Source organism: Nelumbo lutea, chromosome 1 (assembly GCF_056320005.1).
Source record: "Nelumbo lutea isolate HS-2025 chromosome 1, American lotus-T2T, whole genome shotgun sequence".
Taxonomy (NCBI): Eukaryota; Viridiplantae; Streptophyta; class Magnoliopsida; order Proteales; family Nelumbonaceae; genus Nelumbo; species Nelumbo lutea.
Window position 1 is genome coordinate 10,150,634 of NC_142684.1, and position 72,089 is coordinate 10,222,722.

General features: G+C 37.6%; 1 protein-coding gene, 1 long non-coding RNA gene and 1 pseudogene across 7 annotated transcripts; all 3 read right to left on the bottom strand.

The window, feature by feature from the left end:
- Positions 1-7,668: 7,668 nt before the first annotated feature.
- LOC148873456 (uncharacterized) lies at positions 7,669-17,703 on the bottom strand. 2 transcript variants are annotated; one of them, XR_016105842.1, is made up of 4 exons: positions 16,771-17,643; positions 9,382-9,425; positions 9,200-9,261; positions 7,669-8,178 (listed from the first exon to the last, which is right to left on the bottom strand). It is a non-coding gene; the product is annotated as an uncharacterized LOC148873456 (long non-coding RNA). The 2 variants fall into 2 exon arrangements; XR_016105841.1 differs by lacking the exon at positions 7,669-8,178 and having other exon boundaries at positions 8,973-9,261; positions 16,771-17,703.
- Positions 17,704-20,810: 3,107 nt separating this feature from the next.
- Positions 20,811-39,613, bottom strand: LOC148873457 (cation/H(+) antiporter 15-like). 5 transcript variants are annotated; one of them, XR_016102015.1, is made up of 5 exons: positions 39,311-39,601; positions 38,197-39,189; positions 36,922-38,096; positions 34,151-34,524; positions 20,811-21,027 (listed from the first exon to the last, which is right to left on the bottom strand). XR_016102015.1 is itself a non-coding variant. In XM_088953769.1 (3 exons), the coding sequence occupies exons 1-3, from the start codon at positions 39,554-39,556 to the stop codon at positions 36,984-36,986; spliced, it is 2,352 nt and encodes a 783-aa protein (XP_088809895.1). In that variant the 5' UTR covers positions 39,557-39,613; the 3' UTR covers positions 36,743-36,983. The 5 variants fall into 5 exon arrangements, 1 of the variants encoding a protein (XP_088809895.1); XR_016102016.1 differs by lacking the exon at positions 20,811-21,027 and adding an exon at positions 30,790-31,468; XR_016102012.1 differs by lacking the exon at positions 34,151-34,524.
- LOC148873458 (probably inactive leucine-rich repeat receptor-like protein kinase At5g48380 pseudogene) lies at positions 27,326-29,481 on the bottom strand (annotated as a pseudogene).
- Positions 39,614-72,089: the final 32,476 nt, after the last annotated feature.

The following is a 72,089-nucleotide window of genomic DNA, read 5'->3' on the forward strand; positions in this document are numbered from 1 at the left end:
AATTTATGGAAATTTAGTTTCTACTAAGTTATGGTTAACAGAAAATATTATTAATGATAATTATTAATAAATTTTTGATAATTATTTATTCATTGTCATAAATTACTGGTTATTTTGGAAATTTCTAGTAATTTATTTTCAAATAATTTATGATAATTATTTATTAATATTAATAAATATCAAATATTATTAGGATGATACTAATTAATTATTATTAACAATAATTACAGTAAATTATTAATATTTTCAGATATTATTAAATTGATAATATTTTTAGAAATTGTAGAATTTTCATAAATAATTAATAACTACTAATTTCTATTAACATTTTCAAAAATAAATAATTATCAGAAATGATTAATTTTAATAACCATTTTGATCATTTTTATTTTGATTGACTAATTAAATAATTTGTATAGGTAATTTTCCATAATTTAAAGAGAGTAATATAATGATGGTTTTGTTAATAATATTTTCCTAAAAATTATTCAAAAATTATGCTTAACTGTTCATGTTAATAACATTAGTATTTGCATGAAAAGCTTTTGAAAAGGTTCATCTGGTAAGAATACATTAGTATCTTCATGCGTTAAACCAGGATGTATTTCTTACCCTTGAATATAGCAAAGCTTTAACAGGGAGAGTTTCAGAATCAGACGCACTAGTCAGTACCATCAACAGGAATGTTCATTCCAATTAAAAATTCGAAAAATACACAAACACGATATGAATGAAATGGAAAAACAGGACACATTGGGTGGAAGTAATAACAAATGATTTAAGTTGTATTTGGTTTGATGAAAAATAAGAAAGAAACAGAAAGTTGATATGTAATTTCTTTCAACTTAGGCTGTCGTGCACTTAATGAAGTTTGTTTGAACAAGAGAATATGTGTGACCATGATCCATTTTTTCCATTCTCGGTACAACTATAAAATTTTAGAGGCACTAGATTTATAGGTGAATTTCAGAGGTTTATTTCTTAATTGCTGAAATATAACCAGAACTCAATTTTTAAGTGCATATGATATTTTGTTGGTGGAAAGAACATCATAAATAAGGCTATATTATACATCAATGGCATAACAACCATATAGTAAGACGAGACCAATATATATAGACACAAAAACATGCATGCAATTGTGCAATTTGACTATAAAACCAATAAGCACATGAAGAGAACAAATTCAATTCAGTAACTCTATCTACTTCATGAGAAAGTTGAAATCAATACAAGGATAATATTGATTGGAGATAATAATAACATTGGAGCATGCATAACAATTGCATAAAAGAAAATCCCAACATGTCCCCTATAAAGCTTAAAGGAAAGATCATTCATAAAGCACAAAAGCTACTCATCAGAGAGAGAAACATAAGATAAATTCCAACCTCTCTCTCTCTCTCTCTCTGTATATAACAATTGCATATCATCATTTTTTAAATATTGAATCCATAATGAAATCGGAAAATAATAAAATCAATTCCCTACTTGCAACTTTGTACAGGACCTACAGGTCTCCTACCTTTCCCTTCCTCTTTCTACTTTTTCCTTCAAACCAAACACAGTCTTTTTCCAAACTTTCTAAACTTGTGCCTTCTTCACCTTTGAACCTAAGTCAGGTATACTCTACAAGAGGTAACTTTCATTAAATTTTACTTATCAAAAAAAAAAAAAGAGAGGTAACTTTCCTTAAGAACCAAATGGAGGGGGTGTGCATGAGAGAATGTACAAAAAACAGAGAGCCCAAACAAGCCAAACAAAAAAAAAAACAAAGAAAATGTGTTATCACTATTATTAGGATGATACTAATTAATTATTATTAACAATAATTACAATCAATTATTAATATTTTCATATATTATTAAATTGGTAATATTTCTAGAAATTGTAGAATTTTCATAAATATTTAATAAGTACTAATTGCTATTAATATTTTCAAAGATAAATAATTACTATTAATATCAATACTATTATAAAAAATTAAGTAATATCAGATATTATTAAAGGATTATTAATATCATTATCAATATTATTAATAAAATTTATTATCATGAATATTTTTTTATAATTTCTATTAGTTGTTAATAATTGTTGTTAATTGATAATTATTAATTACTATTTCAAATAATTATTATAGAAAATAAAAAATATTGTAGTAAATAATTTTGAGTGGATATAAAAATTGTCATAAATCAATTTTCATTTTCTATTAATTATCTTAAATATTAATTTTAATATGAATTATCATTATCGAAAATTATCAGATATATTAATGTAATATTAATTATCATTAACTAATTATCTTGATTCAATTGTTGGTTTTTGAATAATATTGATTATCATAGATGATTAATTTTAATAACCATTTTGATAATTTTAATATTGATTGATTAGTTAAATAATTAGTATAGGTAATTTTCCATAATTTAAAGGAAGTAATATAATGATTGTTTTGTTAATAATATTTTCCTAAAAATTATGGTAAATTTTTCATGTTAATATTTTTTTTATAATTATTAATAGTATTTCTAGAATTATTAATTATTAACAATAATTTGGGTTAGGGGTGTTCACATTAAATGTCAAACCGACCAAATTGGCCCGACCCAACCCGAGTTGGTCAGTTTTTCAAAACCATCATCGGTTGGTTTCAGTTTGTGTGAGAAAATAAACCGACAACTCGGTTCGGTTTCGGCTTTCATGTGTGAAAGTCAAACCGATACTTTGTTTATGTAATCACTAATTAGTCCCTATCTTATATGTTAAATGTCGATATATTTTATTATGGTTACTTATGATAAAAACAAAAAAAAATGCAAAAACAATACAAATATAACTAGGCCTAAATTGACAAGTGTGGTCAAACCATTGTTAATTGGGCCTGAGTTGATAGAATGAATGACAAGTTGGTCGGGCCTGAGTTGTTTGGACTTAGAAAACGGCGTAGATTGATTGACTAGACTAAATATAACTAATGTAAACATGGATATGAATTGGGATCCAGTTTGAATTGTCCAAACCTGACACAATATCTCCTTCCTCACTCATTTTTTAGCTACAATGGTCATTCGCGATCACAATAACAAAACAAACTAGTATTTTAAACAAAAATGCACATTTTTTACAATGTTTTAGCTCCCAAAGGTTATGTTGGCCAATATTTTCATGAAAAGAATCCCAAAATATCAAGTTGTTTTGTTCAGCTATAGTGGTTGTTTTTCTTAGTAACTTGGCTGCCAAATATTGCCCAAATAATTCCCTATTTTCATGGCTTGAATCATGTCTTAAACCTTGCTTAGAGTATCTTCGCTGACATTCTTTTTCTAACAATTTCCCTCTTTTTGCTCTCTCCTTGCGGTTGGTAAACAACAAGAACTGATTGAATGGATCATAGAAATTTAGGTGTAGGTGATGTGGGTAAATATGATTCTAAAGGTGAGGCACGCATAGGGCTTTAGGACATGATTCATGAGTTAATCGTCAAGAGATCAGTGCTGAATTAGTTGTCTATATCAGTACATCGGTGGATGGTGTTAGTGTAGTTGGTGAAGTGGTGACATCAACTTTAGCAGTCCAACGACAACATTAGAGGCAATTGACATCTCTAAGTTCTAACAACCATTTATGTCAAACTTGGGCGATCACATCAGTCTAGGAACATCTCCCCTACTTGTCACTGGTAGATGTTCCCAATACACGGTTCCGATGTATTGTGCAGAGTTTAACATAAAACTTTTAGCTACTACTAGGACCATTCGACATCCAATAAAGCGAACTTGGCAGCTGGCATGAAATAAGAGCACCAATGGGTTACATCCAATGCAGCGAACTTGGCAATTGGCATGAAATAGGAGCGCCAATGGGTCAGATAACGGACGGACCGATGGTTGTCCCATTATTTTACTACTATGGAACACGTGTACCGAAAATCTCCTCCAAAAACTTTACTGTTTATTAGAAATATATTTCCTTCTCTCTCTCCTCACTTTTTTCATTTCCCCTCTTTCTCTCTTTGGGAGAGAAAATTGTAGTTACGGCTACAGAAAATAAAGTGAAGACTAGTTAGGACTCATAATGGACTTTATTTATAAGCAAAGTTTAAGATGAAGCTCTACGACATTTTTAATTAAATAGTATCCATCTAAGTTCAATTAAAGTATTATTTTTGGGGGTTCTGGTTGGTTTATCCAATCACAATATAAGTTCCGCTTTAATGAGAGTGACAATTTCCTATTCTCTAGATAATTTTGTATTTTTTTATTTCTTAATGCTAATTTTATTGGTTTGTTATTATTTTTATACTATTATTAGGTAAAATTATAAAAAAAATTATCCTCTTATAATAATTTTATAAACCACCTTTGTGTTTTGACCCTAACAAAAGCCTCCCCTATAGTTTTGAGAAAAAATGCAAATACCTCATTTCCCTTGGCTTTTCGACAACAAAGGCATTGAAGTTATCAAAATACTATTATCCTTGTTAGTGCATTATCATACATAATTAGAGTTTCAACTTTACCCTCCACTAGTTTATTTTACTAGACAACATTCAAAGAATAATTCTACTTACTCTTCTTGGACAAAGGTAAAAAGGCTGATGTGAAGTAAAATTCATGCATTACATCCAAATTTTTTTATTTGGAATGCTGACAAAAGGAAGGTATTTGCACCTTTTCTTCAAAACAATAGTGAAGGTTTTTGTTGAGGTAAAAAAAGTGGGGAGTTTCATAAGTTTTTTAGAAAACCCAATGAGTTTTTTATTTTTTTTTAATTTTCCTTATTTTTAATTGAATTTAAATTGATTTTAAAATAACAAACTATATTTAAAATTAATTCTTTAAATTAGTAAAATTAAATTTATTTAAGTATATTAAGTTTTTGTTAAATTTAAATTCCTTAGGAAATTTAATTAACTATATAAATTTTTATTTTTCACTAGAACTTAAGTTGGTTCTAAATTGAATTTAATTATAAAACTAATAATTGTTTGATAATTCCATCTTAGTTTTTAATTTATCTTATTCCTTTTATTAATTAAATTCTTTTTATTATATTAATAAAAATATTTGTATCAATAAAATTAATTATTTGTTTTATTTAAGTAACTTACTGTAATATTTTTATTATGGTTAATTAATTTTTATTTTTTTCAAATGGAATATAAATGGATTATAATTTTAAATGGAAGTAGATTATTTAGTGCAATTACATATCATGGAATATCCCAATTTCAATATAATTAATCTTTAATAATAATTGTAGTTCCATGCAAATATATCTAATATATATAAAAATCTAGTTAAATTGAAATGGATATATAAATAAAGTTAACGTATTCTATGCAATTTAATAAAGTAACTGAGATGAGAGAGAAGTAGTGGCATGAGTTATGGAAGGAAAGAGTTAATGGCATAATTAATAAACATATATTATTAAAAGAGTTAATGGGAGAGAGAGAAAAGATAAGTTCCTTTTGAGTAGAAATGGCTGTTTATTGCAACACTCTTGCAGGTTTAGGATATTCTTCATAGTCTTACTTAGGTCCTTGTGTGTCCAAGATACGGGTACCTGATATTTTTCCAAATCCAGCTTCAGTTGTTCAATGATGTGAACCGACGAATCTAGAAAAATGAGGAACCTAACAATTGAAATTTTACTAGATGATGATGGACCAACCAAAATGCAAAACCATTGATTTGATTCTGTACACAATGTAAAGCAGCTTCCAAGCTATTACAAATTCCAGGCAATATGAACATGTGAAATTATAGATGGTTTCACTCCAGGAAATATGAACATTTTGCACTCGTGGATAAGGATTTATAGATGGGTTCACTCCAAATAAACCTACAAATATGAACATGTAAAATTAGGTTACCAATTATGTCCAACACATGTATTAAACTGAACCCTTAAAACATATGGTAGTAATAAAAAACAGAGTGGGGAGATTATTTTGCCTTTGTCGAGAAGTATTGAAAGTAGAGTCACAGAAAAAGGGGGAGAGCAGACAAGGACATGAGGTAGACGGGGTTGAAGGGGCAAAAGGAAACGAGGGATGTGGAAGAGCTGTTGGGAGCATAAGAGGAAAAGGAGATAGAGGTTCAGTAGAGGAGAATGGAGGGGAGAAAGAATTAGGGATTGAAGGAGGGGGGAAGCGAGGGTGAAGGAGGCAAGATTAGAGGTGAGGTTAGAACATTTCCCTTGCAATCCGTTTGGTTCGTGCAATATGGATGAGAAAATAAGAATATTTGTTGAATATTTCTATTTTCTCATGTTCGTTTTGAGAGATATGATGCAATGAGATGGGATTAGTATTCTCAAAATAATGGACGCGGGGTCTCACCAAATAGGTGCAACCCCAGTGAGACACAAAAGTTGCATGACGAGTGAGAAAACTTTGTCGAGGGTGGACTGTTCTCATCTCCCACCTCTGCAATGGTCCAAACTTCAACTACTTTATCTTTCATCTCCAGCGAGGTTTACGGCCTCCAGTAAATACTCACATCCCCTTTTAGGCTTTCATGCTATTTGGTGTTTTGTTCTACGAAAAACACCATTCTCTTCCTCCATCAACTTTGATCTTAGATCTTAGACGACAAGGAGATAGGATATTATCTGTCTTCTCTAGCGATGGTAACCTTGTCTTCATCTTCTCAGACGACAAGGAGACAGAATTCCGTTTTGCACATTATCCATGTTTTATTTTTGCATTTTTTTTATCAAGAACATTTTTCCTTTCATGTGTTTTAGGTGCTTAGCAGACAAGGAACATAGGTTTGTTTCTGAAAATTGGAGTTTTCATCCTCATCTTCTACAAAAGTCTGTTTTCATCCTCATCATCTTCCCATATCTTCTCCATTTGCCAGCCCTTTGTAATTAGGTTGATCTTAATCTGATCCACTTTCTGGTCGGATCATATTATCCAATGTGAAGATCTGAACAAATGTGAACTAAATTCAATCAAATAGGATTGAATCGGATCATGATCCGATCCATTTGCACCCCTAGTTATGCTACTGCACCATGCAGTCCCATGGCTTAAAGTGTCCACATAAAATTATAACAAATAGCTAGGTGTAGGTTCTTGAAAATTGGTGACCCTTGTCAAATCTAACAACAATAGGAGAAAATTGAGTTATAAAAATTGAGTAATTGACAATGATGGCTAAATATCAATTCTTTTAAACATGAAAATTGAATAATTAACAGTGATAAATATCTTAGTTGGTAATGTTTGGATCGGTTCTTTTTAAACTCGAACCTGATACAAAACCAAAATCCTTGTAGGGTCATGGGTCAAATCTTTTGAGAATTATATTCATGTGTCAAGGGCGAATCTAGGATATGTGACTTTTGCCTAAGAGTTAATCTAAACTAAAGTGTGAGCCTATCTGTTTCTTCTTAACTCTTACTTCTTAAGAAGATCCCTAGTCCCCTCTTGTTACTTGTTAGTTTATTGTGCGATCTCATTTCCATGTTTGTAATCAAATTGACCATTGATTGCAAATTCTAGCTCATTTTAGTTTTGAGTTTTAGCACGAGTTAGTTTGTTTACAGTATAGGTCAAGGAAAATAAAAGATGAAACAAAATAAAGAAAGTAGACTAGATTGCACTCAAATGAAACTACAATGAGAACAAATGGAATGCCAAGAAAATGCAAATGGAATGCCAAGAAGTAGACCACTCAATGAATTTATACTAATTTTGTTCTCTGTTTCAATTTTAAAACACAAACACACTGACGAAATGCAAACGAGAAAGAACTGAAGAAGAAGCTATGAAGACATGTCATCCTAACAACAGCTTACCTGAGAAAATATAAGGGAAGAATAATGGTAGACTTCTCATTGTATATACACACAAAAAGCTTATGATATTATGTACAACAAGGTAGCGCAAATCTGCAAATATAATTTTTGAAATGTTGGATGAGACTTCATCACTTGACGGTGCAAGGCTCGTGGCCTTTGAAAAGGCACTTTTCTTTCTATTTCTTTTTAATTATTCTTGATATAATGTTATGCCCCCAAAAAATAGGAAAATCATGAGGAATACAATCAATACAACGACTATCTTAATCATCAGCCACCGATTGGATGAGATACTATTGAGGTTGAGTTCTCATCAATCCATGTTCTCGTTTGCTAGTGTCATCCATGTTCTCATCAATCCTATCAGGTTGAGTTCAAATAGAAGGTTAGATATCATCAATGTATCCTTGACCACAGATTATGAATCACAGATTCCATTCTATATTTTAATACAAGAAAAATAAAATAACCATCAAATCACCGTCATTAACATGTCCAACTGCTAATTCTGTATAGGATTTCTCAAGAATAAGAATGGATATTGAATGGTCAGACATTCAGACTGCCTACATATTTATGTGAAAGAATAAAAAGTAATTTCTGCCCACAGACTAGAGATTGTTCAATCTGTCCATGAATATTTGCTAAGCATATAAACAAATCATTATGGGGTCATGGTTTAGTTGAATTGCTGGCAAAACAGAGGGTGACGAGTTCTATGTTTTGGGGAATGCAACAAGGGGGGTTTGTACTCAACAATGAACCTGAATTTGAAGGTTAGTTGAGGTTACCATCCTTTCAATCGTTGTTAAACCACCTAGGCAACTGCAGATCAAGATACCAGAACAGAATTAATAAGCAATATTTCAGATTTGGGTGGGGGTTGTTAAATAATCCAGAATACAATCTAGGCAGTTCAACAATTTGAGATGTTTGTAACAGTCTAGCAGATGTGCACACATATTGAATGGGACCAACTTCAGAGATTGGATGGGCTAATAATAAGCCAAACCAATGATGGGACACATGGGACACATGGTGTATCAGGGTCCCAAACCATCTACAAGACTTGGAACATCTTAGTTGATAAAGTTAGAAATGCCTAGATTGTATTACTATTGAGCAATAAATACCGTAAGTTCGAGAGTAGAAAGTAGAATATAAAACCTGATTGCAAGCTCTCCTTGATGAGAGAAAACAAAAGGAAGAGAAAGAACAAATAATAACTCAAGACGAAACTCTAGGATTCAGTGAATTTCGACTGATCCTAGGTATCAATTTATAATGGTTAGAAGTAGAGATCAATTACAACTGTGACTGTACAAGATTACCAAAACTGATATTCAGAGGAACCTAGGAGATCCAACACTGATATCATCACCTGGCTTTAGTCTAAACTTGACTTGCTCAAATTGCCCCGGCTGCAGGACTCTTCAACATAATCTGCAACAAAAAAAAAAAAAAACAACAGCAAATTACTTAGCATGGAACTTAGAAATATAAAAGTACAAAATATTGAATGGAAGACTAAAAACTTGCAGAATCCGTTCAAGGACACTAAACCTCTGCTTGTTTAGGTTTCATGGATATAGCAGGAGAAATTAAACCTGCAAATGAATAGCTTACACAATCAAACATTTGTTCATGTGAAAACACCAAAAGATATATATTCTAATAGAAGAAATGTTGGTAAGCAAGTTTCACCCCAGAGATAAGGTGGGGCCCATGAAAAAACATGTCCAACATTGCCAATGTCAACTCTCCAATCAAGGTTGAAAGCATCAAATATGTGTCACACTGTATTGTAAGATATATATCGGCTTTCAGGATTAAATAATAATACAAGGTGTGCATCAATGGTGATAACTTGCACTGAAACACTGAAACAGAGACAAATAGAGAGCAATAACTTGCAGTCATTACATCAGGAGACAAATTCCGCATAACCACTTTGATTCCCTTCACACAATTTTAGAGCACCAAGGAGTTAAATTCAACCTGCCTTTTTTTCATTTGTGTGCAACTAAAACAATCTAGGCCGTAGTAGGAAGGGAAAAGCTTCCTGATTTGTAAGACCAACTAGGACCAGAATAAGCCACAAGACACTCTTAAAACACATGTCCTACACCCCAGATGGACCCGAATTTCCAAAAGAACCATAAAAAGGTTTCTGCTTTGTCTAGATCAAGAATGGCCCTTACAACTAGCTGAAACACCAAAGTTTTATACCATCAGAAACAAGTAATCTCGACTTTTAGTTGCATACAAGAAAATCTTGACTTCTTCGAGAGCCATCTTCTTCAAAATCTTTTGTCCATATTTGTATCACAGATAATGACCCTAAAAACATTAAAATAGCAAAAAACTATAAAATGATATTTCACATATCATGCATGTTTTTATATATACATACATGTATATATAATATAATATACATACATTTTTATTTATAATTTTATTCCAATTAAATTGTAATTTTTTTAATTTCATTTTATTATTACATATTGAAAACATAAAATTTCATATAAAATAAAATTTTAAGAGTTTTTTAAAACTTTGACTATTTTTTAATTTATTATAAATTTATTATTATTTTTTCAATTTTTATTAAAAAAGATGCCTCTCATGGCTTGGCTAGCCCGGGCCCGCCAAGCCCCACGACATGGGCCATGCCATGTCTGACCTCTAAAGGGCCACACGCTAACCCTACACAACCTGATTTACACCTCTATGCAAGAAATCAACTAGATCACTAGTGAATCTTCCTTCTACACCTTGATCCCCCACAAGACCGTACAATAACAAATCAACTACAAAACTAGCTACCCTTTGTACAAATTCAAATTCAATTGACCCAAAAAGGTTCATGTCAATGAAAATCACCAAATATGTTTGGTGTAGTCATTGGTTTCCTATTTCTCGAAAATAGAATCATCTTCAATAGCAACCAATTTCTTAGAATCAATTCTCTAGATGACTAAAGCTGCATTGTCATCAAATACATATAGAGATAAGTTACATGTTCATGTCAAAGGGTCCCTTTGAAGGTTAAGGCCTCTACAACCATGTCCAAGGGGCCCTTTGATGCTTATTATATACGTAGAGACAATTAGTAATTGTCTCCATACACAACTCAGCACCAACATAGTGGGACCAATGAAAAGCTTTCAATGAGCAGGGCTGTGATTTCTTCTACAGGTTTCTAAGGTTGTTGCCCAACCTAAGACAACTAGGAATTAAAGAAGATAGTAGCTCTCTTATCCGAGGTTGCCCAACCTTAGGTGTTAGACAAAATGATTTGGAAGTGGAAAATTGAAACTTCTCTTCTCTACCTTTTCACAAAACAATTTTAAAGACAAGGAAAACAATTGAAGCCACACATAGTTACTTATAATGAATACCACTTGAATTCTCTCTCTCCAACACCTTAAACACCAAAGATCTACAACAACAAGGTCAAGAAAATTAAGCCCAACATATTAAGAACCTTTATTGAATCCAAACAACAAATACCCAAAATTGACTTGATAAGCTACTAGCTACAAGGTCCTAATGTGAAATAAAATAATTGAAAGATTTTATAACGATTCTCTTACGAACTTAATAGGAAATTCAATGAACATATAAAAAACTTAGCTGTTAATGCATATCAGTAAGAGCATGTCAATTTACATTAAATAAACTTTTTGGATTGGAGTAATGGCCCAACTTACATCAACACAACTTTAGTACATATCAATAACCTCATTCACAACTAAAACATCTTCAATATATTCAATGAATTCGTATCAGAGCATGAAATAATTAACTATAAAATGCAAATTTCATTTGAGATGTTTTCTTGGTTAACTAGTCAATGTTTGTCTAACCACTTTTTTATTAATAAAATTTGAAATCATAAAAGACCTTTAGGTATGTAACGCAATAACCTAATGGCCAACTATAGAACAAAATTAATTGGAATTAATTGGAAGACTCTGATTTAAGGCTATGTTTGGTTTATGGGAAGTCTTTAGTGGGATGGGAAAAGATGGAATGGTGGGTGGATTTTTCCATGTTCCATATTTTGGTTGCAAAAGGGAAACTAATGGGAAAATCAACCTTAGTTTAATAATCAATTAATACTAAATTATTAAATAAATAATTAATTATTACTAGATTCATAACCCATAAATTATTAATTATTTAATAAAGCATTAATAAGTATCATAAAATAAAATATTAATGAAAAAGAAAATAAAATATTAATGAAAAAATAATCAATTAATGAAAAAATAATCAATAAAATATTATTAATTAAATAACTATTTTATAATTAATAATTTCATTAAAATATATTATACGAAATAATTTATCAAGGAAAACTAATTTAACAATTTATAAATAAATAATATTATTCAAATATTCAAGTTATAACTTATAAACTAAAAAAATTTAAACGTTATTTAATTAAAATAATAAACTAACTACTTATAGATTTTAAATAATTAATATCCAATTAATAATTTAATACAAAATAGAAAAAAATGTAATAATTACAAGTTAAAATTAACAAAAACTAGTTACTAATGAATTAACTAAGCAATTAATGAATAACTCAATAAGGATTTTATTATTATAAATCTAATTAAAAATAATTAAATAATTAAAACATAATTAATACTAAAAATAATATTATTAATTCCTAATAAATATTAATAAAATAAATTTTAAAATATTAATTCTTATTAACTAATAAAATTATTTCATTAAAACATTAGTAATTAATGGAATATGAAATGATGGTTAATAAAAATATAACTAATAAATTAATTAAAAATTGCTATTAGGGTTGATTTTCCCACTATTTTCCCTTTCGCAACCAAGCAATGGAATATGAAATTTTCCACCCGTTTTGCCTTTTCCCATACCCATCATTTCCAATCCCACCAAAATCTCCCCACAAATGAACCGTAACCTTAAATCAGAGACTTCAAGTAAAGTTTCATCTATAGTAAATGGGCCATTAGGGTATTACAATACATACCTATATGTCTTTTATGATTTCAAATTTTAATAATAGAAAAGTGGTTAACCTTGACCAATTAATCAAATGAACAATAAATTTGCAATTTGATAGTTAAGTTTATTGCATTCTTTGATATTAAATCGTTGAATATATTCAAGATGTTTTAGTTGTAGATACTCTTATTGATATGTATTAAAGTTGATATGTATTAAAGTTGTATTAATGTAGGTTGGGTCACTATTCCAATCCAAAAAGCTTATTTCATGTTCTTTGACATGTTCTTATTGAGATATATTAACAATTAAGTTTATTTAATGTTCATTGAACTTCATATTAAATTTTTAAGAGAACCATTACAAAATCTTCCAATTATTGCATTCCACATTAATTGAGAAACATAAAAGTGACATGCTTATAAAAGTCCTAATAATCAAAGGTTGTTGAACTACTTAAAAAATTAGGACTTTGTAGCTAATAGCTCATCAAGTCAATTTTAGATATTTGTTGCTTGGATTCAACAAATGTTCTAGTATCATATATGTTTGGCTCAACTTTCTTGATCTTGTTGTTGAAGATCTTGGGTGTTTATGGTGTTGGAGAGAGATAGAGTTCAGGTGGCGTTCATTATAACTAACTCATTGTGGTGGCTTCAATTGTATTCATTTGTCTTTAAGACTGTTCTCTAAAAAAGTAGAGAGGAGAAGCATCAATTTTCCACTTTCAAATCCTTTTGTCTAGTGCACCCAAGGTTGGGCAGCAGGCTTTGAGATTAGATAAGAGAGTTGCTATCTCCTTTAACTCCTAGTTTTGTAAGTTCAACCTTGGATAAGAGGGCTACTATCTCCTTCAACTCTAGTTCGAGGTTGGGCACAGCCTTAGAAACCTATAGACTATCTTTGAGAACAAATCACACCCATGGCCTGTTGAATATGTCGAAACATGATGAAAACTTTTCATTGGTCCATGTGTTGGTGCTTCTAGACATGTCATATCAGATTGAGTTCTATATGGAGACAATTACTAATTGTCATTGTATGCCCTTAAATGATTTCTCCATACTTCAACCCATGTCTTTATCCCTTGCTCTTCTAGCCCCTAAACTCGTAGAAAATCACTTCTTACTGATTTTGTAATGGTCTTCTTTGAACATAACAAACCTTATTCTACTTTCCCTCATTTTACTACCTATTGAAACTACTCCTAGATTCATGGAGAAAAACTCATTTCTAGCCTTATATTTTCTAGTTTTCCCACTTATCAATCTCAATGTCTACATTCCCACCACTCATTTTTAAACATGTTGTCTTGGCTTCCCACCACCACTCATTGTGTTGGCTTCCCACTTACAATGATTTATCAATGAATTAATTACGAATTTTTCCGTATTTGTCATTGAGTAATCGATCAACTTCACTCACAAACAGTAGGAAAATTCACAACAAACAACGTAGGACTACAAGTTTATGGTAATCAGGAGACTGGCACACAAGGCCTCTCTGATATTCACAGCCAAATAAGAGAATATAAATATCTTGGAACACAACTCTGTATGGATCCTATAGAACTGAAAATTCAGATAAACTAAGTTTTGTGTGAAGTGCCAATAATTTGGGATGAGCTTCTGAAATTTTGGCCAAACAAATTCACCCAATGTATCATGATCCATTGGAAAAATAAAATGTCATTAAACTAACATTTTTTAATTAACTGGTAAAAATTCTAGTTATAAAAAGCTATTTTGTACAGTAAATACTTGCAACTTCCAAGAGAATTCAGCTTCTAAAATTTACCACTCTAATGTCATCAAAGTGAAATTTACATCATAGACTGCTTGGATTCACAACAAACAACGTAGGACTACAAGTTTATGGTAATCAGGAGACTGGCACACAAGGCCTCTCTGATATTCACAGCCAAATAAGAGAATATAAATATCTTAGAACACAACTCTGTATGGATCCTATAGAACTGAAAATTCAGATAAACTAAGTTTTGTGTGAAGCGCCAATAATTTGGGATGAGCTTCTGAAATTTGGGCCAAACAAATTCACCCAATGTATCATGATCCACTGGAAAAATAAAATGTCATTAAACTAACATTTTTTAATTAACTGGTAAAAATTCTAGTTATAAAAAGCTATTTTGTACAGTAAATACTTGCAACTTGCAAGAGAATTCAGCTTCTAAAATTTACTACTCTAATGTCATCAAAGTGAAATTTACATCATAGACTGCTTGGATTGATATCCATTAGAAAGGGTGAAAAACCATTCACCTTGATGAGAGCTAACCAATTGTAGAAAGCTGTTAAATAGTTCACTATTTTATTTTCTTACATAGGTGTCTAAGAGTGTTTTGGCACCAAATAAAGATACACAACATTTTTTTTACTTAGTTTTGTTCTAAAATACTGGAAATGAATAAAAGAAAATCGGTGACTTTTGAAGGCATGATAGCTTCTAAGTGGTAGGAAAAACTAGTACTACCTAGTGTCTATGTCATCCACCTTCATGGAATTTAGTAATGGAAATAAAAGAGGTTAATCTACATGTAGAACTCCATAACAGTGGGTAACTTCTGAGTTTATGATTGTGCTACTTTTGCATTGCGAATCGGAATATTTTCAGTATAATTTTATACTTTTTTATGATTAACAAAGTATAGTTATGGACTTTACCCTTAATAAATTAGACAACTTGCAAAACTTATTAGTTCCCCTCATTTATGATTCATTAACCTCATTGAACAATAAAATGACTATTATGTATATGCATTGCATCAAGACTACATTTGCTAGGATCACATGCCAAATAAGCACAAGAACACAAATATCATCCCACAAATGTAGGAAAAACAAATATGCACAATTGCACCATTGTTGCATGGATTTTCCTAAATAGATGGCATACCCATGACAATCAGAGTCCAATAATCCTTTCTCAATGACACTTCAACGTAACATTCCATTTTTTATTTGACTTAAGTGTACAGATAATGTTCAAGATTACTATAATTTTTTTATATCAAATGTTGCTTAGTAACAAAGTCAACATTTTTTGCAGGCATACAATGTCAAAATTCAGAAAAAAATAAAAGAATAACTATTTTCTTCTGCTCGCTTAGTAAGGAAGTGAACTACTTTGATGATATATCATATATGAACTATTTTCGTGAGTCTATGTTTTCTCATCTTGCCAAGCCAGACTCTTGGACAAGCGTTGGATTCTGACTCCCGTATCCTTATAATGCAACATTAGTTTGCCCTAAATAAACACACTCATTCTCTTGTCGTTTAGAGTTTTGGTATTTTGATACACTTAAATCACACTATCCATATTGGATCCGATTAGGAAATAGTGAAATGGGTTAAAGATACGTATTCATTAGAAGTGGGTTCGTTCAGCACTTACAACTGACGTATGCAAACAAGAAAACAGCCTTCTTCAGAGATATAATGATCACAAGCATCAATTTTTTCCATCCATATCAGAAATATCAATATTGAGTTCCAATCAGTATTGGATATCAAAATCATTTCTAGGAACAACATTTATAGAAGAATAAACAAGTAAACGTCCGTTTCTTCTGGTTCATTAACGAGTTGTTACAATGCAAACGTCTTTTACATAGACAAGTTCACGGTCACCCTTAACAGCATGCAATACCACCACATAGATCGGAATAATTACTTGCATTAAAATATACATATCCAAATCAGATATTAGTATTGCATATTGTAAACAGACAAGAATTTGCAGATAAGGCTGAAGAAAAATCTTGACATAAGGTTTTTGAGATCAAAGAGTGACTGTTTCAACAGAAAATGAATCAATAATGTACCCCCATAACAAATCCGTCACAACAGTAAAACTGAATTAAACATCGCCCAAAAAGCATATCTCTGGAAGGAAACAGAAAGGTAAAAAGTTGATCGAACTACACACCTCAACGGGAGCTGAACTATCCTTACTTTGTTGTGGTTGTGTTGAACCCCAAGCACTAGGCGGAGCTGTTATTGCATAGTAATCGTCATCATCATCAACATCGGCCAAAGATTTAACCGTCAGAGGCGCCGGCGTCGAGTAAACCTGGGGTCAGGTTCCTTGGCCTGGTTTTTGGAAGATCCCTTGCTCTTCGACGACCCATGCTCCTTGTCAGATTTCTTCTTTCTCCTAAGGCTTTCGAGAGCAGCGAAAACGTTCGTATTGCTTATCCCCAAGGGCCCATCGTCCATCCTGCTTCCACCTCCAACCATTTCTAGCCCGATATCAAACAAGCCACAGTTGTGTTATTGTGTATTGGAGCAAACGCCTCCGAAGACTAGAAGCATCAGTTCTATTTGCCAGATTGAAACTAAGATAACAAATCTCTAGCCTTGCAAGGATTCAAGACTAGGGTTACAGAGAAACGTCTAAACCAATTAGATTTTCCTACAGAAAATAAATAGGGCTCAACAGACTCGGGCAAAAAACACCTAAGAAGGACTCGGTAACCTTGTAGCCTCACCACACTCGATGTCGCCAAAAAAAATACCAGAGTTCTGATGAAGAAATTAGGGTTTCGAAACAAATGAATCAAAAGAAACCCAGAGAAAATTAGAGTTCCCCCCGGAGCTATCAAAGCCGGAAAAGAGAGCTAGAGATTCAGAGGCCGTGATTAACAGATTACTATCTACAGAATAGGGTTCTGAAAGGCTGGGGGGGCATTCGAGCGAAAATGGAGACATGGGTAGGATATGGAGTTAGGGTTTCCAGAGCGATGGTGTAGATGAGTTTTTTCCGTCTCTCAAAGGACTTCAAGACCTCTCTAGATGACGCAGGTGACGAACACGAGTTCCGTCCTTTTATACCAACAACAGACATGACGAAACCCTCTCCTTCCCTTTCCCTCTCGCCGAGATAATTTTAAGGTGTTTCCAACGTGTGACGATATCATACCGCTTACGAACTTGATCAATTAATCCAACGGCAAATAATTGCCTTCAGCGTGGATTTCTGGGACGCACAAAAAGGTATCCTTTGTCTTCTTAACTTCATCTGGCCCGTTCATACCAGTTTTAATGTAAGGTGGGCCAGTGGAATGGTCGTTTGGTCCACAACCAAGTCCACGTGTTTGAGTGCCGCTGTAAAGTCTGCTGATGGCGTTACAGATACGTGGAATTTGAGGACACGTGGCTTGGAAGCAAAGAACTTGGAGACGCGTCCTCTGAAAGAGATCAAGCAGGGATGCTGCCTACCGTCGGATGTGGACCAAACAACTCAGTAAAGTTTTTTCACGAGTTTGATACGTGCCACGTGTCCTTTCAACAGGTATTTCTATCAAGCATCATTGCAGCCGAGCTGCCTCGCGAGCACGCTTCAGACAAAGGTGGGCCCAAAAACTATGCATTGGTACTTGGTAGGCCTCGTCGGCTATCCTTTTCTTTTAATATTCAAATAAAAAAAATTTCCTCTTCGCTTTTTCTTCTTTTTCCCTTTTCTGTAGCAGACCCGACTGAACAGTCAGGACTCGGGATAAGCAGGACGAGTAGTGATCTGTTACCAACGAGTCTTTACTATTCCTGTCCCAACATGCCACTGAAGCCCCACATTAGGAATATTTCTTTGTCATTCATTGAGGATGTTCCCGATGTACGGTTGGGACTTTTTAGTACCGTGTATTGATAGCTGATCCGAAGTCCGAACCCATACTGGACGGAGATGGAGATGGGCTTTGATCAGACATTAAACAGAATCGTTGACCCGGGCGAATCTCCCGTAAAAGGCAAAAAACATAAAACGAAACCGTTTCGAGTTTCGACAACCAGATTTAGACACGGTTCAACCAGTCGACTGATCATTCAAACCAGAAAGATCCCAAAACCGTTTGGCCTATTTTAGCCGACCACCTAAAAAATCATCTTGTGGGTTAGTTTGAAAAGAGTATAAATACAATTTGCAAAGCCTTGTATTTTGTATATATTTATATTTATATTTTTTAAAATTAAGGTTCAATTTGAGAATAATACAAGTATAAATATGTTCAGTGCAAAACCTTGTATATCATATTTATAAACACGATAAATATTAGTATTTACACTCTTTCCACACTATGTCATAAACAATACATGTATGCATGCTACGGCTACCAACGGATTGAATCCCACTAGAATCAGAATCATCTTGACATGAAATATTAAAGACCAATGACTGAATTGGATCTGATAGGGTCTGTAGTTTTTAAACCTGAAACCGAACCGATTGATTCTTAGGACAGTCAGATCTTCCAATGGATCCTATATAATATATATATATATATATATTATTATACATTAATCAATAATAATCGGGATAGTATATCAAGACCTGAACTAATCCAATTGGTTCGGGGTCCGTTGAATTGGCCCCGACCCATTGACAGTCCTACTGCATGCAACTGTATTAATGTGTGCACTCTTTTGTTTTTTTATTTCTTTTTAATGTTAGCAGTTTGAAATTAATCTATATCTATATCTAGGTGGCTTGTTTTCTCAAGACAGAATATTGTAGCTTCTAGGTGGTTTCGACTGATGCTAACTGCCAAGTGCCAAGTAACTGATGCTAAACTGCTAAGTGACTTGTTTCTTTGGAGCTATTAATTCTGTTTTCTGAAGAAGGTTGATCTCGTGTCTTAGTTTGGGACTGATGCTAACTGCCAAGTGACAAAAATTATATTGGTAATAGAAAACTTAAATGGAGGAATGGAGGATGTCAATCATATTCAATGAATATGGAGGAATTTGATAAAAAACATTGCTATGTCTCAAAAAACATATGTTTCATCCAAAAAATAAATAAAAGTACAGAAAAATACAGAAATTAATAAAAAATAATAAATGTATATTTCATCCAAAAATAGCAGAAATTGCAAAAATTACAGAAATTAATAAAAATAAAAAGAATGTATATTTGAGCCAAAAATATATTTCAGACAAAAAAAGCAGAAATTGAAGAAAATACATGAATTGATAAAAAATCACAAAATATGTTTCAGACAAAAAATAGAACCTTGGAAAAAACAGAGAAATTTATTAAAAATAAAAATATTGCATTAAAAAAAAACAGAAATTCAAAATAAACAGAGGAATTGATAAAAAAATTAAGAAATGCTAACATACTAACATATTATTTATTTACTACCAAAACAAAATAGTGAAAATCTTTCTTTCTTACCAAGAAGTCAGTAGCTAAGTACAAATTAAAGAATTGCAAAATATGAAAATTAATATTAAATTTGAAATATTTTTTCTAATAGATAAAGAGAGAATTCAAGAAGTAGAACCCTCCCCAGTCCCCTCTTATTACTTGTTAGTTTGTTGTGCGCTCCCATTTCCATGTTTGTAAACAAATTGACTACTGAGTGCAAATTCTGGTTTATTTTAGTTTTGAGTTTCAGCATGGGTTAATTTGTTTGCAGTATGGATCAAGGAAAATAAAAGATGAAGCAAAGTAAAGAAAGATAGAGTTAGACCAGATTGCACTCAAATGAAACTACAATGAGAACAAATGGAGTGCCAAGAAAGTGCAATATCAGCGTCCACCAATATTTTAACAATTTGCTGGAGTTCATCAGTCTCACACTCAAATCGATAATTGATACGTCTTAAACTCGCCAAACCAAATGCATAATCTTTATAATTAGTAGTTAGTACTTTTGTTTATTCATAGACGTCAACTGAGAATAAGCACGACCACTCAATGAATTTATACTAATTTTGTTCTCTATTTCAACTTTCAAACACACAAACACACTGATGAAATGCAAATGGGAAAGAACTGAAGAAGAAGCTATGAAGACATGTCATCCTAACAACAACTTACCCGAGAAAATATAAGGGAAGAATAATGGTAGATTTCTCATTGTATATACACACAAAAAGCTTATGATGTTATGTACAGCAAGGCAATGCAAAACTGCAAATATAATTTTGAAATGTTGGATGAGACTTGATCACTTGACGGTGTAAGGCACGTGGCCTTTGAAAAGGTACTTTCTTTCTATTTCTTTTTAATTATTCTTGATATAATGTTATGCCCCCAAAAAATAGGAAAATCATGAGGAATACAATCAATACAACGATTATCTTAATCATCAGCCACCGGTTGGATGAGATACTGTTGAGGTTGAGTTCTCATCAATCCATGTTCTCATTTGCCAGTGTGTCGTCCATGTTCTCATCAGTCCTGTCAGGTTGAGTTCAAACAGAAGGAAGGTTAGATATCATTAACATATCCTTGACCACAGATTATGAATCACAGATTCCATTCTATATTTTAATGCAAGAAAAATAAAACAACCATCAAATCACTGTCATTAACATATCTAACTGCTAATTTTGTATAGGATTTCTTAAGAATTAGAATGGATATTGAATGGTCTGACATTCAGACTGCCTACATATTTATGTGAAAGAATAGACAGTAATTTCTGCCCACAGACTAGAGATTGCTCAATCTGGCCATGAATATATTTGCTAAGCATATAAACAAATCATTATGGGGCCATGGTTTAGTTGAATTGCTGGCAAAACAGGGGGTGACGAGTTCTATGTTTTGGGGAATGCAACAAGGGGGATTTGTACTTAACAATGAACCTGAATTTGAAGGTTAGTTGAGGCTGGCCATCCTTTCAATCTTTGTTTACTTTACTCAATGTAATAAAATTATTCTTCGTTGCTGAGTTTCTATACTTTAAGTTTACACTTATGAAAATCATGGACAATTATCATGGAAATACAGTTGCTAGTTGCTATGGAACCTAGTGAGCTACCCTAGGATAATTTTTACTTAAAAAAAAAAAAACCACCTAGGCAACTGCAGATCAAGATACCATAACAGAATTAATAAGCAATATTTCAGATTTGGGTGGGGGTTGTTAAATGATCCATAATACAATCTAGGCAGTTCAACAATTTGAGATGTTTGTAGCAGTCTAGCAGATGTGCACACATATTGAATGGGACCAACTTCAGAGATTGGATGGGCTAATAATAAGCCAAACCAATGATTGCCAACCTGTAACTATATACATATTATTTTTGAAACAGAATATGTAACTATATACATATTATTGGGCTCATTTGTGTGGTGGAAAAGAGCTCTACTGCAACTTAAAGGAAACCTGGAAATGCAGAGGTTGATTATAATATATGCAGTCTCCTATGAAACCTATGGGACGCATGGTGTATCAGGGTCCCAAACCATCTACAAGTCTTAGAACATCTCAGCTGATAAAGTTAGAAATGAATAAATACACTGAAGGGAACCAATAGTTTGGTTTACTTTTGAGCAATAAATACCGTAAGTTCGAGAGTAGAAACATAGAATATAAAACCTGATTGCAAGCTCTCCTTGCTGAGAGTAAAAACAAAAGGAAGAGGAGAAAGAACAAATAATAACTGAAGAAGAAACTCTAGGATTCAGTGAATTTCGACTGATCCTAGGTATCAATTTATAATGGTTAGAAGTAGAGATCAATTACAACTGTGACAGTATAAGATTATGAACAATAAGTAGGACTCTAGAGAGAGAGATTATCCTAATCTTATCCTGAAAGGTCAGAAAACACTCACATGATATGTATTTTGTTAAATAAACTCAGATTTTTCTATTATAATATTTTTGATATATTATTTTATTTCTCAAAGATTTTTTCTTTTGCTTTAGTGGTTCATGCAATCTTTAGTTGTTTCATTCCTCTTGTTCTTTAATAATTAAAACCTTTGCTGACATTTTACTTTATTGTTTGTGTTTCTATAGGCACATGCTGCTTCAGCAGTCCTGAACTTCAGTGAAAATTGTACAACAGATATCTTAACCCTTAATTGGAATTGTGAGAAAATTGCTTATGCTTGTACAGGTAAACTTTCCATATTCTCTAGTTTCTATAGGTTAGGGAATAGCTATTTATTTCTATGCCTCTTTTTCAGAATGGTAAGCAAATGGTGCAAGAGGGGGCACTGGCAACTTTGGTATAAGTTGTTGACTCATCACATTTACTTGAAACCTTCTGTAATGTTTGATTACATATTGATTTGACATGGCTTGCATTTCTGTAGGACCACTTCCAAAAATATTATGATGTTGTTATGCCTTATTTGAAAACTATATTGATGAATGCCACTGATCAATCTAACTCAGTTGGTCTGCTGTTGAATATTGATTGAAAAGATAAGAGATCACTAAATTGATTCGATATTAATATGCCTATGTGGCAGATATCATGGCTGAACATGACTATCCATTAGATAAAAAAAGATGAACATGGACAAGGCAAGATATTTGATTATTTATGATTGCTAGTCTCATATGTGGTTTGTTATGTCTTGCAAGGTTATGGATGTCCTTATGACACTTCAAGGATCTCAGGTGGAGACAGATGATCTGACAACAAGTTATATGATGCAGGTGTGGTTTTGTTGTATCAACTATCTACATGATAACCTGTGCTTACTATACAAATGTTTTCTAACTGATGGCACTATTGAACAATAAATGGTTAACTATATTCCAGGCACGGGCTAGACTCTACAAGTGCCTGGGGCAAAATGGTTGTACTAAACTTACCTGATTGTAAATGAATCTAGTCAAGGTTTGGAGTTGGTAACACAAGTCAATCTAACAAGCTCTACCAATTAAAACATTTTGTATAATGAGATGATTCACCATAAAGCTATTAATTAATAAAAGAATACTAACATATATCATAATTTGTTGTAAACATGAAAAAACCAATTATGTAGTTAGAGCTTCCTTAAATAGTTTCTAAGTTAATTTTATAGAAAGAAAACCAAAAAAAAGAAAAAAAAAACACCTTTATTTAGTTCAACAACCATCTGACACATTGTATCACCAACTATATTGCAGGCATGGAGTTTAGAATATCTTGAACATATGAGGTTACTTGTATTGGACTTGATTGAGTTCTATGAAAAAGCTTCAAATCTCTTGAAATTTAGTGGGTTTTGATCATCATAAAAAACAGTTTTATCTTGGGTCCAGAGTCTAGACCCATGTAAGAAATTGATTAGGGAAGGAATTAGCTTGTATTGAAATGACTTATGTAAATGAAAGATTGAAGTTTATGTAAGAAATTAATTAGCTAATTAATTATTGATATTAATCCTTATATATTCTTTTTTGTTGAATTTGGCGGATTGAAGTTTATGACCCAAAACGAAGGTCTTGAGTATAATGCACGTGTATACAAGCAAATGTTCTGACGACAATGAAGAAAATTTGTTAATTCTTTTTTATTTTTTGTATTGAAATGACTTGTGTAAATGTGAATATTGAACAAATACTACTATGGATATTTTTTGTAAATGTGTAAAGGTTTTCTTTGTAAAGATCACTTTTACCATACAAATATAGGTGAAAGTAATCTTTCTTTAAAGTTGCAATGGCATTCATTAAATTTTAAAATGAAAAAATGAAACTTTAGAGACGGTTTACTTAAACCGTTGTTAAAAGTACCATTATCAACGCACCCGTTGCTATATCAACTTGCAGCAACATTTCATATTAAAACCGTAGCATTCAACAACACCGTGTCGACGGTAGCACTACTATAGACAAGTGATGAGAAGGCTAGCAGCTGTAAGAGAAACAAGACTTGGGCCTCAACTGGTTCAGAGTCTTCGAGCTTAGAAGTTTGATCTGAGAATACCAAAGAGGCAAAGTCTAACCGAACTAAAAGACCATCAAAGAGAGAGAGAGAAGACCTCCGCATACGTCAACATGATTTAAATTGAACTTATTAGGAGAGAGAGGAAAAACTTTAGCTGTTTGTGAAAAGGGAAAATCTATGATACGGAAAGAGTTTTGATCAATCAAAACCAATTTTGATAAATAACAGCTGATTGGCTACTACGTTTTTTATTCTAACTGATAACTGATTGGTCAAAAGTTTTTCAGATATTTCATATCATATAACTTAACCCTAGTGAAAAACATCTCATAATGCAATTCGATGCATGCTTCAACTTTCAAATAATAATGGAATTTATTTCAGTATTTCAATTTTGCATGACATTTGAGCCCATCTTCTCTGGCGTATGAAATGGTTTTCAATTCTAATTGTGATCACTACGTGTATTCCATGCATAATTAATTAGATTGAAGTTTTCCAAGAGCCATTTATTTTTGTCCCACCATGTCTACGACAAGTCCAAAAACACGGTTTCCATTCAATTTGCCTCTAGAAAAATTCTAGGGCGTACTGCGGATTCTCAAATCTTTGATAACAATACTTTTGTCTTTGGCTTTTGATTTTTACATGGGCCCAAAACTAGTTTATTATTTTCTTCGAAAAAGAAAATAATTATTTAATTATAAAGTCAAAAGTCTACACCATCTACTGAAATAAAATTGAAGCATGCAGAACAATAGAGTACCGAATGGATTGAGTTCATGATTGACCCCTCCCTGGTTCAGTGGTTCATGATAACTTAGCTAGAATAAGAGATGTTTTCGATGTACAACTTAGAATTCCGAGGGCTGAGCTGAACAGGTTTTGGTTATTGGGAACAAACAGTTTAGGTTTTAGGTTCACTGATGCGGGATAAAAAAGTAATTATCGACCAAAAAGACAAACAAGTTTACATGAACTAAACAATTTAACTAAGCTAGTTCAGCTGCATGCTTTGAGGCACTATGGATAAATTATCCAAACTTCCATTTAGCTAAACATTTCCAAGTTTCAAGTTTCAACAGTCTACGATTTGTTGCTGAACCTCCCTTCAAGTTTGGTAATTTCAATCACCTCTCCTGAATTTCCTAACTAGTGTCAAGTTGTTGACCCCCTTTGTTGGAATCTTTTAAGAAAAGATATCAAAATGTTCAAAATACCTATGCTGGTTTTTTATAACCAAAATATTTATTTTTCAATTTTTCTCTTTATATGAATCACTAGTCCAAATCCTTCCAATCTCTTTTCCGAAATTGATTTATTTTTCAAATTTTCCCATCATATTAATTGCTCAAATGTAATTAAAGATGTAACTTTAACTTCTCTATTTATTTTTGTTGTTTATATAGTTTGTATTATTTTTATAAACCCGCATCAACAGTAATTGCATGGGTATTTTGGATATTTTTGTTTCTTTTTAGAAGATTATAAGAGATCTAGCTAAAGGGTCTACTTTCAACCTTATCAAAAATTTTAGGAGAAGTGATTACAATTACTAAACTTTAGAGGAGGTTTCAACAATTTACCCTACAAAATATTCTATTAAGAGATACAGTAATGATCTTAAAAATTATTTTAAAGCATTTCTTAGACAAAAAACATCTATCTATATTTACTAACAGTTAATTTGTTTTTTCCCGATTTATATCTATCATTCTTCATTATTTTGGGTTTGGTCTTGTGTTTATTCTCAACCACTCAAGTACTTGTCGGATAAGATGCTTTTTCCAATTGAACCGTCATTTATGCCAAACTTCTTAGTCAACGAAGACTTCGCAGTATACACAATATTGACATGAACTCTTCATTCGTATATTATCCAATGAAGACGATAATAATCAAGTCTCGCTTAATATCTGTCATTCAACTCCTACATGCCCATCTATTTATTTGGTCCATCTATTCTCAACTCCTACGGTACGTCGTCTAGGTATCAACTACTGCGCACCAGCATTCAGAATTACGGTGGTCATCATTTCCGAAAATAATCAATTCTCGCCTAATATCCCCATTCAATATGCCAAATTCTCGAGACAAGCAAGCTCTCAAGATGAATGGGATGTCTGAAACTCTCACCAAAGACGGGGAAACAATAGATTCCACCCAGCTGGAAATTCGCCGATAAAACTAAGCATGCGAAGGCTTTAGAAACCAAGAAAATAGACAAAAGCGAAAGACGGTTGTTGTAATTGGAAAAATGAAGACGAAAAAACCGAGAAAATAGATTAAAAAAGCGATAGTAGTGAAAGTCGGTTGCTGCAAAAATCATGTACCATTTCAGACGAGTAAAAACACATTCAATTTCGAACGCTTCTCGTTCTTTGAAGAAAACACTGAAATCCTTCGCCGGGCCGGGATATATTACTAAAGCTACTGAGATTCAGCATCTGGTTGACAGTGATAGTTTCTTGGCCAGTTCGCACGGTTATTACAGTCGACGCCTGCTGGAGAGAGAACCCTAAATGAACCCTTTTTTTTTCTCTAATTCACCAGTTAATATGAGAATTATATTTATGGTGATGTGGACAATTTCTGTTAGTGAATATTGGTGAGTTTTGGGAAATAAAAACTCACTTACAGGGTGAATTTTAGATATTTTAAAAAATTATGGTGAGTTTAAGAAAAATATTGAAAACTGAGTTTTAGACAATCTCCCTATGATAATCCAGTTAATTATGGCCTAATAAAAAGAAAGAAAATGTTCAGATAATCCGCTCTCTCATATAATTCTAAATCCAATAAATTTAATTCTTTAATGAGCTTAAACTAGAATTAATTACAGATGCATTGAAGTTACATCAAGAGATCATCGTTGTCTATGAACTCGTATCCCTCTCCAACTGCCCTTAGAGTTTTGTACACCTCAAACATTTTGGGTCTTTCTTTAAGTGGAGACAGGACACAATTACATGCTACTCCAAGAAACTGTAAGATTTCTCCATCAAAGCCCCTTCCAATCAAGGATTTGTCTATGGCACTATAGAGCCTTGATGTTTTATCTGAGAGATGGGCAATCCATTCGACTAAACTCCCATTAAAGCTTCCTTGAGCATTAGTCACTTGATCAGGTTTCTCTCCTGTTAGCAGCTCAAGAAGCACTATTCCGAAGCTATAAACATCTCTCTTTAGAGCTGGCACCGGTGTTTGTGTATAGTCCAGACCAACATAATCCAAGTCACCAGCTTCGCTTATCATGGAGGTATTTGTCTGGAATTCATCCCAGTTGAGAAGCATTGCAAACCCAAAGTTGGATATTTTTGGCTCAAAATTCTCATCCAACAGGACGCTTTTGGAGGTTAAGTTGCGATGAATAATGCGGGTATCAGAGTTATAGTGCAGCCATGCCAGACCTCTTGCTAGGCCAATCCCAATTCTAAGCCTCTTAGGCCACTCTAAGGCTTTTCTCTTGTCTTGATCCATAGGATGTAGCCAGTCAAAGAGGGCTCTGTTGGTCATGTATTCATAGACCAACAGCCTCTGCTCTTCAGCCATGCAAAAGCTCAACAGTGGTACCAAGTTACGATGTCTCATGACTTTCCCTAGAGTGGTAAGCTCGGCTCTGAATTGCCTCTCTAAATGCTCAGAATCCTCGAATCTCTTAATTGCAAGGAAACAACCAGTGTCCGGTATTGCCTTGTACACTGTCCCTGACCTTCCTGAACCAATGATATGGTCCTTGTCAAAATTTTCGGTGAGCTTTATTAAATCCTCCAACTTCATTTCAGTTACTAAATCATCCAACATGGAGACCTGGTGATCAGAATAACTTTTACATTAATAAAGAATGTAAGGAAATTAAAATTAATGTAGTCGATTATCATTGATATTGACACAGCACCAAACATGCAAATCAACTGGCTTTTAGGAAATAAAGATTTTTCTAGGGATAAAATTACCAAAAGGGTATGTTCCAATTTCATATACAAACAACAGTGAAGCATTTAGAAAAAATTAATTAATGTAGCAGAAAATTATTCTTCAGCTGGCTTTTAATGCTTTAATTGTCAGAGCAGGTTTGTCATTGGTCCTGGTCAATTTGATGGTTCTGGTTCTTGAATCTAGTAGAGTATACTCAGGTTTTATGGTTTTATTTTCTTCAAATTGTCAAGGGACCATTTGACAAACGAGTGAACTGGCCGGATTATTTGACTTATAGAATTAGTTTTTAGTGTATAAAATAATTATATAATAAGTAAAAATTCAAGGGTATGATAATCAATCGAACTCAGGCGTTCAATCATTATTAAAGGCTCAGAACCTATTTGATAACTTTATTCACTGAAAAGCAAAGCAATAAATCATTCAGTTCAGTCACTGCAGCTGTTATCAAACGCCCCCTTCCTCCACCATGTGTATGTGACAAAAAGATAAATATTTCTTAATATGAAACATTTCATATGCATGTTTCTGAATTCTGATGAACTATTTGTAATGACTTCACATAAGATGTCTATAATTACCATTTATTGGAGATACAAAGGATATTTTGAGAAGAAAAGTACAAAAGAGTTAGCAAGTCCAAATGCCAGGTTAAAGGTAATTGGGTGTCGTATTGTTTTGATGTTCTGTTCTGGGTCGATACCTGATCTGTTTGTTTAATTTGATAATTTCCTCTAAGAGAGAGAGAGAGAGAGAGAGAGAGAGCTTGCCTTGTTCTGCTTGTTTCGACGCTTTGTATTTTGTTGTTTGGTTCTTTGATGAGAATCTCGCTTCCTCTTGTTAGAAACCCAAGGGAGAGGAAATAAAACAGTACCTCCCACAAATCCGCCGAGGAAGGGAACTATTCCCACCACCCAGCCAACCACCAATCCCCTCTTAAAGGAAACATCGGAGAACTTCCAAACCTCAAAACCTGCTAATATAACCATAGACAAGAGAGCAAACAGTAAGATAGACACCTTCATGGGAGGCTCTATCCATCTCTTACCTTCAATTTCTTCCTTCTTCATCGATTGAGGTCACCGATCGATTCCTGAACGTGAAGCTTGCTGTTTTGCCGCCTGCCGAGCTTGAGGATGCTCAGATATATTTGCCCAGATATCGAGGCTGGTCAGTGTTGTAGAGATGACCGAATATATGAAGATGTTGCAATAACACGGCCAATGGTCATTGCAATTCTCAAGACCCTCTGGGAACATGGACCCCGGATCGAGCCATATGTCTGAGAGGCATATATCAGTTGTTTAAGACCCTGTTCTATTCTCCATCTGAATGCTAGAAGTCAACCTCAATTCATTTACAGAATCCTTTGGAAATTTAATCGTTCTGGCCACTGGTTTTTGGGTTGATGATTCGATTATCTGGTTCAAATGGATGGTTTGTTTTGATAATAAAAACTAAGAAAATAAAAAAAATAAAAGAACGGCTAAAAATTGTTGAATAAGTCGATGGATTGACGATTTGACTGTCTGAATCAACGAATTATTGATCGATTCAATAGTTTTTGGCCAAGGACCGAGTTTGAAATAAAACAGAACCAATTTCCTGAACAATTTATGAGCTGAATAGTTCTGACCGTCCAATCAACGGCGGTTCGAAAACCATAGTTAGAATCCCTTGAAGAGCTTAAGCAGCGCCCATAGATTGAAATATGCCCATGCCACACCACTCCAGTCAAAAAATTAAATCAATGGTTGATTTAGTAAGAGAGTCCCTATAGTTTCACCCAATTATTAAAACTTACCCAATAATTTATGCATTTTTAGTACACCCCCTCTACTTGGGTCTCAACTGGTTCAGAGTCTTCGAGCTTGCATGTTTGATCTGAGAATACCAAAGAAGCAAATACTAACCGAACTAAAAGACCATCAAAGAGAGAAGACCTCGACGTACGTCAACGTGATTTAAATTGAAATTATTAGGACAGAGAGGAAAAACTGTATCTGTTTGTGAAAAGGGAAAATATATGATGCAGAAAGGATATGATACAGAAAAAGTTTTGATCATTGATCAAAAGTTTTTCAGATATTTCATATCATATAACTTAACCCTAGTGAAAAACATCTCATAATGCAATTCGATGCATGTTTCAACTTTCAAATAATAATGGAATTTATTTCAGTATTTCAATTTTGCATGACATTTGAGCCCATCTTCTCTGGCGTATGAAATGGTTTTCAATTCTAATTGTGATCACTACGTGTATTCCATGCATAATTAATTAGATTGAAGTTTTTCAAGAGCCATTTATTTTTGTCCCACCATGTCTACGACAAGTCCAAAAACACGGTTTCCATTCAATTTGCGTCTAGAAAAATTCTAGGGCGTACTGCGGATTCTCAAATCTTAGATAACAATATTTTTCTCTTTGGCTTTTGATTTTTACATGGGCCCAAAACTAGTTTATTATTTTCTTCGAAAAAGAAAATAATTATTTAATTATAAAGTCAAAAGTCTACACCATCTACTGAAATAAAGTTGAAGCATGCAGAACTGTCCATTCAAACTAGATGATTAATCTGTTCACTGAGAATCAGTCCCCAAAATAGCTCTGTATCCTGTCCGATTTTTAAAACCTTGCCCGAGTGAGTGTGACTCCATCCTCTTCCTCATGTCCCAAAGAAATAAAATATTAACCTTGGGAGATCCGTGACTACCAGCTTTTGCACAAGCAAAAGCCACAACCCTTACATTTGGTGTCTAAGCACTGAAGCACATAGTGACACAGGGTCGAGCTCGGAGCTCCCGACCGTAGCCAACGCCTACCCATCCAAGGAATAAAAGATGCAAGTGATTGCAGCCAAGCCATAGGTTAGCCTTAATCAACTCTCCAGTGGGAGATCACCTGATGATGGGATTGTCGGTCGAGCTCATCAAGGGATAGACAACCATGTATACCAACTAAAAGCTCTACAGCCAAAAGCTTATTGGACCTCCTTAACAGTCACCATTTCCGCCGGATAAATTGCTGATCGAATTTTTGAGGTAATCTGGAGGCTTTAAGATACACCAAGGGATGATGGACATTATAATTATAGGTATCAAGTAAAACAAGAGATAATAGAAAGAGGTGAAGAGAATAATTAAGGCTTGTGCCACATGCATTAGTTTAATCACAAAAATATATAATACAAGGAGTCCAACTTAAGTCACAATGCAACAAACACTATAGTCCTAGTTTGTCTAAGAATGACGAACAATGAGGTTAGCCAAACAATTTCAGTGGTAAGGTCCACCAAGGTGTTTTTCTTTTGAACACGTCAATAGAATAGGTTAGAATCAAGGAAAACAGAAAAACCACAAGTCACCCTCCCAATAGAATAGGTAGTCCTCCCCCTCCCAATTATCAGCATCACAATAACCATTAACCAAAAATGCAGAGAAAAGAGTACTGATGAAAGTGTAAAATACGATCAGTGGAATTCACAACGATCTGCGCCTCAAAAACCCCTACAGCCAATCCTAGCTGTGTATTGGGAGCATCTCCCAATGAAAAAGTAGGGGAAATGCTTCCAATGCACGCTGAGATGTGCTGTGGGGCGTTTTTGGGATGTGCCGGGTGGGGCCCAGATGTAAACTCTGTTCAGTGGTCCCCATTGAGATATTGTAAATTTCTTTTTACCAAGGTCCCAATTTACATCAATAGGGGCTTGAAGGAACTAACAACCCTTATTAGCTATATTTGGGTGTGTAATAATAACATACAACAAGGAACCAACAATACTATGATAAGAAGTAAATTAGCCAAAATATACCAACATGCTTGGATAGATATGAGAGTTGGTGGGCGTCAATGGGGGAGCTAGTAATTTTCTTTTAGAGGGGCATTAAAGGGTGATCCTTAACATCTCTATTCAAGCTTTGGAGGGGCCAAGGACCCCACCAATATACTTGACTCTACCCCTAGCTAGTTGGCATAGGTGTGAGCTTCAATGCCAAGAAAATAGTGAAAATCACCTACATATTGTGCACATTGATTCTTGATCTCCAATAAAATATGAAAAACCATAATTCTAATGCTTATGCAAAAGCTAAATACAAATTTATCTAATGAAAGAATAAAAGGAATAAAAATTACAAATTTATCAAATTTACTAGCAATCTAGAGATTCAAGAATGATAACGATTTTTTTTTATAAATATTCAAGAATGATAACAATTGCAAATCTTGAATCAAGAACAAAAGAGATCAATCCAACAATCATCCAATGGCTAAATCATCATAATCACATTAAAATTAAAAAAATAAAACCTTAATTTATTTCAGATCATGCGCCCCATGAGTGTGAAACACTTAAACTATCAAATCTTTTAGAACAATTGAAATTGCCCAAATCGATATGCAAGAAAATGAAAAATCTGGGCATCCAAATAATTTAATTCATCACGGTTCAACATCCCAAATGAAACCATGATCAAGAATGAAGAGAGATCAGATCTTTGGATCAAGAATGAAAAGGAAAAACAGTTTTTGTCCTTAGATCATTTGGGATTATATTTGATGAAGAGAGATCAGATCTTTGGATCAAGAATGAGTATAATACCTGATTATGTCTATAATTGCATAAACCAAAGTGTTGCTCACACCCAAGTTTTGATCTACCCAAAACATTGAAACTAGCTGAAAATGGAGCAACTATGATTTTGTAGTCTTAGAAAATTCTATAGAATTTTAAGAGCAAGGTCTAACCTTTGTCATCAATTTGGGTGATAATTTTCACCCAAAATAAGTGTAGATTAACGGTAGATATGTTGGCTAATGGATCAATTGATGGATAGGATCCAAAACCCTAGAAAGATTGATCTTACAAGGCTAAGTTGAATTCAACAGTGTAGGAGAGAACTAATATAGTTCAATCTCCCCATATTGTACCCTATTTATAGGCTATGGAGGGATGCAAGAGTCCTCTCCTCTTGTCTGTCTATGATTCCTAACATAGGATTATGTCGGAGAGAATCTTGCTCTCCTAATCCTACCCAAAAATTAGAAACTTTCTACTAGACTTTTTAGTCAAATCCGAATCATACTAAACTATTTACTTGATACTTTAACTAGGATTTTTATGTAAGACTTTTAATTAACCATTTGCACCTTATAAATTCTGGAAATTACACCTAATTAGGAAATTTCGTATGGAATGAAACCCACAACTTAATGAGAGAACCAACACTTGAACCTTAGTGATGTTGTCCGTATTGAGGTGGACGAGCAGTAGATACTAAATAGTGTCTCATTGAACTGGACGAGTTGAGTTGGAAGTGATATGGAGAGGTGAAGTTGAGGTTGTGCCTATGTGAATAGGGCGAGGTGGTACACCAAACACGACATGTGAGAAAACAAACTCAAAGGCCCTGAGGAGGTTTCCTAGGAAGAGGCACTCTATCACTCAAGTTAGTAAAGGATGGATGAGGTTGACTAGGCCAAGGGACTAAGGACAAGCTGGTCTTAACAGAGTTGTGCTAAAGAAGGAGAGAGTGGAAGAGTGGATTGAAAGAATGGTAGGATCCATCTAATGGATGCTAAGAAAGGTGCGGAATGTGGGCGAATTTCAAAAAAAATTTCCTACCTTCTTCCAACTGGGAATCATATTCCCTAAATTTAGAATACATTATTCAAGGATCTTACTTGAACCATAAACAAATCAAATCTGAACCAAAAGGAAACATGAAGGATTATACCTGATCCGGAGAAATAATATCTCCCAAAGTTGGTGTTCACGCCCAAAGAAGTGACCAAGATCCGCTCCTGCTGAAGATGACACAGCTGTGGATGGAACGGAACCAGCAAGATGCGTCCTACACACTGGATTCTTCACAAGAACCCTCTGGAAACCTTGAACACTGAATCCTAGTGTCTTTCTTGCAAGACTGTTGTCAAGAACTGCTTTCTTGACTTTCTGTTGCTGCAAAGATCCAATCTTCCAACAGGTAGTGGTGGCGGCTGAAGGAGGAGAAGTCCAGGGACGAAGATGGCAGAATTTTCTCTTCTCTTTGGAGTCTGTGAGAGATCAAATCTCAGATTGCAGGATGTGTGTCTTGCTTACTCCAACCCCCTAGTTCGAAATTTGATATTTCTGTTAGGGTTTTCTCCTCTTTCTTTTTGATTAAGAAACCTCCCAATATTTTGGGAGTTATCCCAATCCAAATCAGTATTTGGATAGAGGTTAATCTTAATCCTATCTACATATCAAGTTAGTTAACTCCTGATCTTATCAGGAGGTTACCAGATTCAAATCTAATTTGAATTTGGTATCTTAGAGTGGATAAGGTCAAAGACCCAATCTTTTTACTAACACTAATCTCAGATTCGCCCTATGAACTGGTGATCATATCAGCCCAGTTCGAAATGGGCTTTTGGCCCATTAAGTGTTCAGTGTTTAACTAGTTTCCAACCTGCTGCCCAGTTGGGCTTCTTTGTATGGTATGGGACCTAAGCATTGATCTACACACCAGCCACATGGGTTCGGCCCAACCTTTATTACAAGGCCTAGCCGAATTCACTAAAAGACTCAGTGACCCCCTTGAGCCCATCACATGGACCCTATGGGCCCAATACTTACATTAAGTGGTCCCTGGGCCAAGCTATCTTATAAAAACCCAGGGACTGTGGGCAGATGCAAGATTAGCCCATCAGGTATTATCCTAAATGGTCTTACACTTAACCTCTCAGCCCTTAATGATCAAGCATTGCCCGACAATAGAAGACCTCTCTCTCGGTTGCAAGGAACAGTACCGCACTCTCTACTCACATGGATCCCGGGAATTAAAACCTTTTGCAAATCTTTTGAAACCGTACATACACATACACACACACACACACACACACACACACACACACACACACACATATATATATATATATATATATATATATATATATATATATATATATATCTTATTTTGCAAAACAAAATTCCAACGATTGAAATCAACTGTCGGCAGTTTGGTTTCCATCAGAGAGAGTACATTACCGATCATTACCATTGTCCGACAAAGGGGCTGATCCTGTCACTATGACCACTCACTCAGATGAATTCTCAGACTGCCCCAACATGTACAGGTTTTGACCCCCACTAAGGATCTCACTGATTAACACATCAAAGACAGTCCGATCCGACACCTAGTGATGTGTCATAATCGAGTCTAGGGGTCAGGTGTAACTTTCTAGTTTTGCCCATCTGTCTCCAAGGTCTAGGGCAATACTGGAAATCTGGTCCAGTTCAAGGGTTCAAGCAATCCCATATTGCATGTGCCTTGGGTCTTACCCTGATGGCCGAAACAAGCCATCCCAACACTTGGTGGCACACCAGTATCAGCCTTGGCAGGATAAATCTCCCTAGACTTGTCCAATGGTTGTGAACATTTAAAACTAACACAAGTTTCTATAAGTGTCCAGTTTTAGGGTTTTACATAGAATTATACCAAACAACATGAATCAAACATGCACTTTAATTTATTTCCACTAAATAACAAAAGTACATCAAATCCGATTGAAGCTAAGGGCATACAAGACTGTCTAACATGGATACCTCAAGGGGAGTGCATTTAAATACTTAGGACACATGGCACAGGCCAAGGTGCCTACTGTTCAAGGTTATAGGGTAGTTCCAATTCCTTCACCATGGCTGGTTATAGAGTCCCTGCCCTTTGACCGATATCCCTCATCATTTAGGGTTCTTTGGTGGTTCCACGATTGCCAATCCGCTCCTGAAGTGGCTAGATTGACACCGCAAGCTATGCCATGTCATATACGAGGTGGCAACCGAACCAGGCAGTGTACGACCCCATTATTTACCATCCTAAAAGCCCAATTGTATTGGTTGATCCCATTATGTGATAATTATGTCTATACATTACAATCTTTCACATATAATTAATCTCTCTGCTAATAATACTTAACACCACATCAGAAGAATGACTTTTTCCCTCTTTATCTTTATGACATGATGTCCAACTTCCAACACCAATGGATCCTTCATTGAAGATTTAAATAACCCTAATATTGGTAGATTCAAGAATCCAAAGAGGAAGTTGTACAAAGTATAGATCTCTACATCTTAACATAGTATCATATCCTATCACATCGATCACCCGTTGACATACTATCCTTGAATATCCCAACATACATTGGTATTTAATCGTAAAAGGATCCCACTAATTAGCATATCAAAGATAGACAAGTTTAATACTCAATCTAACATCAGTATCAAATATAGGATTTAAAATCAGCACAAAATTGTTCCACCTGTCAAAAAGTCCACAGGAACATGTTGAATTTGGTCCAATTCAATGTTTCTTATAAGCACTAATCCTCACACTTTAATTCACAACCTGAGTAGCTAAGACCCATTACTCCATTACCTTGGGAAGATAGACTCCCCAAGTCTATTCATTGTTGTAAACACAATATGTATAATACATCAATTGGAGTTGAGGGCATGTATACATACCGTCTAACAACTTTTGTGCACAAAAGATGAACTTCCAATTTGCCAATTAAAATGATTTCCATCTATCGTAACGTACATCGTTGCATTACCAAGATAGATGACACAGTAGCTGCATAATCCGACGACTCAAGCATATGGCCAATCACCCCAAGTTCAGGATTCTCAAACCAATCCTCCATAGTCATGTCGTTCATCAAATTTGTGCTATGTCGTCGCCCCACCACCACAAGGTTGTAATTATTATATTGTAGAGATCGAATTCCGTAAAACACCTGCTCCATTTCCTCTACCACTTTTTCATAGTACATAGCATGTTCATTTCTAATATTGTTGAGTTTGAATTCATTCACAACTAAGTCATCCATTCGCCTTTCAGTCTCATTGTTCTTGTCTCGGTTCTTTTCCCATAGCAAAAACCTTACCACAGTGACACTCACGCCAGGGTGTGCTGACATTCGAGTGCAGTAGGCCAGTGCCTCACGATCATCTGCTCCGCCTAAAAATATTAGAAGAATATTATAAGAGAAGAAGTCACACATTGTGAAACCATGGTTGCCACGGTGTACAAGGATCCCCACTGAGCAAGGTGCATTAATTAGAACATTTCGATTAAGTTTGCTCAAGGAGCTATTAAACACCCATCCATTGGTGAAAGAGTGTTTCTTTTGGAAAGGAATGATAATGAGAGCAACCCTTTTCTCAAGGGCTAGTCTACAAATGTCCTCATGCATGCTCTTGTAAGGGGCAATCACAGTGCAAGGTTGGAAGAAGAAACGCCCATTTGAGTTGTTTGAGTAGTTTTTGAAGGCAATTACGACATGATCAAAATGGTTGCCACTTGATGTCTGCTTGTATATATCTGTATGGTGTACCATAGGAACAACTCGGCCGACCAACTCGACCAGGTGGAGCACATAAGCACTTATAGGGTTGTCATTGGTTGGGTGGGAAGCCTCAAGGAGGCTGATGATGGCATGAACATCATCATCACTATGAATGCATGGAAGGACCCTAAATTCTGAATCCATTCTGGCATTTTGTATTGTTCCCCTTGTCTTTGCTGTTGCAAAATAGTTGGAAGACTGCTTACAAAAAATTGTTGACAAGGGTGCTGCAATGGCTGTAATGAAAATGGTTGACAGTGTTATAATAGCCATGCTTTGGTCGTCTATCAACTGCACATAGGGATTAGTTGTTTAAAAACTTGATTAGAGAAATAAATATATAATGAGTGAGTAAATAAAAGAAGTTATTGTCATTTATCATTACACGTACCGTACTTGTTCTCCAAGTTATGAAGGTAAGTATCTCAACTATGCCTCTGATATTCATCATAAGACCAAGGGACAATGCATGTCTAAGGTTGAGGCCACAGAAAAAGGATGGTATCATAGTTGATACCAACTTGGCTATGTATCCAATGATAATAATGGATTGAAGCACTAGGAATTTTCTCATGTCATTGATTTGGTAAACATCAATACTCAACCCAAGTCGAATGTAGAAGAAAGGAAGAAGAAAGTCCTCAAGCATGGTATCAATGGTTTCAGCAAGGGCTATGCCAAGGGGTGAACCTTCAGGTATAGCCAAACCTAGCAGAAGCGGCAAATCAACAGCAGATGCACCTATAATTTCCCCAACTGTTGCAAAGATTAATACTCCAAGCAATATAAGCACAATGACAATCTGATTGATTGGTCTCCCCATTGATGCTGCCTTATTAATCCACAATATGCCGGGCCGTAACATATAGAAAACAAAAATCACCACAGCAATCAAGGACATCAATGCAAGCAATGAGTTCCTTGTGGTGGTTTGATTTACAACAATGAACACTGCTATGAAGAAATATCCGATCATGTCATTAACCACTGAAGACGATAACGCAAGCCTCCCCATCTCAGAATTGACTAGATTGTACTCACTTATGGTGTAAGCAAGAACAGGGAAGGCTGTGATGGACAAAGATGCAGCCACAAAGATAAAGAAAAATCCTTGCCCAGGGTGGGAAACCAGCCTACCTAGGTAGAAACCAATGGAACCAGTGATTATAAAAGGAATTAGAAAACATGTGATACCAATTTTCAGTGCATTCTTGGAAGGCCATCGTAGCAGATTTCTGTTCATTTTCACAGGAATCAAGAACACAAAGTAGATTGTTGCTAGCGTAGACAATACATTCACAAAGCGCATTTCTCCCTTTGGAAAAATCGTGTCCATGAAAGATTGGCTATGCCCTAAGGCAGAGGGACCCAAGATTATACCACCCTTTACAATCATGCAAATAGAAAGGAAATTAAAAGAGAGAATACAAAGTTAAAATAATTATGAATTAATTGTAATTTTCATGGGAGAAGAACAAATAAATAAATAAAAGTTGTTCACTTACAATGATATTACAAACGAACTTGGGTTGCCTGAGAGGCCTGAGGATAAATTGAATGGAACGAGACAAGAGCATGAACAAGACAAGTTGAGACATAAAGATGGGTATGGAGAATTTTAGAGGATCATATCCAAACCATATGCTTTTGGAGTTGAATGCTCTGAAATTGTAGAAGCATACAAATTCATGTTTGTTAACCGAAGCATTAGTGTCGTGATGGATGAACGCAGGATGTGCACGAGTCGTCATTCTCTCTCCCACAGGCAGGCTAAGCTTCAACCTTGAAGAAGAAGAAGAAAGAATTGCGTGGATGAGAAAACACATTCAGGATCTTTCTTTATATCAAGTTCTAGATGTCGTTGTTTTTTGCTGGTATAGGAAAGATAATATGTAACCGAATTTTAATTTTTGTTGGATAATAAGTTATGAGCACCAAATTTAGTGTTCCAGCCTATATGGTTGTTGGGTTAATTAAGTTCTCGCTGAGATATTTTTGGAACTAACATGCTAATATCAACTCTCTATATGTTTGGTGTTAAGATTAAGATTGTTAGTTAGGAATTTAATTAGGATTAGATCCATGGTTTTCAAAACTGGACCGGACAGGATGTTCAGATCGGAAAAACCAGAAACCAGTCAGGTGATCGGTTCCGTTTTACCCCAGAACCGTTATTTCGCCAAAAACCATTAATTTTCTCAGTAAACCGTTGACCCGAGTGGTTGAACCATTCAACAGTTTGGCCGTTTTTTAATTTTTTTAATTTTTTTTGTTAAAATGAGCCGTCGATTTGACCCAAGAACCAGATCCCTGACTAGTTCATTGTCTGGTTTGGTTTTAAAAACCTTGATTAGATCACAGGTGAAACTACCCTTATTTTTGTTGAATGTTTCATTTATATTTCTTGTAATAACTTTATATATGATGAGGGCGGATTTGGCCCTCCAATGATATTGTGACACATGGCACCTCAGAACAACTAGGTGACACCCAGAACCACTTTGGCAACAACTTGCCTTAGCCAAGTTGATGGTGTCCCATTGATGGCTTAGGTGTGGCTTGGCATAGGTGTGGCTTGGCAACCTGGCGGCCTGGCCTAGGCATGACATGGCCTTGTTGCGAGCAGGCAGCCTAGCACAGGAACGACCTGGCAGCTTGGCACAGGTGCGACCTGGCAGTCTGGCACAGGCGCGACCTGGCGGCCTGGCACGGGCACCGACTTGACGGCCTGGCCCAGGCGTGACCTGGAGACTTGGCACATGCGTCGACCTGGCGACTTGCAAGACATGCTCACCGATGAATTCGGCATGCATATCCAAACACTCCCATGATCCTTGGAAGTTGGCCCACGTGCTGAACGATCTGGAGGGTGGTCAATGTACACGGCGGTTACCTCCAGGAATCTCAAACTACTTAGACGACTTCGCATAAATCTCAAATATGGTGCGTGAAGCCCACGCCAAACAATGCCTATATAAAGGCACCAACCCCAGAGGTAAGGAGGCAAGCAAGTAAGAAAATTCTAACTCTCATACTGTGTGATTTTTAGCTCGCAGTATACTATGAGAGTGTTGACTTAAGCATCAGAGCGACCTCACCGGGTTAGCCACCCTGGGTCCTCTGACATTTGGCTCCTTGTAGGTCTCTAAAGAGCAAGTAAGAAAATTCTAACTCTCATACTGTGTGATTTTTAGCTCGTAGTATACTATGAGAGTGTTGACTTAAGCATTAGAGCGACCTCACCGGGTTAGCCACCCTGGGTCCTCTAACATTTGGTTCATTGCAGGTCTCTAAAGAGCAACGAAGCTCATCAATCCAGCTCACCACCTGGTCAGCTCGGCACCTCACAGGCATCCCTGCACCTGGTCAGCCCGATGCCTCACAGGCAGCTCGCCACTTGGTCAGCTCGACACCTCACAGGTAGCCCTGCACCTAGTCAGCCCGGCTCTTCACAGGCAGCTCAACACTTCACAGGCAGCCCTGCACTTGGTTAGCCTGACGCCTCACAGGCAACTAGCCACCTGTCAGCCTGACACCTCACAGACAACCCTACACCTGGTCAGCCTAGCACCTCACAGGTAGCTTGCCACCTGGTCAGCCCAGCACCTCACAGGTAGCTCGCCATCTGGTCAGCCCGACACCTCACAGGTAGTTTGGCCTGATCAGCTCAGCATCCAGGTCCTCATCCAGCCAAAGTTCTCCACTTTGGCCTCTGAATCATCGGCCACTTGAAGCATATCAAATGACGAGGTACTTAACACAAAAAATTGGCCATCACCAAAAATCGATCCATCAATATATATATATATATATATATTTAAATAATTTATATATTTATATACTTTATATAAATAAAAAAATTGTTTCATATATTTATTAATTACCTAAAATAATAAATTGGTTGAATCCGAATTAAATCAAATATTTGAGTATTTAATCAAATTCAAATTTAAACATTGATTTTATCCATTGAATATCGAATAGAATTTAGCTATTGAAATTCTTATCAGATTCACATTCGGATATTGCTTTATTCGATTCAAATTCGATGAATTTATACCCCTACGCATCACATTAGACATTTTGTAGTATGGTCATTGTTAGTGTTGTGGTGGGTTTTAAAACACAAGATTTTGGCGTGATTCAAAATTTTGTGATATATTTAGTTCCAAAACCCACCGTAGTTCAACTCAAAACACACCGCTAGAATCATGTGTATTCTTCTAGTTTCTCATATAATAGTTGTTATATGAGAAACGATCTATATCTTGGTCGCCACGTATTCCAAAGTTCTTCAAATAGGGGGTAGCGTTTGCGTTACAAAGAGAGAAGGGGGGTTTGGTAGTAAAGTTATTATTAGTTCTCAATGACATACAAGAGACGTGTTCAATTATTATTGGGAACTATTGTTAATTGGGATTTTTTACTAATCCATGGACAAAATCAGATATGTCTTGAAACAAATTGCAAAAATCAAATAGCGGGATAAAAGGTGAAGTTTTTTTAACCAAATTTACCCTCCTTAAAACCCCAAAGACTCATCTTTCGATCTCGTAATTCACAACTCTTTGGTATTGTTTTCAAAACCGGACTGGACCAGATGGTCGGATCGGAAAAACAGGGAACAGGTCAGGTGATCAATTTCATTTCCCCCAAAATCGGATTTTCTCAAAAACGTTGATTTTGGTCAGAAAATTAATTTACCAAAATTAAATTCATTTCAGAGGATTATCATTAAATTATTTACATTATATAATTAAATTACTCTATCATTTAGAATAACTATAATTATTAAATTATTCTTCAGATTATATAACTACAGTAATTATTAGTTATTTTTCAGATAGTTTTTCAGAAATATATTTTCAGGTATTTATTTAGTCGTTTTCAGAAAATTGTTTAGTTGTGATATTTTATTGGAATACTTAATTTTCATAAATTTATTTTCAGAAAATATTTAATTCTGATTATGTTTCTGGAATATTTAATTTCCAGAAATTTAATTTCCTAAATATTTAATTAACTCTAATAATTAATTTCTTGAAAATTAAATTTCAAAAACTGTACTTAAATGGCGGTGCTATAATAAATACTCTATTAATTAACTGTTATTTTTAGCAATTTTTCTACTACTTATTAGTAAATTAACATAAATTTTTTACTAATAATTTACCATTAATTAACTATGAATTATATTGAATTTAATATTCATTAACAACTATTGATTAAATTTAATAATTTATCATTGTTAACAGTAATAGAAAACACAATAGCATATTAGGGTTCATAAAATTTCACCTTTCAGCACCCTAGTTATGAAAAAAAATTGCGACCAAATTAAGGGCCGACCAAATTATGAAAAAAAATTGCGAAAAATCTCAAGTTTGTTGGATATACCTGGAAAATCGTTGCTGTTCCAAAATTTCTATAAACCCTCACAACGCCATTCAAGAACTTCTACAATTATTAGGAAACGTCTTTTAAATTAAATATCTTTAACAAACCAAAATTTGAAATCAAATCTCTATCATTTTGGAACACAAACGCCCTCTGAAAAGCAACGTTACTCATCATCTTCTCCACCTGGAAGGATCAACTTCATGGAATCCAAATTTTTTTTTTCTCTCTTAAAAGCAATGTTCTATATTTATTTATAGAGAAGAAGAAAAGAATGTGTTGAAGCCCCTATTCTATAATTGAGAAAAAGAATGGGGCAGAACCCTTGTTTTCTGTTAAATGTAGAGAATACATACCTGTAACATAGCTTCACTAGTCCCTAAAACTGGTGCTTGTGACACAATGTTGTTGATCTTTGAAACTAGAGTGCAAAAACGAACTCAACTTCAATCAGTACAAAGCCCGTTTAAAATGAAGTAAGGGCAAATCCATCATATAGATGTCTGAACCATGCTAAATGGTTGGGCGAAATTTCAAAAATTTCTTTTACCCTTCTGGGAGTTGTATTCATAGTTTTTAAAAAATTGCATTTTTCAAGAATCGTCCTTACACCGAACTAGACAAAATCTAAAACGAAAAGAAAGGGAGAAATATACTTGATACAGAATCCACAAGTATAGCTCCCAAAGTGGTAGTTCACACCCAAAGATGGTACCAAAACCAGCTTCCACTGAAAATGGCGCAGCTTAGGTTAAAGCCGGTTCAACAACACAATTTTTCAACAAGAACTGTAATCCAATAGCTTGGATTGAGCAAGGGAGGTGAGCACGAATTGGATCTTATGTTTTCTTGGAAAAATCATATATTAGAACTGATCTTTATCAGTTCAAGAACTAGAGGTTGAATTAGGGTTTCTAGGATGGCAAGAACAGAGAGAAAGAGCTGATAGCAGAGTGATCTAGAGCAAATTGAACTCTCTATTCTTAAACCTTAAGGATCACCACTCCTAATCGAATTAGGAGGCTCCTAATCCAAATCTTTATTTGAGTTTGGACACTTTAAGTGGATAAAACTTATCCTCTTATCCCAATGGCTGATCTAGAATCAAATCCAAACCCATATTCGCCCAGGTCACATGACTATTAAAGCTATCATGTGACCACTTGATTAATCCAATTAATCTTGGGCTTTAGGCCCATTAAGCAAGTGGTCCACATCCCTAGGTAGTTGTTGGCCCATTTGGCTTTCTTTGTATGGCATGGGACCCCAACAATGACCTCACATAAAATCGTATGGGTTCAGCCCAACTTTTGTGAAAAATTTGGCCGAATTCATTATCAAGTATAGTGAACCCCTAAGTCCATCAGTATGGGCTCTTAGTAGGCCCAACATTTACACTAAATGATCATTGAGTCCAGCCATCCTATGAAGGCCCAAGGACAATGGACTTAAGTGAGATATAGCCCATCAGGTAAAATAGCCCTAAATGGTCTCTTACACTTAACCTCTCAGCCCTTAATGATCAACCAATGCTCGACAGGGAATGGCCTTTCCCCTAGCTACAAGATGCAGTGTTGCACTCTCTGCTCGGATGGATCCTGGGAATTAAAATATTTTCCAAACATTTTTCTTTAAAATATATATTATCATATAAATATATTTTGCAAAACAAATTTCAAACAAGTATGAAGTTGACTACCGATAGTTTTGGTTTCCATCAGAAAGAGTGTAGACTCGATCATTCACTTTGTCCAACAAAGGGGCTGATCTTGTCACTATGATCACCCACTCGAGTGAATTCTCAAATTGCCCCAACATACCTAGGTTTTGACCCTGTGGCACATCAAAGACATCCCAATCTGATACCCAGTGCAGTATCATAATCGATTCTAGGGGTTAGGTGTAACTTTTCAGTTTTGCCCACCACTCTCCAAGATCTAAGGCATAAAAATGTTCTGAAAAAACACACACTGCATGTGCTTTGAGTCTAACCTTAGTAATTGAGATAGGCTGCTCCAACCTTCTTAGCAGCACTTTAGTGTTACCATTGGCAGGATAAACTTCCCCAAGTCTATCCAATGACTAAGAACATTCTAAACTAACACGAGTTTCATAAGTGTCCATTTTAAAAGTAATTACACAAAAACACACCAAATATAACATGAATCAATTATGTACTTTTATTCATTAACAATAAATGGATATGTACATCAATCTGATTGTTACAAAGGGCATACACTATCTAACAGCTCCCACTTTGCACTTAGGTCCAACCAGGTACAAGCCAGAGTCTCATATTGTCCACATGTTTCTCAAACACTTTCTGTGTTAGTGGCTTAGTCAATGGGTTCCGCCACATCCTCCGTTGATGCTACATTCTAAATATGGACGTCCCCTCTACCAACTATCTCCCGTAGTACATGATACTTCCTCTCAATGTGCTTTAACTTTGAGTGGTCTCTTGGCTCCTTAGCCTGAGTTATGACTCCAATGTTGTCACACAATAGTGGAATGGGTGATGTGACGGATGAAACAACACATAATTCGTGAATGAATTTCTTCATCCACACTGTTTCTTTGGCAGCTTCACTTACAGCAATGTACTTGGCTTCGGTCCTAGAATCTACTGTGGACCATTGTTTGCTACTTTTCTAGCTAACTACACAGGACCCCGTTATGAAGATGTAACCAGATGTAGACTTTGTATCATTTGGGACTGACTAGAATTCGGCATTAGTATACTCGATGTCTTGTAGTGAACTACTACCGAATACTAGACAAAACTCTTTTGTCCTCAGATCAAAGCCCATCGATCAGATCGATGAGGTGAATATCTCTCCAACGAATCCAGGGTCTACCTTAAGGATAATGGGATTATATCACAGTTGTCTCCTCCTACTACACCACAATTAAATGGTGTGTCGGAGAGGAGAAACCAGATTCTATTAGATATGGTCTGATTATTCCTCGTAGATTCAGAACTACCTATATCCTTTTGGGGACATGCATTGGAGACTCTTATATATGTGTTGAATCAGGTTCCAACTAAATGTATTCCTAAGACTCCCTATGAGCTATGGATTGATACGAAACCAAGTATGAGACACTTGAAGATTTGGGGTTGTTTGGCACATGTTAAAAGAACAAGTGCTGACAAATTGGAATCCAAGACCAACCGTTGCCTATTTGTAGGCTACCCCAAGGGCTTTGTAGGATACCTCTTCTATGACCCAAGAGAGCAAAAAGTGTTTTATAGTTAATATGTCTACTTGTTGGAAGAATATTGCATCTTGAATGATTATCGTTAGGAAATTGTTCTTGATGAGGAGAGCTCAGGGGTAGTGGGAGATGTTCCACAGGTTCCAGATAATACCCAACTTAGAAGATCTACCCGGGTATCTAGGCCTTCAATTCGTTGTGGTTATGATTAAGAAAGTTACTTGATGGAAGCCACGATTAGTGAGGAAGATCTCGTTACTTATACGAAAGTTATGTTGGACATAGATTCTTTAAAGTGGGCAGATGCCATGAAAGTCGAGATGGACTCAATGAAAACCAATAGAGTATGGACTCTTGTAGACCCCCTTGGGGTGAAAGCAATTGGTTGCAAATGGATCTACAAGAGGAAGAAGGGCGCTGATGGAAAGGTTGAGAACTATAAAGTTCGTCTTGTAGCGAAAGGGTACATTGAAAAATAGGGAGTCGATTATGAGGAAACATTTTCGCTAGTGGCCATGCTTAAATCCATACGAATCCCTCTAGATGTAGCAGCACACCATGATTATGAGATTTGACATATGAATGTCAAAACTGCATTCCTGAATGAAGATCTTACTAAATATGTTTATATGCAATAACCACAAGGCTTTAGTGTTGTTGGTCAGGAACACATGGTGTGTAAACTTAACAAATCCATTTATGGACCTAAGAAAACTTTAAGAAGTTGGAACATCCGATTTGACTCTATAGTCAAACAGTTTGACTTTGAGCAGAATTCGAATGAGCCCTATGTTTATAGGAAATCAGTTGGAGATAATGTTACATTCCTTGTTTTGTATGTAGATGACATCCTATTCATTGGGAATGATGAAGGAATGTTGACTACGATGAAGGTATGGCTTTCGCAACAATTCTCTATGGAAGATCTTGGAGAAACCTCCTACATATTAGGACTTTGACTCTGTAGAGATAGATCAAATAGGATAATAGAACTATCCCAATCTATTTACATTGACAAGATTGTCCCTTTTAGACATGGAGTCAATCTCTTTAAGGGTATGTCTCCAAGACTCTTGAGGAGATTGAGAGAATGAGAGAGGTTGCATATGCCTTAGCCGTAGGGAGCATCATGTATGCCATGTTGTGCACTCGGCTAGACATTGCTCAAGCTATGAGTGTAGTAAGTAGATACCAGTCAAACCCAGAATAGAAGCATTGGACTGATGTAGGGATAACTCCCAAAAATGTTGGGAGGTTTCTTAATCAAGAAGAAAGAGGAGAAAACCCTAGCAGAAATATCAGATTCGAACTAGGGGGTTTGGGTAAGCAAGAAACACATCCTACAATCTGAGATTTGATCTCTCACAGACTCCAGAGAGAAGAGACAATTCTGCCCTCTTCGTCCCTGGACTTCTCCTCCTTCAGCCTCCGCCACTACCTGTTGGAAGATTGGATCTTTGCAGCAACAGGAAGTCAAGAAAGCAGTTCTTGACAATAGTCTTGCAAGAAAGAAACTAGGATTCGGTGTTCAAGGTTTCCAGAGGGTTCTTGTGAAGAATCCAGTGTGTAGGACGCACCCTGCTGGTTCCGTTCAATCCACAGCTATGTCATCTTTAGCAGGAGCGGATCTTGGTCACTTCTTTTGGCGTGAACACCAACTTTGGGAGATATTATTTCTCCAGATCAGGTATAATTTTTCCTGTTTCCTTTTGGTTCAGATCTAGTTTGTTTATGGTTTAAGTAGGATCCTTGAATAATGTATTCTAAATTTAGGGAATATGATTCCCAATTGGAAGAAGGTAGGAAATTTTTTTTTGAAATTCGCCCCCATTCCACACCTTTCTTGGTGTCCATTAGATGGATCCTACCATTCTTTCAGTGGTATTAGAGCCATAGGTTCGAATCTTGAACCAAAAGAAAATCAGATCTGACCCTGCGTAGATGAACAGAAAATGTTCTGCCAAGATCTGCGCAGATTGCTTTCCTTTTTTTTTCAAGAAATGGTCTATTGATAAGGGTACTTGATCTGAAATTAATTTTGTTAAATCCAAAAATTTATTTAGAATTGTCTTTATTTATTTTTTATTTAATGGACCGTTCGAACCTGGAGATCGCAATGCAGTTTTGGCGCAGATAGTCTGCGCACCCTTTTTTCTTCCTTTTATTATTATTCAGTCTGTAAATTTTTTTTTTTTTTTTCTAGACTGAATGCATAGGATTTGATCAATAATGTAATTAATTAATAGAAATAGGATTTCTGTTTTTTATTTATTTTCTTGATTAAAGAAGAAGGAAGAAGATGGCGGGGCTGGAGATTTGTAGATGGAGAAATCGCATACTGCGATTTACAGTTTATGAAACTGTAACTTTTGTGATTAACCTATGTTATGCAGGTGGTACGAACAGTCCATATTTTTTATTTGTGATTGTCTAAAATAAAAAATTATTAATTTCAGATCTCTCTTGAATTAATTCTTGAATTGAAAATCAGTTTTGGACCTTTTCGGACTAGATTGGACCAAAATTGTTTGGACTGAATCTGAGATTCGAAGGGGGCTATTTTTCAGTCCATATTTCTCACACTGATTATTCCAAATCTGATGTTCAATTACAGGGATTAATTCGGCCCACCTGTAAAGCCCAGTTTTAAAGGGTTAAAACTGCAAAAGCCCATTGTTGTGAGAAAAGCTGTATGGGCCGAACTGCTAACTGCAATTCAGCCCATACACCTAGTAAACATTAATTGTTAATGCTTTAAGTTTTAAATGAGCCATTCGATGGGCTTTATAGCAGTTAATTGATTGGATCAATTCTTCCTTTACATGTGATGTTTGGATGTATGATGTGCTGCGACCATGGGCCATAAGCACTTGGCCCATGTTAACTCGTTAGTGGCTCTTGAACACACCATGGCTGAATGTACATCATTGCCATGGTGTCCCTTAAGGTCATTGGATGACCCCTCTCCACTTGGTGGGCCCCACAACCCTGAAAAGGGATGCGTACAGAACCCCTAGCCGATTGAGGCCCACCAGAAATCTGGATTTATGAAAGTCAGTGGGAGCCACTTTGGTTTGACCTAAATTAGAACTAGGGCGTAATTTTGTTCCCTCCAAACAAATATGAATGCGTGTGATAGAGAGATCCATTTGATGGACTCTCTAAAGGCCTTCCGTCATTAGCACAATGATGGATCCATCAGTAATGAGGAAATGCACCATAAAATTGGGCTATCCATTTGCTGTTGAATCCGTTAGAGTGTTTCATTAGATGATAGGGGCGTCATAGACCGATGCGGGAGGGGCTTCACCAGAAAATGGGAACTCTCTCACGGTACCTTGGCGTAACCTGAATATGATGGGTGTGCACTCACTGGACAGAAATGTTTACCTGAAAACGGCTCTGAACCTTGTCTGACAGAGGCCAAAGGGAAACTCATCTGATGAGTGGATATGATCCGTCACAGAAAGGTGGTGGGGTTATGCAGCTGAAACAGTTGGCTTCACGCACCCTATGTGATTTCCCACATTTCCAGAGACATTCCGTCGTCTCCATCACTAAGAAGGGAGGGAAAATCTCAGAGATAAATAAATGGGAATGGAACATAGATTAAAAGCCATATCTATGTAGGTAACATGAATCAAACTAAGGTTGTGGACTAACGTTTTTGCCGTTTTATCAGAAAATGGCAAACAGTCAATTTGCAAAGCTTCTAGATGATAACAAGCTTAAGGGCCCAAACTATGCCGATTGGTACAGAAATCTTATGCTGGTCCTAACTTCTGAAAAATTAGATAAGGTGGTGAAAAATCCTGCCCCGGAACGTCCGGGTGATAGGGCTTCTGAGGCCCGTAGGAGGGACTACCAAGATTGGGAGGATAAGAACTCCCTAGCCCGCTGCTTTGTCATTGCCTCATTAGACAACTCAATACAGAGGCAGTTCGATCAGATCGAACTAGCCAAGGACATATTGGACAGTCTAAGAACAATGTATGAATAGCAGAACCGTTCTACTCGACAGAAGGTCTTGAAATTGTTCATGACCGCGCAGATGTCTAAGGGGCAGAAAGTTCATGACCATTGTCTTCGGATGATGGGATACATTAATGAACTTGAAGCTCTTGGATCTGGGTTAGATCTTGGCATGCAAGTGGATGCCATCCTGAATTCTTTGCCCTCTTCCTTCAATGCATTCACTATGAACTACAACATGAATAAGCTGAATGTCAGCGTCCAAGAACTCAACAATATGTTGTAGAGGGCCGAGGATCTTTTAAAGAAGAATGAGCCTGTGGTTCTTCTTGTTGAAGCAAACAGATCGGGCAAGAAAAAGAGAAAGGAAAAGAAGCCCCAGAAGAAAGCTGCCAAACCCAAGAAGCAGAAGAAGAACAAGGCATCGGATGTCTGTCACTTCTACAAACAGACCGACCACTGAAACTGTCCTGCCTACCTGGAATCTAAGAAAGGTAACATCGAAACTTGTGTCATAGAAACTAATATGTTAGTTACTTCTGTATCCTGGTGTGTTGACTCCGGGGCTTCAATTCATGCATGTAACTCATTGCAGGGGTTCAAAGTTAGCAGAAGATTGAGTGATGGCGAGGTGACACTATTCTTGGGAACGATTCCAAGTGTTGCAGCTGCGGCGATAGGAATCGTAGAATTAGTTTTTAGAGAATGAGTTATTGTACTTAAAGATTGTCTTTATGTACAGAACTTGAGAAGAAATTTAATTTCTGTTTCTAAACTGTGTGCTGATGGATATACTGCTTATTTTAGTAATATGATTACTGTTAAACGGAATAACAAATTCATCGCATTTAGGGAACTGGAGAATGGTCTCTATGTTCTACATCATTCTCTAGAAACTAACCTAACCGAAACTACGTCGGTTGAAAATCCCAAGAAAATGAATCGTGATACAGTTAATCCCACGTGCCTCTGGCATTACCGACTTGGCCATATCGGTATTGACCGAATCACAAGACTGGTAAAGGATGGTCCTTTGGATTTTCTAACCGTAGAAAATCTTCCCACTTGTGAGCCTTGCCTTCAAGGTAAGATGACTAAGCGGCCATTTGACGGTAAGCCTGAAAGATCTGGAGACACACTTGACCTAATACATACTGATGTATGTGGTCCCCTAAGTGTTAGCACACAGAATCAACACGTGTACTTCATCACCTTTACAGATGATTTTTCACGATATGGTTACGTGTCCCTAATGAGACACAAATCTGAATCCTTTGAAAAGTTCAGAGAGTTCAGACAGAAAGTCGAGAAATAGTTAGGGAGAGAAGTTAAGGCCCTTCGATCGGATCGAGGTAGCGAGTATCTCTCTGACGAATTCAGGGACTACTTAAAGGACAATGGGATAGTGTCACAACTAGCTCCTCCTGCTACACCACAACTCAACGGTGTTTCAGAGAGGAGGAATAGGACCTTGTTGGACATGGTCCAGTCACTTCTCGTACGCTCAGAAATACCCACATCCTTTTGGGGATATGCATTAGAGACTGCTATCTACGTGCTGAATCAGGTTCCAACCAAATCAGTTCCGAAAACTCCATATGAACTATGGACCGGAAGGAAGCCAAGTGTAAGACACTTGAAGATTTGGGGTTGTCCTACACACGTTAGAAGAACAAGTGCGGACAAGTTGGAATCCAAAACCAGTCGTTGCCTATTTATAGGCTACCCAAAGGATTCAGTAGGTTATCTATTCTATGACCCAAGTGAGCAGAAAGTCTTCTACAGTCGAAACGCCCAATTCTTAGAATCTGAATACATCATGGACACTCACCGTCAGGAAATAGTTCTTGATGAGGAGAGTTCACGAGCAGTGGGAGATGTCCCACAAGTTCTACGTAGTGACCAACCTAGAAGGTCCACCTGGGTATCCAGACCACCAGTCCGATATGGTTATGACCAGGATACCTACCTGGTGGAAGCTTTGACTAGTGAAGAGGATCTCGTGACTTACGCGGAAGCTATGTTAGACAGATTCCCAGAAGTGGGTGGAGACCATGAGAGCTGAGATGGACTCCATGGAGACCTATGGAGTCTGGACTCTAGTGGATCCGCCCTCCGGGATAAAAGCAATTGGTTGCAAATGGATCTACAAGAGGAAGAAGGGCCCCGATGACAAGATTGAAACCTACAAAGCTCGCTTGGTGGCGAAAGGGTATACTCAGAAAGAAGGCATCGATTATGAGGAAACCTTTTCGCCCGTGGCCATGCTTAAATCCATTAGGATCCTATTATCTGTAGCAGCATACCATAACTACGAGGTTTGGCAAATGGATGTTAAAACTATGTTCCTGAATGGAGATCTTAGTGAAGATATCTACAGCAGCAGCCGCAAGGCTTTATTGCTGCTGGTCAGGAACACATGGTATGTAAACTCAACAGATCCATATATGGACTTAAGCAGGCTTCTAGGAGTTGGAACATCCGTTTTGATTCTGTCGTCAAAACGTTTGACTTTGAGCAGAATCCGGATGAGCCCTATGTTTACAAGAAATCTAGTGGGGATAAGATTACTTTTTTAGTATTGTACGTGGACGATATCCTATTCATTGGGAATGTTGTAGGAATGTTGACTTCGGTCAAGGTATGGATGTCACAACAGTTCTCCATGAAAGATCTTGGAGAAGCTTCATACATACTGGGTCTTCGACTCTATAGAGATAGATCGAAGCAGATAATTGGATTATCCCAAGCTGCTTACATTGACAAAATTGTTAAAAGGTATAGCATGGAAAACTCTATGAAAGGAAATGTTCCTTTCAGACATGGAGTAACTCTCTCCAAGAAGATGTCTCCCAAGACTTCTGAGGAGATTGAGGGCATGAGAGACGTTCCCTATGCCTCAGCCGTAGGGAGCATCATGTATGCTATGCTGTGCACTCGCCCGGACATAGCTCAGACGGTGAGTGTGGTAAGCAGATTCCAGGCTAACCTAGGGCAGGAGCATTGGACTGCTGTGAAGAAGATACTTAAATACGTTCGAAGGACAAAAGAGTTTTGTCTAGTATTAGATGGTAGTTCACTACAAGTTCTGGGGTATACAGATGCCGATTTTCAGTCGGATCTAGATGATAGAAAGTCTACGTCTGGATAAGTTTTCACGATAGGATCGTGTATTGTTTCCTGAATGTCAACATATAGAGGTCCTGAGTAGCAAATTAATAGTCCACAACCCAAGCCAAGCACATTATCGTAAGTGAGGTTGCCTTATGAATGAAGGTGTTCATTCCTGAATTTTGAATTCAGTACATCACCCATTCCACTGTTGTATGACAACACTGGACCTATGGGAGGATGATATTAAGAGGTAGCATCAGCGGACAATGTGGTAGACCCATTGACTAGCCACTAACACAGAAGGTGTTTGAGAAACACGTGGAAAGTATGGGACTCCGGCTTGTACCAGATTGGACCTAAGTGCAAGTGGGAGCTGTTAGACAATCTTGTATGCCCTTAGCTTCAATCGGATTTGATGTACTTTTGTTATTTAGTGGAAATAAATTAAAGTGCATGTTTGATTCATGTTGTTTGGTATAATTCTATGTAAGACCCTAAAACTGGACACTTATAGAAACTTGTGTTAGTTTTAAATGTTCACAGCCATTGGATAAGTCTGGAGAGATTTATCCTGCCAAGGCTGATACTGGTGTGCCACCGAGTGTTGGGATGGTTTGTTTCGGCCATCAAGGTAAGACCCAAGGCACATGCAGTATGGGATTACTTGAACCCTTGAACCGGACCAGATTTCCAGTATTGCCCTAGACCTTGGAGACAGATGGGCAAAACTGGAAAGTTACACCTGACCCCTAGACTCGATTATGACACGTCACTAAGTGTTGGATCGGGCTGTCTTTGATGTGTCAATCAGTGAGATCCTTAGTGGGGGTCAAAACCTAGACATGTTGGGGCAGTCTGAGAATTCGTCTGAGTGAGTGGTCATAGTGACAGGATCAGCCCCTTTTTCGGACAATGGTAATGATCGGTAATGCACTCTCTCTGATGGAAACCAAACTACCGACAATTGATTTCAATCGTTGGAATTTTATTTTGCAAAATAAGATATATATATATATATTTATATGTACGGTTTCAAAAGATTTGCAAAAGGTTTTAATTCCCGGGATCCATGTGAGTAGAGAGTGCGGCACTGTTCCTTGCAGCCGAGAGAGAGGTCTTCTCTTGTCGGGCAGTGCTTGATCATTAAGGGCTGAGAGGTTAAGTGTAAGACCATTTAGGGTAATACCTGATGGGCTAATCTTGCACCTGCCCACAGTCCCTGGGTTTTTATAAGATGGCTTGGCCTAGGGACCACTTAATGTAAGTGTTGGGCCCATAGGGTCCATGTGATGGGCTCAAGGGGGTCACTGAGTCTTTCAGTGAATTCGGCTGGGCCTTGTAATAAAGGCTGGGCCGAACCCAAGTGGCTGGTGTGTAGATCAATGCTTGGGTCCCACGCCATACAAAGAAGCCCAACTGGGCAGCAGGATGGAAACTAGTTAAACACTAAACACTTAATGGGCCAAAAGCCCATTTCGAACTGGGCTGATATGATCACCAGTTCATAGGGCGAATCTGAGATTAGTGTTAGTAAAAGGATTGGGTCTTAGACCTTATCCACTCTATGAGACCAAATTCAAATTAGATTTGAATCTGGTAACCTTCTGATAAGATTAGGAGTTAACTAACATAATCTGTAGATACGATTAAGATTAACCTCTATCCAAATACTGATTTGGATTGGGATAACTCCCAAAAATGTTGGGAGGTTTCTTAATCAAGAAGAAAGAGGAGAAAACCCTAGCAGAAATATCAGATTTTGAACTAGGGGGTTTGGGTAAGCAAGAAACACATCCTACAATCTGAGATTTGATCTCTCACAGACTCCAGAGAGAAGAGACAATTCTGCCATCTTCGTCCCTGGACTTCTCCTCCTTCAGCCGTCGCCACTCCCTGTTGGAAGATTGGATCTTTGCAGCAACAGAAAGTCAAGAAAGCAGTTCTTGACAATAGTCTTGCAAGAAAGAAACTAGGATTCGGTGTTCAAGGTTTCCAGAGGGTTCTTGTGAAGAATCCAGTGTGTAGGACGCATCCTGCTGGTTCCGTTCCATCCACAGCTGTGTCATCTTCAGCAGGAGCGGATCTTGGTCAGTTCTTTGGGCGTGAACACCTACTTTGGGAGATATTATTTCTCCTGATCAGGTATAATCCTTCCTATTTCCTTTTGGTTCAGATCTGATTTGTTTATGGTTCAAGTAGGATCCTTGAATAATGTATTCTAAATTTAAGGAATATGATTCCCAGTTGGAAGAAGGTAGGAATTTTTTTTTTGAAATTTGCCCCCATTCCGCACCTTTCTTGGCATCCATTAGATGGATCCTACCATTCTTTCAGTTGGCACATGGCCCTGCGTAGTCAGACTCAACCACGACTTCTTGGTGATCGCGACCCCCTCCCCATACAATGCAATAATAGGTCGGCCGATCACCCATGTCCTATGGGCAGTGGTCTCCACTTGTCATTTGGCAATAAAGTTCCCTACAGACTTCGGTGTGGGGGTAGCACAGGGCGACCAGCTTGAGTCCCACAAGTGCTATGTCACTGCCCTAAACGAAAAGACCAAGGTGGCCGACGACCTCAAACTGGAGTGACCTACGTAGCAAGGCGAAGAATGAGCTACACCCATGGAGGAAATAGTTGTTGTTCTGACCTTGGCAACAGACCCAACTCAGACGCTTCAGATCAGTGCCTCTGTCCAGGAACCTCTACGATCCGAACTAGTAAGTTTCTGACTTCAAAATTTATTAATTTTTGCATGGTTCGCGACAGAGATGCCTAGTATAGGCTCTGACCTTATAGCTCACAAGCTCAATACTGATTCTGTAGTTAGGCCCGTTAGACAAAAGAAACACAACCTAGCCCCAGAGGGGGGGGAAAGCGGTCAATGAGGAGGTCGCGAAGCTCCTCACAGCTGACTTCATAAGAGAAGTCCATTACCCGAGCTGGGTAGCCAACCCCGTTCTGGTAAAGAAGGCTAACAGCAAGTGGCGCATGTCCGTCGACTACAACGACCTAAACCGAGCCTGCCCAAAAGACTGCTTTTCGCTCCCCAGAATTGACCGCTTGGTGGACACATGAGTTGTTGAGTCTCTTAGATGCCTATTCGAGCTATAACCAAATTAAGATGGACCCGACAGACGAAGAAAAGATTGCCTTCATCACAGAGTTTGGTCTATACTATTACAAGGTTATGCCCTTCGGGTTGAAAAACGCAGGGGCAACCTTTCAAAGGCTTGTAAATAAATTGTTTGAGCCACTGATTGGCAGAAAAGTAGAATGTTATGTAGACGACATGGTCGTCAAAACCCAATTTTTGCATGAATTAATTCAAGACTTGCATTATGTTTTTGAAATTTTGCGTAAGTTTAATATGAAGTTGAATTCAAACAAGTGTGTCTTTGGTGTTACCTCGGGTAAATTCCTATGGTACATTGTTAACCGGTGCGGCATTGAGGCCAACCCAGATAAGATTAAGGCCATATTAGATATGAGACCACCCCGGAAGTTAAAGGAGGTTCAGAGGTTGAATGGTCTCAAAGACGCCTTGAGTTGCTTCATGTCCAAGTCGGCGGACCGCTGTCTGCCATTCTTTAAGGCAATTAAGAGCAAAGGGTTCGAATGGACCCAAGACTCTCAGCTCACATTTGACAAGCTCAAGAAATACCTCGCTAGTGTGCTAATCATAATCCGACCCGAGGAGGGCGATGTTTTAGAATTTAGAACTATACCTCTCGGCGAGCGACGAAGTGGTCAGTTCGGTACTAATAAAGGAAGTAGATCAGGTCCAATGACCCATCTATTATGTTAGTAAAGTATTGCAGAGAGTAGAGACGAGATACCCGGAGATAGAAAAGCTAGCATACGCACTGGTAATTGCAGCTCAGAAGCTCCACTCGTACTTCCAAGCTCATACTATTATCGTCCTCGCCGACAAACCTTTGAGGCAAGTCTTACTTAAGCCCGAGGTCTTTGGTCGGTTGACGAAGTGGGCCATCGAGTTCAGCGAGTATGAGCTCCAGTATAAGCCGCGAACTGCTATCAAGGTCCAAGCCTTAGCAGATTTCATCGTCGAGTGCACATTCAGCTCCGAAGTCCCCAGGCCGGTTGAGCACGAGATCCCCAGTCCGGGTGAGCCCGAAGCTCTTAGGCCGGTTGAGTCCAAGCCCTGTGAGGTAGCAGCCAGTGTGGCATCTCTCCTAGTTAGGCCAAGCATGAACTGGGATGAGGAGCCCTGGATCCTTCACGTAGATGGCTCCTCGAACCAACAGGGCAGCGGAGCCAGAATAGTTCTACACAGCCCAAGTGGCATGAAATTGGAGTACGCACTATGCTTCGAGTTTGCGGCATCTAACAATGAAGCGGAATACGAGGCATTGATAGCTTGACTAGCTTTAGCCAAAGAAGTAAAAGCCAATTACATCGTTATCTGCAGCGACTCCCAACTCGTGGTCAACCAGGTAACTGGTGAGTACGAAGCTCACGAGCCAACCATGGTCGCCTACTTAGCTAAAGTCAGAGAGGCCTTGCTCAACTTCCAGTCACACTTCATTAGGCAAATCCCAAGGTCGGAGAACGCTGAGGCCGACGCCCTATCTAGGTTAGCCAGCAGCAGCGACACCACCATGAGAACCGTGTACATAGAGGACCTGCTTGGGCCTAGCATTCTCGGGGGGGGGGGGACAGAGGAGGTCGCTCCCATCATTCAAGCGGAGCCGAGCTGGATTGACCTGCTCGCGAGCTTCTTGCTACATGGGACCCTCCTTGCAGATCGTAATGCAGCCAGAAGAGTGCAGCGCTAGGCAACCAAATACGTCATGATAGACGAACGGCTATACCAGAGATCCTACACGCTCTCCTACTTGCATTTCTTGCGACCTACCGAAGTCGAGCTCGTACTCCACGACACTCATGAGGGTCTGTGCGGCAGACACTTGGGGGGCAGGGCCCTTGCCCAAAAGGCACTTCAACAACGGTATTATTGGCTAACAATGAAGGCAAATGCCATTGAGCTCGTTAGAAAATGTGACAAATGATAGAAGCATGCAAATATTCACCACCAACCTGTTGCCGAACTCAAGCAATGGGGCATCGACATACTTGGACCGTTCCTGCCAGCAGCAGGCCAGAGGAAATTCTTAGTGGTAGTAGTGGATTACTTCACCAAGTGGGTAGAAGCAGAACCCCTTGTAACAATCACAGCTCAGAACGTCCAAAACTTCTTTTGGAAGAACATTGTGTGCCACTTCGGGTTACCTTGGGTACTGATCTCTGACAATGACAAGCAGTTCGAGGACATCAAATTCCAGAACTAGTGCCAAGACATGGGAATCAAACAGAATTTTACTTCAATTGCACACCCTCAAGCAAACGGTTAGGTAGAGGTCACAAGCAGAGCTATCCTCCATGGACTGAAGGCACGGTTGGACCGAGCTAAAGGGTTGTAGGCAGACGAGCTACCCAATGTTCTATGGGCTTACCGAACCATGGAAAAGATCGCCATGAGAGAAACTCGCTTCAACCTCACCTACGACACCGAAGCAGTTATCTCCCTAGAGATCGAAGTACCTACGCTGCGACTGGAAGCATACAGTGACTAGACGAATGAAGATGAGCTACGTACCAACCTAGATCTACTCGACGAAGTAAGGGACCTCGCATACATCAAGACCGCAACTTACCAGTAGAGAGTAGCTCGGTACTATAACGCCAGGGTCAAGAAGCGGAACCTCCGCGTCGGCGACCTGGTCCTTCCTAAAGTTATGGTACCTGAGCCCGACGCTGGCAAGCTCGGGCCCAACTTGGAAGGACCTTACTGAGTGAAACGAGTGCTCAAGGAGGGAACGTGCAAGCTCGAGACTCTCGAAGGGAAATAGGTACCTCGGGCATGGAACATTGTTAACTTAAGGCGATATTATCTGTGACAACTGGGTAGGCTATGAGTCACTCCCAGAGCCTAAGAGCCAGAATGCCGAGCTAACATGACCGCGGCACAATAGGACCCAGTCGCCTCTATGGCATGGGGAAACTCTAAGATTGGGCTATAAGTCACTCCCAGAGCCTAAGGGCCAAAATGTCGAGCTAACATGACCTTGGCGCAATAAGACCCAGTCGTCTCCATGACATGGGCAAACTTCAAGGGCAAACCACAAGTCACCCCCCGGCTTACGGGCTAAGGCACCGAGCTAACCAACACCTCGGCATCAAGAAAGACTTAGCCATTTCAATGATGGGGGTAAAGTATGAAAAGCGTGAGCAGCTTGGGCCTAAACCCTGCCAAGCATAGCTCGTTTCAGTATGATGATCGAACTAAAGAATAATTGACGAGTGTATAGTTCAGGCACACGTGGTAACCACTTCGCCTAGCACCATAAAGATGCCTTAAATGATTTAAGGGATAGTCCAAGACAATGATTATCGAGAAGTCCTACTTCGGGTATGTAGCTCTAATAGCTTGGGTGTTGAGATCGCCTTAGCAAAGATAAAGAGAGCCATCATACTTGGAAGAAAAAGGGAGAACTTTCATTACCATTTCAAAAAAAAGAAAGAAAGAAAGAGAAAAATGACAAGGCAATAACTGAGCTAAGCAACTCGGGAAAGTTTGACAATCACAGGGCACAACTGCCCAATCAAAGATCTTTGAAAGACTGGGTTTATGGCACCCAGGAGCCACCAGAAGTCCAAGAAAAACACTGCCTCAGGGATCTGCCTCCTCATCCTCATCCTCCGGAGAGTCAGGCTCCTCTTCCTCCGCTTGGTCCGTCGTCTCGAGGGATAGGCCCTTCATAGTGATGCCGTCGAGGTTGAGCTCGGAGAACTTTTTCCGAACCAACCATCGATAGAGCTTAAACCTAGAGCGGTACAAACTCGAGCCATATTCCACCTAGAAGTCGTGATATTCCTGGGATTCCTTGAAATCACAGAGTCCGATCTAGAAGAGTGGACTCCAAGTCCCGCACCTGTTTCCAAAGGAGCTCACTCTCCATCGCCACCCTCGACGACTCCTCCCTATAACGCGTGCTCTCTTCAGAAAGTCAGGCAATTTGAGCCTCCTAGTCGCAGACGAGCAGCTCCTGAGATTCACTCCCCTTGCGAGTGTGATGGAGCTCGCTCCGAATCCGGTCGAGCTCACCCTGGAGCTTCTAATTGGTTGCTTGCTGGTCGATGGCATCGACGCGGTGGATGCGCGTCTGGAGAGCCATAGCATGGATGGCGGTATTCACCTACCAACAAAAAGAAGATCAGAGGATAGGAAAAGGAAGCAAAATGAGAGAAGAAAGGAAAGAATCACTTACCACCATGTAGTGAGAGGAGGCAAACGCAGTGAGGTCCCCGGGCTCCATATTCCCTAGTGGGTGACCTCGTCGTTGCAAATCGCCTTTCGGCTCCTCTTTTGAGCCACGGTGTAGTTGTTCACCCCTTCCTAGTTCCCCACTAGGAACGAAGGGTAAGGGGATGATTGGAGAGGGTTACGGGGAGTCACCCCTTGCTGTGGGAGCTTGCCCCCTTCGAGACCAGCCCCACTAGCTCCCTCAGATGGAGGTGGCGGGATCTCAGGCGGAGGGGAGGATAAAGTCGGCTCGACAGATCCAAACTTAGTAACCCCCGAGGTGGGAGTCTGGTCGGGGCACGACCTCTTCACCCTGCACCTCTGGTTGCTTGAAAGAAGGTGGCACAAGTCGATACCAGGCATGATGGCTGCCAGGAAGAAATTACAGTATTAGTTCGGTAAGAATGAGATATATATGCATATGAACACAATGTCGTGACAAAAACCACGCGACCTAAAAGGACAACCTACCTGGGCTCAAGCTGGCCTTCACGAGCTTCTCCTCGGCCAAGTAGTCTGAACAGAGGAAGCCTACTGATGCCTAGGACAAAATCGTTTTCTGAGTTTCAGGGTCTAGCTTGACCCCAGAGTCCTGGATGGTACCCCTCCAAGAAGTATGGATGGGCCACCCTTCGGGGTTGCGGACCAAAAAATAATCCCGCTTCCAGGTGGGGATTTTCTTCGGGAGCTCATGCAAGAGCTTGTATCCATGACGGGGAGAGAAGTAGTAGAGACACCTCTCCGGTGGAGCCCCGGGAGTGGCATTCTTTATACAAAGGATAGCGAAAAAGATGTCCAGACTCAAGGGAAGACAGTATTCCCAACACAAGGATATTGTCCCAACCAAGTTCCGGATGACATTGGGATGGAGTTGGTCAATAGTGACATTGAAGTGGTTTAGCACCTCCACTATCAAGGGGTGTAGGAGAAGACCCAGGCCAGCCTCGAGCTGTTCCTGGTAAATGACTATATCATTGGAACCGTGCTCCCACAGAAAGTTACCAGTGGGGATGCAGTAGAGGAGGTCCCTAGGAAGATGGAAATAGCTAATCAAAGACCTAAGTCTCCCCTCTGTCATGGAGGAAGGGCCGAAAGTATCGGGCTCCCTTCCCCGTGAAGTGGATGCTCCTCCGTCGGAGACCTCCCTGGCCCCTGGAACCTGCTCCCAAACTCCTCCCAAGCTCGAGGTAGCATCACCATCCTGGTCACTGCCCTGGTGACGAACATGGTATGGGTATCCCAACATGATTGACAGTAAGTAAGACTCACCGAAAGGGGACGAGATGAAATAAGTTGAGGAACTCAAGTAGACTTGACAGGTGAACGACCTCAGGATCCAAAAACAGCAAGATGGCATGAAGGGAAACGAGGCCCAGAAGGCCGTCCTATTTATAGCTCCCACGTCTCTGAATCGATGGCTCGCATCAAAGCAGATCTAACGGCTTGCAAGCGCACTGACTACACACCTTCTGAAAATCGAAGGTGATTGGTGGCAAGTCTTCCATGATAAAGGTAATGGCAGATGCACAACGTCCAGAGTTAAGAGCCACTTCATCACATTTTTGGAATCCGAAAAGTCAGAAAAGTTAGAAAATCTCTTGATTCCCGTGAACGCATTTAATGTGAGTAGTCAATCAAGTTTGAATTTCGATCAAATCAGTCCATCACGCTTCATGAACTCCTCGCACTAAGGCAACGCTCTCAGTTCAAGGAGTGGGGGGCAATTGATGGAGGATGATTTGGCCCGACCTACGAAACGAAGACACATGGACACTGACTCAACATAAGCGACAACTCAGCATTGTGTTCCAATACAACCAAGTAACGAGCCCATAAGGCAGCTCGCTACATCATAGCATGCAAAAGGGGGAGCTTGCGACAACGCGAGCTCCGGGTTCCCCGAGCTACTTCTAAAGGGATATTCTGAGGCAACTTTAGCTCGCGAGCTAAGAAAACCAGCTCGCCCGAGCTCCCAAGCAGACAAGTCGTCCCGAGGACCAATTCTACTAAGGGTACTCTTGAAGTAGTCTGAGCTCGCTGCAAAGTAGCTCGCGAATGGGCCACACGAGCATTCCTCAGGAAGCTTCTATCTGACAGTTCATATCGATCAGACTGTGCCGCATCCCTTACTGACGGCGTAGTCCCTATCCTTTCGACAGTCTACACCCACATCTCTCAGGAGGCAGAGGCGTGCCTGTCACTTTGGAGACATGTCACTCACCCGGGCGAGGAGTACGCCACAATGGCCACCTACGCAGCCGTAGCAGGTAACGACTGTGGTTGGGGCCTAGTGGCGGTTATGCCTGATCTAACAAGAATGCCCCTATTAAAGCCCTCAGGGCAGAAGAGAAACGACTTCTTTAGACCTCTAATCTCTAGAGTATAGTGATAAAGCGCGATCTACAGTCTTAGCTACCGACTCTTCTTTTCCTTCTTTCTTGCATTCTAACTTAAGCATCGGAGTATTACCACCGGGTAAAATCCCTGGGAATTCTTCCTTTCCATCTTCTCAGGTGCCGTCCATTGCCGACAAGGAGCCAGTCAATAGCCAGCTAGGAGTGCCCAAATCGTGCCGCATCAATAAGGATAATCCCTTATCTTATCTGTAGATAAAGATCAACCTTCGTAATCAAATTAGGAGTTCCTTTGATCTAAATATTTATTTGGATCTGGACTCTTTAAATGGATAAGGATAATCCATTATCCTATCTGTTGATCCAAAGCTTAGATTCACCCCTATTTAATTAATCTTATTAAGCTAGTTCGAATTGGGCTTTAGGCCCATTAAGTCTATATGCTCACTTATCCTCTTAATCTGCTACCCGGTTGGTTCTCCTTGTATGGTGTGGGACCCAAACATTGATCTACACATTAGCCACACGGGTTCAGCCCAGCCTTTGTTACAAGGCATGGCCGAATCCACTGTAGGAGACAATGAACCCCTGATTCCATTACCATGGGCTCTTAATGGGCCCAACATTTATACTAAATGGTCCTTGGGACCAGCCAACTTATAAAAACCCAAGGACTATGGGCAGATGCAAGATTAGCCCATCAGATATTACTCTCAATGGTCTTACACTTAGCCTCTCAGCCCATAACAATCAAACACTACCCGACAAAATAAGACATCTCCTTCGGCTGCAAGGAATAGTGTTGCACTCTCTACTCACATGGATCCCAGGAATTAAAACCTTTTGCAAACATTTTGAAACCATATATATCTTTCTACCCACATGTATATCTCTATATAAATATATTTTGCAAAACAAATTTCAACGGTTCAAATCAAATGCCGGTAGTTTTGGTTTCCATCAGAGAGAGTGCATCCATGATCATTCACTTTGTCTGATAAAGGGGCCGATCCTGTCACTATGATCACTCACTTAGATGAATTCTCGGACTGCCCCAACATACCAGGTTTTGACCCCCTCTAAGGATCTCACTGATTGGCATATAAAAGACAACCCAATCCGACACTTAGTGTAGTATCATAATCGAGTCTAGGGGTCAGGTGTATCATTCCAGTTTTGTCCATCTTTCTCCAAGGTCCAGGGCAATACTGGAATTTTGGTCCGATTCAGGGTTTCAAGAAAACCTACACTGCATGTACCTTAGGTCTCACCCTGGCAGCTGAAACAAGCCACCCCAACCAACTTGGCGGCACATCAGTGTCAGCCTTGGCAAGATAAATCTCCCCAGATCTATCTAAGGGTTATGAAGATTCTAAACTAACACGAGTCTCATATGTGTCCAGGGTATTACACAGAAACACACCATAATAACATGAATCAAATATGTACTTTATTCATTTACATTAAATGTCATAATGTGCATCATTCTGATTGGAGCTAAGGGCATACATTGTCTAACAATTTCTTGGGAGGATAATTCATTATCTTCTCAAGTTCTTCCTTCTCCTTCCTCTAGTAGAACTGTTTGAGGCTTTCCAATGAATCGGAATAGTGTAGAAGCCATTTGATTGATAAGTAGGAGTAGAAAGTACTGTCTAAAGAACCTACCACAAGAAATTTCCCGAGTTAGCAAAACATGTAATGATAATCTAAACAAGAAAGCAAGTGGTGGGCAAAGCATGATCTAGGTCACTAAATCTCTATCTTGACATGAGGAAATTCACTGGCAATCAGCTGCTTTATTTCTGATTCTGGAACACGTTCAACTATGATGGCTACAACACTATTTGTTGGTTGTTTCAGTGTAGTCATGGAAGAGGCAGCAACACTGCAATCACACCAAGCTGAAATGACTAAGCATTAAAAGCCAAATGCATTCAGTTGAAATATTAGCACAAAAATATGAACCCCTCCCATGGGACCAAAAGAACTGATTCCAAAATCCATAAAATACGAATCGGTTGATTATTTGTTTCAGTCGTTTGGATACTAATGTTGTATTCTTAGGATCTAATCCTTAGATTCCACTTCTATTGTTGGGATGTCAGAATGTATAAACAGAGCATAAGAAGATGATGGAAAACTTGTTGCTAGTAGCAGCTTTGATGGTTCCAAAGAAGGCAAACACCCAGCCCAGCCCATGCTTGGGCCCAATTCCCATTCCCTCTCTTGATAAACCAAAAGCTAAGGAATTGGTAATTTGGATACAATGGAAATGACATGATCACAATTAATAAAAAAACTTGACTTTTTTTAACCGATAACAGAGTTAAGATACAGATAATAAAAGATAACAACCACTAGCAACAGTGCAGATAGCATTTTTGACCAAAGTACTTACAAAGATGAGTAGCTTCCTCATACACAACTTTAAATCTTACAAGACCTCATAGAAAATCCATGCACTGAGAATAAACACAGATCCAATCTGTCACTTATCTTCTTTAGAGACTTGACTAAAAGCTGGAGAGACCAGAATCCAATCTGCAACCGAGTTACTGATAGCAGCTGCCACAATCTTTTCCATATTTCAATGTTCCATCAAATAGTGAAAGGTAAGCAGCTCCAAAGAATTCTTGCTTTTTTATTTCCTCTTAACTTTGGCCAAGAAGAAAATTTGGAAATCCAAACATTGATGTGAAGAAGCTCCACAAGAAACCAGCAACCTTACAATGAACAAGAAGATGTTTAACAGTTTCCTCCTATTCTTTGTAGAGAAAGCACATATTGGCCATGAAAAAGCCTCAGGACTTCAAGTGATCCACTGTCAAAATACTATCCAGACCACTATTCCCGCAAACCAAACGGGAATCCGCTAATGAACCAATGCAATCCAATGGCCATGTACACTGCCTATGATCATTATTAGAATTATCTTCTCTGCAATCCAATGCAATCACAGCCTGGGCTTCTCTCAGAGCTGTAATAATGAACCACATACCATTACTGGCAGAAAAAGTGGCAATTAAACTATAGCTCCATAAAACATGAAGTCCTTGTAGACTTACGGTTAAGGTAAGCCAAGGAAAGGGTCACCACACTTTGGGGCCTCCTTACATCTACACTGAGTTTTGCAATTCTTGACCTAACATGCCAATCCGCTAAAACCCAAACATTCTTCCACATGCTTGGATTGAGTACTTGCCTTTGGCCCAACCCAGCCACCTCCCCTGACCCAACCCAACCCAAACATTCTTCCCCATTCTACCCTTTGCATTTTCCTTAGAAGGATCTAGACATGCTAATTAATGCAGCACATCCATCGATTGCTCCATCTGCATATCTTGTATAGGCACAAGATATGGAGCTAAACCGACTTCATAAACAAGCCCTAACTGATTCCCAATAAGTCCTCCATCAAACCTTATTTTTCTAATAACCAGCATAATATATGGTATTCAAAGGAAATAAGAAGTTTACCAATCAAAATAAATGGTAGAAGCGTGATCAAAATCATTTAATGTAAAAAAATATTTATTATAAGCGTCTTAAATAAATTATTCAATAAAAAAAAGTCCAATTGTTCTCTTGCAAGACAAGGCGATTCAAAAGATAACAAGTGATGCAAAGACATCCCATGCTCCCAATGCAAATCCACTTAATGAATTGTTTCAATCTGCAATAGAAAAAAGGATAGATATTAGAATTAGTGTTGAAAATTTTAATTATAAGGATACAATTAGGAAAAAACAAAGAATCTTACAAATTTGTAAAACCAAGCAATTGGTACACCAACAACACTTCCAATTGTTCTATAACGTCCATGTGGACGTACTAGAGGTGCATCATTGATGATAGGAATGTCAATCACAACCTCAACCCATCCTGGATCAAGTCGGATACTACCTACAGTTTTTGATGGGTTGATACTTATAATACTTGCTTCTGCTACAGATGCAAACATCCCTTGATGGCTAGTCAACAAATAGCATTTTGTGTTTTCCTACAAATGCAATTCAATCACTAACAAATGTCTTTGTATTATTTTAAAAATAAATGTTTGAAATAAAAAGTAACACTTACAGTTAAGTTTTGTAAATCATTGTTATGATTGGCACTAAATTGATGGTAAAAGGGGCTTTGAAAAGCATGAGCTGAAGAGTGGTTTGGTAACTAAGATGATTCCCCTTAGAAGCCTTTATTTATAAGTGATGAATACAAAGATCAATTTAGTCCATAATAAAATTTAGTATATATATATAAACAAACTATTACCTATCTATTAGCCGATCTAGCTTCCAGTTCATCTACTCGAGCTCGTAATTCCCTATTTTCCTCAACCAATTTATTTTCACGCTCTTCAACTGTTGTTTACCCTTCTTGTGCAGCTCTTGTTTGCTCATCATTCCTTTGTCGGGGGCGATCGAATCTAGTTGGGGTTGGACCCAACCCTAATCCACGCACTCGGCCATGATGCTCTAGGCCCATGACACAGGCATATATGTCATTCGGTCCATTATCCTCTACCTGATCTTCTGGATATTGTGATATATAATTTTGCATTTGTTCCTTAAATAGAACACAAATATTGAATGCATTAGAAGACCATCTGTTAATATGTTATTAATAATAATGGTTTAACATATCCTTAATAAATTATAAGGTTTCATATTTAAAATATAGTTACCATTATCTCAATAGATTGTGGATCAACAGGTTCCCCATCTTTCTTCCTATGAGTTGCAATAAATACCTCTGTACGTGATATTTCTTTGTTCCTTTCTTTTCGCTATTATAAAAAAAAATTGTATATATTGTCACTCTTAACAAATTAAAGATTTACTAACAACAAACTTAGTAAATCAAATAACACGATTACCAACTCTTCTCGAATCCTTGCATAAATTTTTGCACCAACAGTGTGCTTTAATCTTTGCTTGGAGTGATTAGCTTTATTGGTTGTAGCTCATGCCTATAATCATATACAAGTATGTTAGATAATCAATTAATACAATATGGAGATTGTTTTAGAATATCTATCACACTTACAATCCCCTTCTCAGACTTCCAAAAGTTAACCAATTTTTTCCACTACTCTGGATCAACCCGTTTGCCAATTTGTATTGATTCTGTAATATCTGCATTTGGGTCAAAGTACTTGATCTTCAAATCACATTTCCAATCTTTCCACTTCTTACCCAAGGATTTCATAGAAAAGTCTTTCAACCGCTCATCAACATCAAATTTTTTCTAGAACCAAAATAAAACACCAATCAATATTAAAATGCACAACGTATTGATTACCTCAACCATGTCCCATATGTCATCCTTTAATTCATCGAGGACTTTTCTCCAGTCTACAAAGTCCATGGGCAATTTATATGGCATCCATGCAATAGAACCCAAAAACTTAATCAATTGCTTTGCTCCTTCACCACTTGGTTGATTATGTTCATTTATCTCAACCTTAATCCACTGCCCTTCTGGCATGTTCCAAACATCTAATGCCATGGTTGGGCCTCTCAGCCTATGTATGTTAGTAGAAGATGACATTCTAGCGGGCTGGCCTATAGTGGATTCTTCTTGCATGTTTGTGTCAGGTGTCGGGGGCTGGGTTGAATGGTTAGTTTATACTTAGTAGAAGATGACATTCTAGCGGGCTGGCCTATACTTATGTCTTGGTATAGTGGTTGGTTGGGGTATTGGCTAGCTTGCTTGTGAACCTATTCTCTTTCTTCTAATTAACCAAAGCAAACTCATTTTCACCTGTTTTCAAAATGGTTAGTTTATACTTATTTTAATTTATTAAAATTGAAAAAAAAAAGAAATATAAAGGAAGTTGACCACCACCCACTCAAGAGAAAAAGAAACAAAAATGTGCACAAAGATAAAAAAAATCCATGAACCAACCATGCACAAAGTTAAAAAAAATAGCATACTTGGAATTCGTAAGGCATTATACAACTTAAAATAATATTTCATTGTTCTCTAGTGATACAAAAAAATTCACATTGACTCTAACTTTAGTCAAGATCATCTTCATCATTATCTTCAAAATTAATGGCATCACTATCAATGTCCCCATCATTATTGTTAGCATCATCGGATTCAATATAATCATCATCTTCTTCACCAACTCCAATTGATTGTATGGAACCCATCTGGAACATTTACATTACCAAGCACTTGTCAAAAAATAGTCTTCTCTTTCTTATTCATTGTGTAGCATGTTGTAGGTAGATAAGTTCTATCAGGCCAAGAACCAGGCTTAAGGTGGAGTTCTTCTCTAATGCCTATATGTTGTAAGTCCTGACGAGTTTTTAAGTTGTCTTTTGTCTTCCCTTCAATGTTCAATAGTGTCCCCAATAAACTATCACATATATTCTTCTCTATGTGCATCACGTCAAAATTGTGTCGCAACAGGACATCTTCCCAATAAGGCAAATTAAAAAATATGCTTATTTTCTTCAAGTTGTGCTTATCACCATTATGATTGTCATTATTAGAGTTCTCCCCACGCTTTCTCTTTCTTCCACCATTGGATTCATTTCCCTTCCCAAGTGTGTACTCTAATCCTTGCACATCATCCATCACTTTCTTCCTTGTTAATCTTGTAGGTGCTAATCTCCACTCCTCATTACCATTAAATGATGATTTATCACATCAAAACCTATGATTTTCATCTAAAAATCTACAATGACCCATATAATAGAAATTGTGCCAATTCTTCAACTTTAGTGAACAAGTATCCCTCTAACACATAGGGCAATGCTAGTTTACCTTGGGTAGACCACCCTAATAAATTAGCATAAGCAAGAAAGTCGTCGATTGTCTACATGACAACTACATGCAATGGAAATAACTCTTTCTTTGATGCATCATATGTCAGTACACCATTTTTCCATGAATTAATGAGATCTTCTACCAATGGCTACAAGTATATATCAATATCATTATCTAGTGCACGTGGTCTAGGAATCAATAAAGATAATATCATATATGGTTGTTTCATGCACATCCAAGGGGGTAGATTATAAATGATAAACACAATAGGCCAAATGCTATAAGAACTAAACATTATTCCAAATGGACACAAACCATCACTTGCCAACCCAAGTCTTACATTACGTGGATCTAATGCAAATGATGGGTGATTTCTGTCAAAAGTTTTCCAAGCTGGATAATCAGCAAAATGCCTTAATACCCCATCTTTCGTACATCCTTCTTTGTGCCATCTCATGAATGAAGCAGTTTTGGATGACATAAATAATCTTTGTAGCCTTAGTCGCTAAGGAAAATAGCGTAAAACCTTGGCTGGAATCTTTCCCTTACATTTAGATGAAGATGCCTCATTGCCATTATTTTTGTTAGAAGGATCCCATCAAGAAGTACCACAAACCTTACAAGTGTCTCTATGCTCATCTTCCTTCCAATATAGCATGCAATCATTAGGGCATGCATGAATCTTACTATAGTCAAAACCCAATTGCCTTATGGTCTTCCTTGTTTCATAGTATGAACTTGGAAACACCTCACCTTCCGGTAGAGCCTCTTTCAATAGCTCAAGTAGCATGGTAAATGATTTGTCAAACCACCCACAAAGGCACTTAATCTGAAATAGCCTCACTATAAATGATAGTTTTGTAATTTTTTTATAGCCTGGGTACAAATCTTGTTTAGCATCACCTAACAAATTGTAATATTCTTCAACTACTGTATTAGACCCCACCCCTGCATATGCATCTAGTCCCTCAAGTTCTTCATTCACTTGGTCTGATATTCCAAAAGCATCCCGCAACATGCCATGCATATCAACATCCACATTTGGTGCATTATTTCCATTAGGATTCTTTTTCTTCTCCCCATGTTCAGTCCAATTAGTATAACTCGGCGTCATCCCATTCCACAATAAATGCCCCAAGACTTCATCTTTATCTTCAAATGCAGAGTTGACACAATTTTTTACATGGACACAATATCCTACTACCACGAGATCCATTAAAAACAGCAAATTCAATAAATTTTTGTGCTCCCTCAATATATGTTGGATAATCCCTACAGAATGCATTAAACCCCAAACAACATATTACCAAATCAAATACTATATAATGAAACATATTCCTAGAAGAGAGGCTATGTACTATGAAGGGTACCTTGGAAGATTAATCCAGCTCCTATCCATTTTATATGGCTGATTGCTCCAAAGACGACCAGTACAATGAAATGTTCTTAATTTAACCGATAATGATTGTTATAAAATCCAAATAGGAAAAGAATTTTCAAAAAAATTTATCACCACCCTAGCTATCTGATGTAACTCCATTACAATGGCAAGGTTGCCTCTGCCCCAATGATATGGTTATGATAAAATCTACTCTAAGATAACTGAAGGCTTTAATAAATAGATATGCAAGCTTGATATTCTGTTTCTGCACTTGATTTAGCACCCACATCTGACTCGGGCTGAGAAGGTCCAGCATGCCGAACATGTGATCGCCGAGTTGGAGCTCGGCCGGTGCAGTAATAGCATGATAGGAGGTCCACTCTTTAGAGGGATATCAGGAGGTGAGAAGAAGAGGGTCAGCATAGGCCAAGAATTGCTTATCAACCCAGATCTTCTGGATCAGGACAGGCTACAACTCAGCTTCTTACTTTATTTTCATATCAAGAAAACTACCTAGATCTAAGGGTGCAGATTGAAGAGTTAGAAATACAACTAGGAGTGGCATGTGGTATGTTAAGTTTAAAAAACAGAAGTTCTAATGTGGCAATGGGCAGGCTAAGGTTCAGCTTCGTGCTTTTTTCATTTATCTGATCTTGATTTGTCTCCTAAAGGTAATGATAAGCCACTCCTAAGGATCGGCAACTGAAGTTGTTCCCTAGCACTGTCAATCAGATCTG

Coding starts and splice junctions, on each gene's coding strand:
- LOC148873457 (XM_088953769.1), bottom strand. CDS start 39,556: ATGACGACTCGTGCACATCCTGCGTTCATCCATCACGACACTAATGCT. Junction 39,190..39,310: donor AGTTCGTTTGTAATATCATT/GTAAGTGAACAA, acceptor ATGATTGTAAAG/GGTGGTATAATCTTGGGTCC. Junction 38,097..38,196: donor TAACTTGGAGAACAAGTACG/GTACGTGTAATG, acceptor CCCTATGTGCAG/TTGATAGACGACCAAAGCAT.